Below are 72,089 nucleotides of genomic sequence, written 5' to 3' on the forward strand. Positions count from 1 at the left end.
AACACTGCTATGGTTTATCTAACCCTCACTAGCCATGAGAAAAGAGTTCTGGGATCTCACAAAGGTTATGGCCCTCATACAGATTTCCAAAGATTATGACATTTGAGACTATAGACTTAAGATGAATTAATAAATAGCATTGTACAATCCTCTCACAGTATGATGGTTTTGTGTGTTTATGAAGCAACTTGGGAGGTTGATGAGTAGAAGTGCATACTACAGATTCTCCACATATTTTACTCTGCTTGAGACATGAAGATAATGAAAAAAGCTCTTATCTTGTCCTGATAAATAGTAGCAGAGTTTTAAAGGAAGAGACTGTATTGCTACAACATGCCTCAGAAATCCAGACATGCCACTCTTTTTACCCAGTGCTGAAGGCTGGTTAGTTATAAGATGTACCTTCAGATGGTAGCTATTCCTCCTCTTTCCCCAAAGTTTATTGAAACACTTATGCAGTGCTTGCTCCAGCTGTCAGTTGTCAGGGTGTCTCTTTGCCAAAAACTCTCAATCTATCTAGCTATACAAATCTCACTGTTCTTGGAAGCAAGTCTGATTTCATGACCGAGCTCTCCAAGAGCTGACTTCTGCGCTAGTGCACAAGAGGATAGCTGAGGTCAAACACTGGAGGTAGCAAGGTAATTTTTCATAAACAAAGGAGACCTAGACTAAAGAGTGTGGTAAATCAGACTAAGGAACTCTGGCAAAGAGAAACATTTTCCTGTCTGCGTAGTAGAGAGTGCAGCTGAAACTGGGTTTGTGACCTCAAAAGTCACAAAAGAAAAATCCTTTTTTTCTCCCACATATGTTGCTGATGTGTTATTACAGGCCTTTTTAGAAACCAAATAAACCCATGCAGAATGTAAAAGAAGCTATACTAATTTCAATAGCTACATATTGCAGTATAAGCTACTCGCAAAAAAAAAAAATCTGGATGAAATTCATCAGAACAAGCAATAGGTAGTGTCTGAAAGAAATAATCAAGCTGACATAGACAAGATGGAGAGCAACTACTAAAGAATGTGATTTGGGACTAACAGTAACCAGCTGAATCTGTCAGCATTGTTATACACATGCAAAAAACCACCAGTCAAACAAACCCAAACAAAGCATGTCTGCATATTTAAATAAGAATCCAGCCTGCAAAATAAATGAAGTTGCTCTGCTTTCTGCTGCACTGTGTGGACACTGCTTAATGGAGGCCTATGTAAGGGGTAGGGCTCTGTATTTAAAAAAAGATGTGAACTAACTGGACATAGTTGAAAAACTGATCCACTGTCTGGAAAATCTGACTTAAAATGAAAGATTAAAAAAAACTGAGACTGGCAGAAAGTAGATGAAGACATAAAAGTTCTAAAATGCTACTCAGAGTTTATTTAAAAAAAGTATTTTTCCTAATGGTAAATATCTATGAGACAATCAGAGTTAATTCTGTCTTGTGTATGACAACACCTGTTTTCCTACTCAAACATGGATTAGAAATGACCACTTAATGTCCATTACTCAAGTATGATTTATGTGTCTATACAATAATGAGAAAATCTATTTAATGCTTCATCCAAATTGTAATTTCTTCTGTCCCTTTGTTTCTTTTCCAGTGTCTGAACTTTGATCCCTACTATATTCATTTCAATAATATAAAATTGCACTAACTGTGTGTGACATTTTCTGTGATAATATGGGCACATCCTGTCATGTCAAATTCACGAATGTGTGAAACACCTGCAAAGTCATCCATTGACCTGAAAAAGAAAATCATGTGTGGTCATGCATCCATGTCTTTTGCAAACATATATAGTTAATTCTACTTTCCATTCAGACTAGTTCCATTAAAAAAAAATTACAACCAATGGCCTGTGTCTGCACTTTTGTTTTTTGGTATCTAATAAAATATGTCAAATGCTTCCTGGTTACTATTATCCACTTCCTGGTTACTATTATCCACTAATATCAAACAGCAGGTATTCAATGACTTTTTTCACACAGGTTTCCCTGTTTCCTGATTCTTCAGTCCCTGCAACCCCAATCCCACCCCTGCCTCCAGAGCTCTTTGGTTACAGACTCATAATCTGAGGCCAGGCAATTTATCAGCTGGTGCTCATATTAAGCACTTTTCTTACCACATAGAAACTACAAATGATTCTGAAACACCTTGTTAAACCATAAATATTATTAATAGGCAGAACCATCTCACTGAAATTAGGCATGGCAGAACTGTCCCAAGCCACAAGTTCATAGAATCATGTATTTAATATTTATTGATTTAATTGTATAAGTACATGTCTACAAAGTTAACTTTTTGCACTCCTCAGAACACAGTAAAACCAATGATCTGCACCTGTACCTGGTTGCTTTGGAATCCTTAGTGCGTAAACAACCTTTTCACAACCGTTTTAACAGGTGTGATGGAATAGAGAATGGTTATGGTTCCTCCATCCATCCAAACAGAACAGCAAGGCTGAGCTTTCATTTCTGGGAGTGTACCAGTAAGAGTAGGGGTGACTATCATGAAAATGGGGAAATAATTTTTATGACATTTTGAAAAAACCCTACAACTTATGTTTCTCCATTACAGAATTTCTTGAAATAAAAAGATCAAGCCTCCACCAGCACAGCCTGTGTCAATATCATAACTTGTCTGAGAAAGCCAAAGGTCATTTCCAGTGGGATGCCAGCAAAGCTGAAGCTGCATTGCAACACAGTATGTCCTATTTAATTCCCTATTGAAAAAGCAGCAGAAATTCATGCAGTGGGATGGCTGTTGTCCTGCTGGAGGGTAAAACTTTGTATTGAAAGAGCACAGCAGGGAAAATAGCTCTAAGGAACAGATAAAAATTCTGGCTCCAGTTCCTATGTGGGATTACACACTTGACTTTCTGGTTTCTGAAAAAGTGAGTATGAATGCAACTGTAACTCATCTGTATGGGTCTTTGCATCTCTGATCCACCTGTTATGGCAGGCCTGTTCATGTGCTTCACTAAAAGACCACCAGACCTGGTATGAATCACAAATAACCTCAAGTTTTACAAAAGAGTCAGCCCTGCCAAGTCTTTCAGAAGTTCAGAATAACATTTGAGTGCATCTGAATAACAATTTTTCAGGGCCCTGTGTGGCCTGCCTCCTTCCTTCCCTCCCTCGTTTCTTCCTGGGGATTTAGCTGGAGGGAGGCTGGGTTGTTGTACCCCTTAAAATCACCACAATGTAAGAAAGACAGTAGTCAAAGATTTGGACCACGAGCATTAGGACTACAGGATAATAATGAATTTAGTAATATGGGGCTTAGTTTTAGAAGAGTCTCACTTTTCTGAATAAATCTAACCTAACAGATTTTGAGGAGAGTAGCATTAAAAACAAAAAAATATCCTTTCTATCTACAAGTAAAAATTAAAATAATATACTGTACACACAGTCATTCATTATGGGATTTAAAATACTGATTTTTAAAGTAGTCCCATTAACATAGTCCTGGCATCAGTAAACATTTGTTGCGTATTAGAAAGAATCCAAAACCGCTAATGCCAATATACATTCAGAAAAAACAATCACCTCAAAGAATTCTTGTAGGCAAAATTGCCTTTTATTATTTTTTTTACAAGCTTCAAGACTAGAATATCTGTAGCTGTAGCTGTTTTTTAGTCTGCTTTGTGAGTGAGAACACATCCCATCCTTCCTGCAGAGCTTCTCTGTTTTTCAAGACCTCATCATTCAAGACCTACAAACGTAAGCTTGTGCAGAATGGAGCTGTTTAACTGTGGCAATAGGTGGTCTAATGAAATATTACAGTACCATTTCTTCAAGGGCTCCTTTGGCTTCTTGTATCATTTATCGTTCTCAGGATCACAGTGTTTACTTTGGACCCCTTTTCTGGAATTGCTCCTTGGTGCCTGATTGATTTGATGAATCACTGGGCCGGCACTGCCCCTTGACCCTGTTCAAGAACAGGAATGTTTCTGCAGGGCTGGCAGCCCGTGCTCACTCCAGGCGCTGCTCCAGGTCTCCGAGGAGGAGCAGCTCTTTCACGACACACAGTCTGCTTGGAGTCCTGTTGACATAGCAGAATTGGCCTCCCTTGCACTCAGGTGGTAGGAGATGCAATTCAAGGAGATGTGAAAGGCACAGGAGGATGGTCTTCCAGCCACATATCAAATGTATTTTTTCTTCACCAGAGCCAGAAACAGATCGCTTCGAAGTGACATTGGGGATTTGAGGCTGTTGGCCTGAGTGCAGCTGGGACTCCAGCTGAGCTGCTGTTGTTTGTTTAGGAACAACAATTGTTCTCAGTCACAACTTCAGAAAGCAGCATGTGTTTGGAGAGGCAGGATGATGCTGCAGTTGCTGTGAAGTACCAAGTGTCCTTATGTCCCCACTCTGACTGCAGTGAGAGCTGAGAGCTCTCAGCACTTTGTTGGCAGTGATCATCACCTCATGATTAGGTCCATGGACAATTAAGGCTTTCAGATATTCCCACACAGAAGTGATGAAGAGTTTCAAACATGAGGTTCTGATTCTCACTACTGTTAAGAAGTGTGACTGCTGAAACATTAATTTCCACTTTGAGTATTTGCCCATATGTGTACTCCTCTACTGGTATGCACACACAGTATGAGGTTGCAATTTGAAATCTTTGGCCAGCAGGATCTGCTGGGGACATTCCTACTTCTTCTATGTCCACCTGCTGTGATGCCAAACTGGAAGGGGCGGTTAATGTATAATAAATAAATGTATAATACATATAATAAAAAACAGTTTCTTCTCAGCATTCATCTTCTCCCAGGAAAATCATTGGTACCATAGTCAATAGATGCAGAAGTGTCAGTTTAACAGTGCTAATTAGATAGCTGTTCCCTGAAAGTTCTTTAATCAGATTTAGTTTTAGACAGAAATCAAATGAGATTCCTTCTTTGGCAGGAGCTGTTCCACACTGGGATTGCTGGATTGAAACAATGCCCATCTTTTAAGACAAAATTACTTCTTGCTTAAAGAAAGCCCCCTTTTACCAAGAAGGACCTCAAAAACTGCAAGAAGTATTTAAGGAGACCTAGTCAACATCTGTAGCCATGTCTTTACCTAATTATCCATATGGAGACTGGAATAACTGCTAAGCTTTTTTACAGAGACCAGAAGCTTTTTTAAGTTCAATAATAGAAAAGAAATCAACATTATATAATTTTCTTTCTTTACCTGATGTCCATGCTGGTTTGGAAAGGAACTCGGAGCACTGAGTAGAATCACATCATCAAAGGACATCCAGATCTTAAAAGAACAAAACAGTCCTGCTCTCAAAGGGGCCAACCATTCCTCCAATACACCCACAGAGGGGACAACTGATACAGACAAGTGGAAAAGAAACCCAACTGTCCAAACAGAAAGTAGGTTGTACAGAATTTGGGCAGTACTGTACATGAGAGGGAACCACAAAATAAGCTTCTGAAAAAATAAACTTCATACTGGATATTTATAAACTGGAGAGTGGTTTTTCAAGACACATGATGCAATCCTTCTGTTCTGCTTCTAATCAGATTTGGGGCATTTTTTAAGAAGCATATTAAAAAACCAGGACACCTGAAAATACGACAGTGAAAAACAAGAAAGGTGTTTTGGGCCTATAATGTGTTACTTACGAGAATAAATTGATACTGGATTGCATGGGAGGAAGTGATATATAAAAAATAGGTCTTTAAATATGTAAAAGGTTACCACAGAGCTTGGCAGTGAAGTATTGTCTGTGTTCACTGTGAATAGGATAAGAAGTAATTGATTCAAAGACCAGCTAAAAATACTTCATGAATTAGGGAAATTCCTGTCTGTTGCTGTGATTGAGCATAATATCTAGGGCAGTTGTGAAATTCCTTCTCTGAAGAACAGACAAAGAAAATAATCTCTCAGGAATGGGTTAGATAGAGGCTGTCCTGTCTTCAGGAGGAAGCATGGATCTGGATAATGGATCTTTCCTATTCTACAGCAATGATTTGATATAGAATAAAACTATTTTTCATTGAAATAAAAGCAGCAGACTCTTGAATGACATGATTTTTTTTTCTCCTAAGTATTTTTCTACCTTTCCCCCTGAATGCATATTTTACTTTCAGCTGTATTACCATAGACAATTTCAATGTCCAATACCATGAAGGAAGATAAATAGTCTAAAAGATCTTACCTGCTAGAGGACAAACTAAACTGATTCCTCTCAGCTTTTCAAATCCTGTCTAAGACTTCTCATTAGATACTAATGAGAAAGAGAAAAACCTGGCATTTGGGAAAATTGTGCTCTGTTCCTCCTTCACCTTCTGTGAAAATCTGGGGAAATCCCCTTGACCTGCCTGTTACACAATTCTCCATCTGCCCTTCTCTTCTCTCATGACTTCCACACAGGTCTGAACATGTGTACCTTTAGTCTATCTTGGGCACTTAACAGATTTTCCAGGACAGCAAAATGCACCTCTAACTGTGCTTGTGCAGTACCTAGCAAGTTACCCATTGACCAGTACTAATACAGAACAAAGGAATTGCAACTTGGTTTTGTTTATTTGCTTTAGTTCCACATGAATAGATGACTCATGAAGGTTCTGAAGTATTTCCCGGGACACAGGCAATTCTGTGGGCACTGGAACTAATGACTGGCTTCCAATGACTCTTTCAGCTGAATTTTCATTCCTCAGGAGCTTTATAAGACATCAAAGAAAAAGAGATTAGAGATCTGCTAATTATGATGAAAGATTTCAGTCTTTTTGTAACTTTCTAGTAAAAAAGAGAGAATCCACATGGAAGAGAAAACTTAATCAGTCCTATTGGCACAAAAATCATATGTACTTTATAATCTTCAAAATATCTGTCAAATTTAGCTCTGTCAAGTCAATTAAAAAACTTTGCAATGAGCTTAAAACTTCTGGTGGTAAGTAATTTACTAGCAGATGATAGACAGATGGAGAGCATGGTTGTGCCAACTTAATTTCTTTGAGCAACTAGGATTTGTAAGAACCCTACTCCAGTTGCTAGTTAATTTTTCACAGTAAGATGGATACAAAGGATGTTCTGTATCCTTAACAGTTTACTTCTTTTGACTGTGTTTATTTTTTTCTGGTTTAAACTTTTCTTATTTCAACTGTTCTCAAAACAAATTATTTTCAGTCAGGGAAATAGATGAAAGCCTTTGCAAAGATGCATCATCACGATTCTCTCCAAGTGTCTAATTTTCTGATGGAAAGCAGGTGTCTTGGGACCACTCAGGTAGTTCTGTTGGTGGTTAAAGCCAGTTCCAGCTCTAGACATCTACTGGTCTAAGTAGGACTGCACTCACTTCCTACATCTGTGTAAGAGCAGTCAGAACCCTCTCTTCCTTCCAGATCTGTGTAATTTGATAGTCTGCATGTGGTACTAAATACAGGTTAAATAGAAGATAACTGTACAGCCTCACACATATCACTGTCTTAAACTCAGATTTAAGTTCACCACTGATTACAGATTTTCCTGCTCAGTCTAATTTGCTGCTGAAGTTTTGCCATTAACAATGAAGCACCTGAATCCAGTGCTTCTAGGAGTCTGTGTAAGAGCTCCTTTATTTTTCCATCATTTTCTATAGGTTCACAGAGCGGCTGAAGTGGGAATGGACTGCTGGAAAATGTCTAGCCCAACCCCCCTGTTCCAAGCAGAGCCAGCTGGAACAGTTACTCAAAACTGATTTTTGCTTTAGTGATGAGGTTTTCTTATATCCAAGCAATGGCCTATATATATCATAGCAGCATTACTAAATTTCTAGGAGGTGACTTGCATCTATTCCAATACTGTTAATAACTCTAAAATTAGCAATGTCAGGTGAGTGCAGCTGTTAGGATCCAGAATCACAAGCATTTGGGTCCTTCTGTCAGATCAGAGATTTTTGCTTAAGCTCAGAAATAAGTCATTAATGAGTCATTCTATTCAAATGCCTTAGTGCAGGGATGTGAGTCAAACACAAGGTCAGCTTGGATGAAGTCACTCCAGTGAACACAGGCAGTGAATCCTCCTGATTCCACATAGTCAAACACCTGCTCTCATCTTCCTGGATAAGATTAAGTGCACCTTGAAAATAATGATTTTATTTATATCCCACTAGGAGTTTGTAAGATAAATTTTCTCACTTAAAGGCTGTACCAGGAAGATATGGAATAATTATGATTTTATATTCACTTTTGAGTAGATCACAACAGGAATGTTGTTTTCCCTCTGCATCCAAAAGAACAGTTTTTAAATTCTTTTTTTAAGTCTTCTTTTGGCTTGGACTTGAGCTTTTCAGCTTTACTTGTCCTATCTTATACATCTAAATTAAAAACAAAAAAAAATTGTTCCAAGAAAAGACTGTTTTTCTACACTAACTGAAAAGAATGCATAAGAAGTTAAGCCAGGTGTAGGTATCTACTCAGATTAAATGGTTAAATGCCATTTCTGGATGGGTTTGGTAGTTGGTTTTCTTGCCTTCTCCCTCCTCTCACCCCCCCCTCCCCCATTTATTTACCATAACATCTTCTGTCTTACGCATCTGGAAATAAATCTTTACTAACAGCTATATCTGCAAATGGGCTGTTGTGGTACACAGACCAAATGGAATGGCCAATCCTTTATGAGCTGCATTCCTTTGGGAAACTTAACAGTTGCCCTCAGCTCAGCATTAACAATCTCCAATCATTTCTGTTTTCATCTCTAACAACCCTCAGTATTTCCTAGCTATGAACATGGATCAGTGGCCTTCATACTGTTCTGAAAGTATTAGGAACAGTAAAAGAGAAAAATCTCCCAAGCAAAAGGAATATAAGTGAAGATTGCCATCTCTGTAAACTCACTCTGAGGAAGATAACGTCTGTATTTTATGCATACATCAAACTCTTCATCCTGCTTTTGCACAAGGGAAGCAGGAATTTGGCTTTCTGGTTTTATAGTTATTTAATAAAAAATGCACAGCAACAAGGAAAGCACACAGCACAGCAGCTCCCCAGGGTATCCTGCCAGGCATCTTAGGTGGTTCAGACACTGGCTGATAGTCTCTGCCGACTAGACCATACATTTCTGCAAGTACTGAGTATGACCTGGGCAGAGGATTTTTCTACCTCTTCCCACCTCTTTTGTGTGGTTTGTCAGTTGCTATAAAATTTCGCGCAATTTTATGGCTGCTGCTTTTCCTGTACTCGTTCCTCTAAGCCACATCTGGAATGTTACATGTCTGCATCTGACAGATTTCTGCTGGCTTTTCAATAGATTTAGCAAAGTGATATTGGCATAAATACTATAAAAACGTGGAGGCCCCTTTGCAGTACAAATCATCACAATATGTCTCCATCTGCCACTGAGTCTAAAAGTTTAATACTGATATTTTTTGCCTATGACAATTTTGAGTCAGCAGCTATGCTGCTGTTAACAGGAATTGTGCAATAAGTACATTTTTCATTGTGAATTGCATGCTAAGCCCTGTGCACGGGAGCATTTACTTTGAATATGTCAAAATACAGTTTTGTCTATACATTGTCACAAGTGCTTTTTGACTGACTCACAGGGTGAGTAAAGTGAGTAAAGTTAGTATCATTGACTCAGTAATCAACATAAAACTTATATTAATAGACTTTATTAATTGAGTTTCCCAAGGCTTTATGCCTCAGAGTTAAACCACACAAATTCAGATGCACTCCCTGCTCCTCACCGTGCATTATCTTAGTCTCACCACAAGGGTCGGACGTTTCCCTTCCTCCATGGCAGCATCTCTGGCACTCATGAAGATCCATAACAGCTTCTAAATAAGCAAAAAAGCTCTCTCTGACAGTTAAATAATTCTCTTTGTAGTACACAAAATGCGTACAACACAAATGTGTGAACATTAATGTGTTTCATTTAGTAGGAAAATAAGGAGGAATTTTTTTTTTGTGATTTACTCCCTGAAGCAAAATATCATCAATAGAAAGGGAATGAAAAAAAACTTTTGATAGATAAGGTTATATAGATTATACAACAGATATACTTGCATTCACAGTTTTACAAAAAACCCCTTGGCTTAATATACTTCAGGAAATTAAACTGAAGAAAATTTAGAAATCCCTAAAAGGTCCCATCAGGAACTGTTATTTGATGCTATTGGACATGGGCAATAGCAGTAGCAATTCCTACCATCGGCATTTTTTGTCATAATTTTTTCATTTTTTTCCTTCTCGGAACCTGGTGGTCTGTAATGCTGAGTGATTCCCACCACCTTGGCATTGCTATGCACTTTTGAGATTTGTGGCAGGTAAAAAGGGGGAGGATTTTCTGTCTTTTCTATATGTTACCCTAAGAGAAATGGAAGAACTTTTCTTGCAATAGGGATGTCACAGACATAAATCTGTGTCACAGCCCCAGATGATGAGATAGAAAATTATGGTTATGGTAGAAAATTAAAATGCTCTGAGATTGTTTCCTTTTGAATTAATAACTTTTTCACAGTTTCAGTTTTATTTTACATTTAAAATGCAAAACATTTGCAAAATAAGTGTCAAGCTTTTTTGCTAAAAAATGATGTATGAGTCTCAAAATTTTGAACATGTCAATGGAAAACTGGCAGTCATGATAAGGCAAATTGCCAACACTGGCTCATTCCACAAGGACACTTGTATGTAGACTATTGAATGAACAGTAGAAGAGGTAAAGATACTTCAATTTATTACCTTATTAGTCACAGTGAAATGTTTACAGTTTCTTGCAAAAATTAATCTTTATTCTTGAGGAATACCAGTTCTGTGTCTTGAATTGTTTGTTTAGATGTCACAGCCCAAAGGTTTTCCAAGCCATTCCCCAGTGTTAAAACTTTACTAGAATATGGCAGTAAGGGACACAAAAATGCGCATTGATAATGTCTTTTCCATATCCATATGGAAATGCAACATCAAAATTGGACAGAAAAGTGAACTTGCTCTTTATAAGAAGGCCATATGTGCCAACACACATATTAATTTCTTTTGAAACTATAGAAATTAATGCAACTCTTTTACAAAAATCTTTTATTTCTGAAAGTACTACAAAAAAACTAGTGGCTGCAGTCTGTTTTGGGAATTGTGCATGACCTAAGAAGTTGATATGAAATAATAGCTGATATGAAATAGGTTGTGATTTACTAGCCTATTACCTGCATTGGTAAATCACAATATTTAATGCTTTGTCAGGAGGAACAACAGAGGGAAGAAAGTATGTATATAATTAGGGAGCTAAACAATTCACACTCTTTGAAAAATAGGACCCACCACATGATGAACTTGTCCTGGACAGGAATGCAAATGCTCAAGCAATGATCCTTCTAGTATTATAACAGTACTGTGGTTTGCACTGGAGTTTCTCTAAGAACTCTTTCAAGTCATTCCATGCTCTGGGACATACAGGAGCACTATGAAACCCCAGCTTGTAGAAGGAAAAAAAAGCAGTGCTGGCACAAATGCTCCATAAATAAGCAAGTAAGACTGTTTAATTTTAGTCTGTATGCATCATTAAGAAAAGAAATAAATCTTAAGTGCAGTATTCAGGTGCTAAATCTGGAACTAGATTGTACACAGATGCATTGGCGTAAGGCTAGGGGAACGTATTTTTAGTACAGGCAACACAGAATCCATGGAGCTGATCTGCAGACCTCAGTGGGTGAAGTGACTCTCCGTGCCCTTGGCACAGATTCCCCCTTCTCTGTAGAAGACTGTACCCAGGACAGTGTAAGCAGGACTTCTTACCTTGGCTATTTCTTTGGCTGCCATGGCAGGTTAAGTGGATTCGTGCCACAGATGCCAGGTTCTGATTTCAGTAACTCAGTTGTATGTACCTCTCATCAGAAGGCTGTTAATGCCTTCTGGAAGAGAACTGGGAGAGAACAGTTCTTCCCCTCCACAGAAGAGTCAAATGGTTCTGGATAGAACATTCCTGCCCAGGGCATGTGATTTCAGTAAAAAACAGACTTCATATCTGCAGTTAAGAATGGTTGCTAATAACAAAAGTAATCTCCTCATTTTTATGTTACTGTAGATGGAAACAGGAAAAAAAAAAAAACCCTAAGAACTGAAAAGATTACATGAAAGACCCCTCAATCAATGCAAAAAAGTGGATATTATCCATGCATCATCAAATAATATAGTAAATATTTCACTCCCACTTTGAAAATATTCAATAGATACTATTTGTCTCAATAATAAACTCAGATAATATATTGAATACCAGGGTCATTTTTTTAATTAGGCATTAGCTCCAGAACATTTTTCTGTACTGAAAACTGCAGATATGATTGAAAGTCTGGACCTAACAGTGTATTGGTCTCAACCTGCCAAATAGAACAAGTTAGCAGGAAAGAGTTCTTTTCATCTATGCCTCCAGCATAGTGCCCCATGGCTGATTGAATAACTAGAAGGTAAGTTAAGATTGCCTATCTTAATTTCTCTTAAAGGGATGTCAATTCATTTTTAGAGGAAATTCTGAACAGGAAATAGCAGGAGCTGATTTTTTTTTTCATATTGTTGTCATAATGACTTGTGCCTTCATGTTTTAAAATAGATGGTCTTGTGATAAAGTCATTGCCCTAGTGTTCAGCATCTCTCTGATCAATTTCTGTTCAGCTACAGCTTCCCTTTTCTTTATGTTTAGGAGCAAGAGGATATTATCTTCTCACACCACAGCAATGGCTGATGCTAGGCATGAAGAACAAGTTTCTTGATTGTCCAGTGATGGACAATACAGTTTCTATGCAGAGTTGAGAAATCCTTCTATCTATAACCATGAATGGCTTAATTTCTTTCCATTTTATGATTAATACTGATTTAAGGTGTATTTCAAGTTCGTACACCAGTCTTTGGTGGAGAAATCAAATAAGCTGACCCAAAAGGATAACTTGTCATTGTTGACCATTTTAATAGTGTTAAATAAACAAAGAAAACTATAAAATCTTCAACAAAAAGCAATTAATTAAATCCTACGGAGGAATTTGGAACTGTAGAAAAAAATAATTGTCTCAGTGTCCTCTGTGTAAAATTAAGTTTGTTTCCTTCTCAGATAAGTGGGAGCTTTACATTGATAGATAACAAATCTGAAAAAAAGAGACTCTTTATATCTGTCTTTAAAAAAATACTTAAAAGGAGGAACTTTCAAGAAGAAAAAAACCAAAAAATGTGATCTATTGCCATTTTACTGCCTGTACATGCTCAATTTCTTTGAAAATTGTGCAGATCTTAATCTGAGCATTTAACAATGTTCTGGTTTCCTTCCATCTCCTTTACAAGCATTGGAACTTTTTAAATGGAGAACTGTTGTTCTCTAGAGCAGTGATTGACAATATCTTTGGAACTTAATCTCACTTGAGAAGGCAATTGATCTTCCAGCTGTCACTAGTTTCAGCTCAAAACACTGTCACTATTTCTTCAGCATCCAGAGTGAGCTACTGCATATAGTTAAACCCACTGGATTACATCCACATCCAGATGGGTGGTCCTTTGCTTCTGGCTGCAGAAAGCTAGACACTGAGCTGAATCTTTGAAAACTAGGACAGATTAATTTTCTTGGGCTCTAGCTCTGAGTACTCCAGAAAGGAAGCACTCCAGTCTCACCAGCAAGGAGTGCCTTAACAATGTCTTTCTAGTGGAGGTTATTGCTATTTGCAAGAAGGCAGAAGCAGCAGCTCCAGGAAGTACATTGGATTGAATGATCAGTTGAAGACTACCTTGCATGAAACTGAAACCATTAGGTTTCTTTTTCTTCACTAATATGAAGAAGAAGCATTGACCAAAAATTATCCTTTCCAGCTGCTAATGGTGCCTGCAGCTCGCTATCCTTTCCTTTGTTTTCTTTTCCATCAACACTATTTAAAGAGAAAAAATCAGCTCATAAAGGGAGTATCAAGACTATCTGCCAGAAGTAACTGAATGACTTTGTAATCTCAATTACTAAAATAATTTTCTAAATTAAAAGTTACCTTATTACAGCTGTTTCTAAGATTTGAAGTGTGGTTTGTAATGCAACCCTCCAGTTTCCAGAGGCTGGTGCATTTAACATAGCTGAAAAGAATTCAGACATGACAGCAGTGTCTAAAAGGAAATTTACTTGCTTCTAAAAGAGAAACACTTCTAGCTCTAAATATATTAAGAAGAACAGGTAATGCTCAGTGATAATTGACAAGGGGAAAAGTTCTAAGAGGTCTGTCCATATCATTTGCCTGATTCCAACTGTGGCCAGTAGCAGCTGGCTAGGGAAGGCATTAAGAACAAGCCAAGTGCATAATGATACTTAACCTTTGCAAAATATGTAGATTTTTCTCTCTGTGTATGCATGTGCATATACATAACATATCTGCATGAGAGCTAAAATGATAAATTTGGAGAAGGCCATAAACATGGGGAGCACCCTGTACCTACAACAAAATATCAACAACACAACAGCTGATCTTTTCAGTAAGCAGAGGAAATTCTTCTACCTTTGATGTACCACATGAACCCATTACAGACACTTGCACAAAGCAGTAAAAGCAAAGTAGGATACTGTTTTTCTAACACACAGCTTTATGATGAAATATATGCTATTAATTTCTTTCCAAAGTCTGTGAGAAATTAAGCTTGTCAATGAAATTAAACAGCAACAGACCTGAAATTGGTAAAAAGGAAATTTATACCATACAGAATGTATAATCAATCTCCAGAGCTCTCAATAGAAGAATTGGAATTAAAAATCTGGGATATTTTTATGAATAACAATAATATTTTCAGTTATGTTAGTGCCAAATAAACCACGCAGGCACAAAGGCAGACCCACCCATCTTCTGCCTGGGGCATTATGTTTTCCTTCTAGGAGTGCTAATGTATGGTTTTTAATGATAAATACTTGACACCTTCTTCTAGTGAATTTGATATAGGCATCTTTCAAGAAGCAGGATAATAGATTAGAAGAACCTTTGGTTTAATCAGCACCAGGTTTCTTTTCCTTCAAAGCCCCCCTTCCTCATCTACAAGGGTGGTCTTCTCCACAATGGAAACAATGCTGTGCCAAGTTATTACATAGTTATAATTTTTTTCAAGTGGCTTTAGAGGGCAGATGTTCCCATGCAAGCATTAGAGCTCTTGCTCTGTGGATGTCTGCAGCACAAACCAAAGACTGAATCTCATCCAGCTATCACTCAAGCAAAACTCCCACTGAGCTGACCAAGATGAGGGTTTGGCCCTCTGACCATGACAGTCTGCGCAGATCCTGTCCCGTCGTGTGGCCAGCAGGGAGTACACACGTATGTTAGTATTCATGATATATTATTTGTGCTGCCTGAATGCAAAATCCCAGGTATAATCCTTGGGTGGAATTTTTTCCTTTCTGGAAGAAACCATGGCAAATTTGCTTCTCTTATAACGGACAAATCCTTAAATATTGTGAGTTCATCTTAACTTTTCAGGATTCAGTGGCTTATCCAAAGTTTATCCAAAACACCCACATTTTAGAAGGGGTCAAGAAGTCTCATCAAAACTTAATTTTAGGAGGGTTTCAGGATTTCATGATTTCCTGTTTTTCCTGACCCAAAACCAGTTAGATACACACAAGATATAACAAGTATTTTAAAGGTAAGGAAATATATCACTAAATTTTAGTAGGTGGGAACATGATGCCCAGGGAAGTGAAAAAAATTCTGCCTAGTATTACTCATATATTAGTGGCAGAATCCTCACCTGCTCTACTCAGCTTCCCCTTGTGAGAAAAAACAGCCTCTCCACAGGAATTTCAGACCTTCTTCCATACCCATCTCTTTTTGGGAACCAGAATGTACAGACACTGTATAATTTTTAAATATGTATTTTTAACAGATTATGCAAATACTTCCGAGTACATTCAAAAGCCTTAAAAAAGGTGGCTAGACCAATGGACACAGGTCAGAGGATGCCACCGCTTTAGGTGAACCTGCTCATTCCCAGAAATTTTGCTTTTTTTGGTCCTTCCTTCTGTTTTTCTGAGAGACCCTGTATTAGTGCTAAAGTGCTGCTGTTATGTTTTCACACATTTCCTGTCATTTTATTTCCCTGTCGTTAGTTTTATGGGTGGTTTTTTGGTGCCATGAATTGATTTTTTTCCCAACAGAATCATAAATAAGTGCTCATGTTCAAAACTCTCATGAAGATCCATACCAGAGAGCTTACAAAACTCTTGAGAAAGTGGAGAATGAGTTCTTGATCACACTCTATTAGCTAAATAATGTCAATAATTGATGTCCTAGCAGATGCCTACAAGACTGAATATTTGTATCGTTTTAAAGGACTTACAAAGAAACGTACTGAAGGCTACATGGCTTTCTTGTGTAATGTTTCAAGTACTCTCAGGGGAATCAAAAGCCAAGGAAACCAAATAGTTGGGATATTTGTAAGGCCAATAAAAGTTAGAACTAGTGTTCATAGTTCAAAACTAGCATTTGACATGCTCGGCATTCTTATTTTTCCTAATGCAATTCAAATTCCCCTCCCTGTGAGTTGTTTATATTCATAGGAAAGATGTCGCATGCTAAGAATTATTATTATTTTCTTGTATTTTATTCTCTTTGGTTTGTGATGATTCATTGGTTCCTGAAATTCTCCAGCAGGAAGGCAATCCCCACACACCAACGAATCCCAATGACTCAGATGGGACTCAGAGAAGCAGCAGTTGCAAAATAAGATATATTTGTTCAAACATATGGGCCAAGACACAATACAGAGAAGCAGGACCAAAATTTCTCATTCACAACGCTATAAATAAAATTTGTGATTGTTTGCCAGATAAAGACTTCATGGGGAATGATGTCTTGTCAGAGATCCTAGGAAACCTGCTGTTTACAAACTTAAGACAGTTAGTGATTTTTTAGCAAAGCAAGAGATTTCTTGGTTTGCTTGAAATGAACTGGTTTCCAGCAAGGCAAGAGGCTTAGCTAAGGGCTTAGCAATATGGAACATTTTCTTTAAAGAAAAACTGTAACTATAAAAAAGGTAAAGAGATTTTGGATTATAAAACCTTTTTACAGTTTATTTCCTATTACTAATTTCTTAAAATATATATATAAAAATGAGGATCTGACTAAATTAATCAGGACGCCAATTGATAAATGTCTGTCCTTGTAAACAAATAAATAATTATTTACAATCTTTGGCAAAACAAAATGAAATTTCATCAGTCTCACTCTCACACACATTGCAAGGAAAAAAAAAGAAAAAGAAATTTTAAAAACCCATCATAAATAATTTACATAGAATAGGAAAATTATGATACAGTCCAAATATTAACATCTTCATCCCTAAACTGATGTCTCTGTCTGACAAAACAAACCCTACACAATCACTACTCATATTTAATGAAGTCATCCTCCCTTCCACTTGGAAACTGGGGATGCCATTTGAAACACCAAAAAGAAACTGAAATATTTAAAACCTCATGAAGAGGATTTGTGAAAACAACAAAAAATCCAAAAGAAAAACCAGCAACAGAACAAACTGAAATAAAATAAAAAAATATTTGATAATATGAATACTATAAAATGTGCAATAAAGCCAGTAACTGTTGATTCCTTTCTAATGAATGTAGCCACAAAATCTATTTCAAAGGAGAAAAAGTTGATTCAACATTTAGCTCACTGTGCCCTAGAAGAAGACAGAGGTACTGTATTCTTCCATCAGGTATCGCATCTATGAATAAAATTACACCAGCCTGTGTTCTTTTTGTGAACATACTCATACATCTTAAACAAAACAAAAATGTTAAACATGTCTATACTATTGTTTATCTGAGTAACTGTTGTATCTGTTTAGAATAAACACTGGTACCCCTTCGGCGTTATTTAAGAAGTGCTATATACAGCAGACATAGGTAACAATATAAAAATATTAAAATTAGGATATATATTAAGGTTCCATTTGTAAATTCCTTATCATTATTATTCATTTAACTTTAAAGTATACATGACTAAAACCCATGGAACCATACTTAAGTGTAGGCCATGCTTTGACAATATCTACATATTGTGATATGCTTTCAAAATTAGCTTTAAAATACCATTATTTGTGAATGTATTATTGATGGATTATATGTTTTAAAATCAATTATCAGAGAAGGTAGCTTGGTGTGATAATCACATTAATTACTAACAAAATATTTATAAATGGAACCTTAAATTCATATGTTACCAAATTAAGTAATGGCAGCGTTGCCACCTTTTCAAAAACCCACATCAGGATTCAGGATGTCAAAGTGCTTTTTGCAGCAGAGGTGGAAAAGTGGTTCAGGTTCATTTTGCTCCACATAGTCACGGTATATTCTTTATTACAAGGCAATGCAGAATATGATGAAAACAGGGCAACTGGAAATAATTTTTTGGAAGTCAGACAATAGTGATAGCTTCAGATGTTTAAATGAATCTTCCCTTTCTCCCACATGAGAGTTTCTAGTTCAATTCTGTTTGGCCTAAATAAAGCCCCTACTAAAGAATGCTTTAGGTTGGAAATTTGACACTTTTACCAATATTAATTTTAAAGAGTGTTACTAAGAGCATCCTTATCAACTAAGCACCTTTTTGAATCAAGCAATGTTTAAAATTGATCTTTAACAGCCAAAGTAATTTTCACTGTTGGTGGGGCTCTCCATTACTCTGCTAAAATTAGACCCAGAAGCTCTGTGTTACTGAAGTCCAGTCTTGATCAGAGCTAGGAAGTGTCAACCATGCACCCAAAAAATTAAGACACATTTTTCCTCACTTAAACATAACAACTGACAATCATCATCCCCCCTCTTTTTCTCCATATATATAAATACATTAAGTAATTACATTTTTATATGTAAACGTCATTCTTTAAAAAAGACAAGTAAACAAACAAGCACGTTTTGCTAAGTTTTCACTCTACAAAAGTGTTGTAATTTATCAATCTGCTTTTGCTTCAGTGGTGGGTCCGACGTTCACGTTTAGGTTTCATTAGTCCTGGCTGTGAGAAGGCACTTGGGTGGAAGGGTGGCTGAAGCACTCCTGGCAGCTGGGAGGATCCTGGAGAGTGGAGCATGAGGAGAGAGGACAGGAGGCACACAAAAACAGAAACTGGGAGTACCAGGGCATACTGAGGTGTCTGGGTTGCATAGCATCTACAGTACTTTGCTGGTAATGCAGCAACCACTGCTCAAGCATCTGAAAGAAATGGAAAAAATATATTAATTGTGATTGGGGGCTTTTTGGTTAGGAAGTCAATCAAAAAAGATTTCCACCATGATACACTTAAGAGATGCAGCACAACACTTTCTGTTCTTCATTTTCCTGCAAATGGGAGGACATTTATATAAAACCACATGTGCCTACATAAAGAGACAAGCATGTGTATGTGCAGCTATGTATATAGCTGCACAAAATAATACAAGAAAACCTGGAAAAGCATTATCTGTATTTCAAAACGTTTCAGACAAGGCATTACCAACAGACATGCTCATTAAAGATATCTGCTCTCTTTTCCATGCCTCTTGAAAGAGGGGTGATCCAGAAGTATCTTTCTGCCTGCAGGTCATACTGAAATAGCCTACAGAGGACAGTGGATATATAGAGAGAATTCTAAGCAAGTCTTTCTCAGAAATTTCTACCTCATTTTTTCCAGGTGGATAGTATTAAACATCTGGGGTTTATTATTCAAATTGAGATTATTCTACGGGCAAGGGGCATTCATGGCATTTCACCAAAGGTCTTTGCCATGCTATGATATTACAGATTGCTTTTCATTTACAGGATGCTTTTCATTTAGACACTTTTTGCTTGTTCCAAAAGTTATGAAAGGCTCCCAGACATTTTTTGTAACTAACCTCTGCATTCATATTTGAGGTCAGAGAAATAGACCATCTCTTGAGAGAAGACAAAAAGACCTAATCGTCCACCAGCAAAAGTTGTATCATAGATTGGTCCAGAATCCACCATGACTTGTTTCCCTTCATAAACCAGAACTCTGTAAAGAAGAACATAAATTAAACAAAGAGGATAATACAGTATCCAGTGTACGAGCTGGTAACAGTCTGTAAAACCTGGAACAGAATTAATTTTATCAAGGCACCAGAAAACCCAACCTCATTGTAGGGATCAGTTCTCATCTCTATCTCACACCCACGTGGCTGGCAGCCATAACACATTAATCAGAAGCTGTGGGACTGCTCCTTTAGTGTTTTCATGCACACCATCTGCAAAAGATTTCCCAGTTCTTTATTTAGAACAGTCATGTCTCCTGGAATGAACTATGTCATGTACTAGCATTCACTGATAAGCCCCTGTCCCAGTGAACTCAGGGGTTAGCACACGGCCTTCCTTGTCACATCACTGAACAAAGCTGTCTTTGCAGCTGTGTGAACAGCTGATTTATTTATCTTTAGGTGCAAGGCCAGCATGAGAAATTGGAAGAACCATCCCTTTAGATTCAAACAAAGCATTAAATGGAGACTCATTTCAGCATTCAAAATGCTGAAACTCAATTTCAAGCATTTTAAGAGCTTAATGAAAGCTGGAAGGATTTGGACACAAAAAGATAGACTAATCATAAATTGGAAAAGAAGAACTTGGTTTTTTTGGGTTTTTTTTAGTCTTCCAGGCATGGACCCTGGAGACAAAAGACCTCGAAAGTCAGCACTTCATTTTCTTTCTTTATCAGAGACTGCATTTCCACAAACTTGGATCCTCTGCTTCTCCTGGGAGACCTTGAGATAGTCTAGATTTTTAGGCTCTCAGTCTCCTTGGCCAAATGAGAAATTACTCTATAGTTTATTAATTAAACTAGCTTTTGGAGTCAGGGATTACTGTCCTTCTTCAACTGACAATACATTAGTTATATACAGCAAGATGGCTTCACATGAGGATGACAACACTTGAGGAGCTTCCTAGAACTCAGCAGTTAGGTAGGGGCAGATTTCTGTTTAGACAGAAATACATGTCCAGCACTTGTAATAAAGTGTTCTTTTCCCTGAAAAGTGCACAAAGACAATTATGGAACTGCTCCCTGAGATCAGTATTTAATGGATGGTGAAAAGAACAGTAAAAAAAATGACAGATTTTCAAGTTCATGTAATCCTATTTAATATAATTCTCAAAATACTGAGAACGCAAAACATATGGAAAGAGTTTAATAGTTCATTCAACCCATCAAAAAAATTACATAGCTCTTATCATGTTCATATGGAGTTGATATTTCTGTACAAATAAATTGTTTCACAACTTCATTAGTGAAAAAAATAATTAATTCATTTTATATCAGAACACCCTAACATATGAAGGAATTTAATGCCCCAAGTCACAGAATTTGCCATGCTAGATTTATCTAATGTGACACCAGTGGTAACATCTTTTGTCTGACACTATGTAGATTCTGTAAAGGAAGTTACAGGTAACAGCAACATGAAGGAAAAAAATTAAGTTTCTTTTTGACCTTTATCAGTCAATGCTTTGTACTGCAACACACTGAAGCATAAAGAAACTCTCTTTACAAAAATCAGGTAACTTAGTCTATCCTAATTTGTCTACACTTTGTCTTTCACAGACAAATGAAAACCTCCTGCACATAAGCCCAAGAAAGACCTTTGGAGGTAAGGTCTGACTCTACCCCATGAAAAATATCCATTACAGTTCCAGTAGTTAGCAGAAGATAAAACTGACATGGGCAGTTAATCCTCAGTCTTTGGAACATCAGCTAAACAGCTGGGCTATACAGAAAGTCATTTGCCACATCTCCCTGTGTGCATTACAGATGTGCTCATGGCCACCTCTGCAGTGTCTTGTGTAAGCCACTACGGGAGACAGGATGCTGAAGTAGACAGGCCCTTGGCCTACTTCCCTGAGGCAATGCTCATGTTTATAATTATTTTCATTCACTGAAATTCCTCAGGCTGGGGAGCAATCTCATGTTCTAATCTTGCTTTGAGTTTTGCTCAGGAATTTTTGGTCTCCTTACAGAAAAGCTATTGAGAAAGAGGCCTATGTTTTTTTCTTTAATTTAAGAGTATTTAGCTGATGTAAATATTGAACCATCCAGATTAAATTAAATACATCTGAAAAGAAAAGTAAATTATTCTGAAGATAATAAAATGTTCCCAAAATGTTGGACAAACTGTCACACAAGTAACAATTATCAGAAACAACAATGAAACTGATAACATAGCTTTCAAATCAACAGCGACAAAAGCATTGCTACTAGAAAATGTAGAGGTACAGAAATATTTCTTACTTTATTAATCCTGTTTTAGGCCTATGAATCAAGTGCCACCTGTAAGCAGTATAATCTTTCCAGCCAATGTTCTTGGGATCATGCCACAAAGTACGCACCTACAGTAGGAATACAAATGCTTTATTAGAAACACACCATGCCCCAGTAACTCCACATCTACCACTGTAACTGCCAAAGCTTATTTTCTGCAGGGTATGAAACCAAAAATAGTTTAACATTTGACTGTATCATCAAAAGGCTTCTTTTATGGGGTGAAAGTAATGGAAATTTCTGTCTTAAAGTGTTGATCAGTTATTCACCTGCAGTTTCATAGCTAGAGTCACTGAAGACTGTTACGGCATTGAACCTTGACTTCCCTTATGGCGTCACAGAATTGGCCAAATTGGAAGAGACCCACAAGGATCATCAAATCCAACTCCTGGCCATGCAAAGGACCACGCCCAAGAGTCACATCTTGTGTCCAAGAGTATTGTCCAAATGCTTTTGGAACGCTTTGGGTTTGCACATACACACAACCAGGCTGACAGAGCTGATGCTGAATGAGTGCCTCCAGTGAGGGAGAGGAACTGCAGCTTGTACAGATGTTACTGCCTGTGGCTGCTACTTGAAAACTTCCTCTCAGTGACAGTCCTGTCAATTCCTATCCACAAGTGAAGCCCTACTAACCTAATTTCCAAAATGCACAAGTTTCTTCCATGCTTGGACCCTATTTGGAACTGCAGCTGTTTTACTCTCTTTTTTCAATATCTTTTCTCTTTTTCTGCCACTGTACTCTAAACCATGTATAATTCAAACCAGCTGGAACACCAAAGAAGCAAGTGCCAATACAGAAGTAACAAAGGATTCCTGCATAACTGAGACATCTCTCTCATTTTCCTTTTGATCACACCTCATCTTACCTTTTATGTGATTGTCTTTAAAATGCAATGCATGTGTTACTATTGACACTACTAATAAGGGAATTGAAGAAAAACTGATAAACAACTGCAAAAATTGAGGTGTGAGAGGGAATTATTTTTGAAAAAATATTCCTTATTTTTAAAACATTAGTCATGCACTGTTGGCCTAAAGTTTTAAATCTCTCACCTGTCCAGGGGTGTTTCCTGTGTGCCAGAGAGCATTTCGTAAGTGCTCACCAGTACCAGTTGTTGAATTCACTACTTTGAGTGACACACCAGAATAGCCGTAAGCCCTGGTGGGTTTGTCCTCCCAGTAGGTCTGAGTGACCTGCTTCCACATCAGAACGTAAAAGCGACTGCTGGACTGGTAGCCAAAAACAAAGCCGGCGTAGTCATCGTCACGGTCTGTGTTAACGTAGAACGTCCCGCTGAAGTCAACAGAGCTGAACTCATCGTAGCCTGGAGGAGGACGAGAGGGACAAACCACTGAGTTACAATGCTGGGTCCAGTTACACACACCCAAGAGTCCCAGCTACAGCCTGAATTTTGGCAGGAGGCATAAATGGTATTTCCCTGTTTCCTCACCTGTAGAAGAGGAGGTGATTACACTTGCCTACATGGAGGCTTCTGGAGAGAAATAAGTGGCTTACAAGGAGCATTGAAGACAGCAGGCACTATATTTACAATTTTTTTTCAATTGAGTATTTTATTTATGTTATAGTCAGTGATGAGATGAATGGACAAAAAATGCAGACAGCATTGAGCTGTATATACTTTGGGCATACACACTGCCTCCATCATTAATCCAACGTTTCCAGCAGCAAAAAGGTGCATTTATGTACCCCTTTACCAACCTTTTCTATCATTTTATCTACTTTTTTTCCTCTTTCCTTATCACAGAATTGCTTGTTAATTTTCCAAAGATGATTACATCTGATACTCACCTACAGCTATTCCAGGATCAGAGTTAGCAGTCTGCACCAGCTCCTTGCCTTGGTGGCGAATAACCCAGTTGGGATCAATCTGTGCTGTTCCCTTAGGGTCCAGAGGGACCATCTGGAACTTTCTGAAATCAGTTTCACTGATGGCATTGTTTTCAGGGCACACATCATAGATATCTGGAACATTGTCGTTGTCAAAGTCATCTTTGCAAATATCACCTCTGCCATCACCTGTAAGCAATATGAATAAGCAGAGGCAATTGTTAGCAATTTATCTGGCCCCAGTTTATACACCACTTTGGAATCAGGGTGGGAAAGTTGGAAGTTTGCTGTGTCGATGTAATTCACTAATGCTTGCATTACATTTTCAGTTTGATTTGTTCCAGATGTGGATACAATACCACATTTTAATTTGTGCAGTGCAAGTCAATTCAAAGAATAGCATTAAAATCTTAATCTTCCACACATCACTAAATATCATACACTACTAAATATTATATATTCTTGATCATATTAAACTATTTTTCAGACTCTTATCACTGTCTTAAGATTCTTTCTGCAACAACCCATCTAAGATGCCACAGATTGCAGATATGTCACCTCTACACCAAAAGAAAGGGAGGAGAGTGTTGCAATAAAATATGCTTAGCCACTCTTTCACTTGTAGGTAAAACAATCTGGCTTTTAAATAACAGTGCTTCAGAAAAATGCATGAGAAAAGAAGGCAGCACTGCATCCAATAGGACTAGCCTCAGAAGAATGAAAAAATTAAGTTTTGTTATATGGATTGCAGGAAGTTTTTCAGAGAACAAAAAAGTACAGCTCATCTATAGCTGTGCTTCTGCTCAACACTTTTACTGCACTAAATATTCTAGAAAAGCTAAAAATTATTTCCTTTCTTAGTTTACCTATAATATTAATGGACACCAGGAGACATGACTTGCCTCAAATAGCAAGAAGTGAAAGGAGGCATCTATTAAAAAAACTCATGTCAATGACTCCATTATTCCATGGCATACAACAGCAGAAAGACCTGAAAATAATGTAGAAAAGCTTGACTAGACAAGCATAGAAACAAATTCCCAAATGGCTCCAACTTTTACAACAGAAACCACTGGATATTGAATTGGGTACTAACGCAAAACCAGTGCTGCCAACTAACTAATTTGTTTCTGTCCTCACATAACAGAGCACCTGCTTTTTTGGGTTTTTTCCCCCCAGTGTTTATGACTGCCCTAAGAACATGGGAATTAACACCAACTCATTCAATGCTGACCTATTACTAGATGTTTCACAGCAAAATGGAAAGCTACATTACCATGACAAACCAACACAGCATTACCCAAGTATGGAGCTTTCAGACAGAAAGCAGAATGGGTTTTAGGCAACAGCCAAAAAGAAAAGAGTAATTAGAGAAAATTGAAACATCTAGTGTCTCAGGGCTCTCTGTAGCTCAGATATGTGGTAAAATGCTCCCATTTTCCACCCAGGATATCTGCCATAGACAACTCCAAATCCTGACCAGCTGTGTGTTCCTCCACCTGTTTGTCTTAGCACTCATTGGAGAAAAGGAAATTAATTTCCTATTTTGTTTCCTTTGCCAAATCAAAGAGATAATTCACAGAAGAATCTAATTATTCACTAGAAGTCCAGCTGATGTTCATTTGGTAGTGAGTTGCTGCTGACAACATTCATTCCCTGTCAAGGAAAGTTAGAAAGTGTTTGTTTATCCAGTCACATCCAACAGCTCTCTCCAGGGCCTCATCTGTACGTGCAATTCTTGGTTTTATTTACCCTTTTCCCAGATTTCTGTTGGACCTGCTGCTAGTGACAGTGATGAGCTGGCTAAAGTGATTAAATATATGCCTCTTCTGAATCATTACTCCATACATCAATGTAGTTTCCTTTACAAGAACCAGGTAATGGATAACTTAAACTATCTCAGCTTGGGGTCACCCTTATTCTGGATTTATGAAATTAAGGGGCTATTCCAGGGACTACCAAATACAAAGATATCCTGGACAAATATTATAGGACTGAAAGGTTATATAAATTAAGAGCTACTACTGACTATCAACCAGAAACTTCCTCCTGACAGCAGTTGTCTTACCAGGAAATCAGACAAGGCTCAGCATTTTATCTTTCTAAATGTACATAAAAACATATTGTGTAGGTAATAAATTCTGCTTTCAATTTCTACAGCACAGCCATGGAACAGCTCCAGCAAGTTGTATAACTTGGAACAAAAATTGCTTACCTGCATTTATTGCAAGGGTCATTATTGTAAACATATTTGGTGTTTTTTAAAGGATCATAAACATTTTCAAAATTAAAACTGTAATTGTGAAACTATTTCATTATTTAAATAATGCCAAGCACAGAGAAGTACTGTCTGAGGTGACCAAAAACATTTTACCAAAAAAAAAAAGGCCAATTACGTATCCCTTTTTAAACTGCGACATGTATATCATCATCATATTTAAAGCAGTCTATAAAAACAATTTTGAGAAAAGCTGCTCAGAAGTCAATTAAAAAAAACAACAATTGACTTAAAAAATCCTGAAAAAAATAGTCTGTTTTTCAAAACAAAACCGTAGTAAACCACTTTTTTCATTTTAATTTTCAGATGGAAAGTGAAACAGCTTACTTTTTATTTTTTAAGACATTAGTATTTCAAGCTATTTGAAATATTTTCTGACACTTTTAATATTTCAATTAAATGTGAAAATAAGAATATTAACAAAAAACATGGATTGTTTTGGTTTTTTTAAAAATTTCTTAAAGGTTTTCTCCTGTAATTAAGTATGTGCATGTTTGAAGTCCTGTCAAAGACATTTCGTAATGCTCTAACCCTTGACCAAACTGAGCAGTTCAGTTCCATCTAATTCCTGGTGTCTCAGATGTCAAAAGCAGCTCAGTTTGATGTGAAATCTCTCTTCACCAGATGTTAATACTCCAAGATCAAAATCAGACACTAAGAACTAAATGAAATTCATATGACCTTGCTCTTACCATCTGAGTCCTCCTGCTCAGGGTTGTATCTGAGGCGGCAGTTGTCCCTGTCATCTGGGACACCATCATTGTCATCATCAGGGTCACAGGCATCTCCTTTACCATCCTGATCGTGGTCAGCTTGGTTAGCATTGGGGATGTAAGGGCAGTTATCCTGGTTGTTCTGGTGGCCATCTTCGTCTATGTCCTCATTATTGTCACACTGGTCACCAACAAGGTCATTATCTGCATCAGTCTACCCCAAAAAAAGAATTGTACAGAGTAATTTTATTATTTTTACTCAATACAGAAGTACAGCATGGTACTTAACTGCTCAACACTTCTCTTCAAGGGCTTCTGTAGTGACAAATATCCCAATGACAACTGTGCTAAAAACACAAGCACAATCTCAAGCTAGTATGACAACTTAATTTTCTATCACCGGGTAAGATCTGGTCCCTGGATACTTGCAGGGCAGGGCTTTACTTGCAGATGGATTAAAGCAATCTGTACTTCCCTTTCATCTGATACAAAGGGATCTCACAATATGAGATGTAAAAATCTCATATTGTGAGCAATATGGATCCAACTTTTCAGCTGTTCAGTACAGGGACTGATAGCAATTCCTGTGGTCTTTTCTCTGCCCTTGTTTTGATGTTACCACTAAGGAAACTGAATTCATTTACCTGGTCTGGATTATGCATCAATGGACAATTATCACACTGATCACCAACTCCATCACCATCTGTATCACTCTGGTCTGTGTTGTAGACGTAAGGGCAATTATCTCTTTCATTAAAAATGTCTAGGGGAAAAAAAACCAACAAAATATTGAAAAAATCAAAATAGTACAAGATACAACACAGACAACCATAGACTGTAGGAATCACCAGTGAAGAAGCAAGGCTCTTAAGGGGCTCAAGCTTTCTGATTGCTACAACATCATTGCTACAAATAGTTAAAACTAATATTAGAAAAAAATTATGGTATCAATTCCATTTTCTTATTACAACAAAATTTTCTGTATGTATTTACCAATGGAAAAATAAGGGCTGATTATGTCTTAAGAATTTAGGATTTTTCTTCAAATGCAGAACTACCACAAGCACTAGTATGAACCTGATGGTCAGAAGGAACCTGATGGTCAGAAGGAGGATAGAATATCTTCAAAATGTTCAGAACCTAAAGTCCGATAAGCATTCAAATGTTTAAAACATTGAGGAAAACCCAAAACTAGATTTCTTCAACTTTTAGTATTTCTGTCTCCTCACACAGTTGAAATGACACAGGGATATGATTTTTGAACAATATTTAAGTGGTTTTCCCCCATTCTTATTCTGATCAAAGTGGGGTTATATGGGAATATACTGGTGGAGGAAATAAGCACAATATTTTAAGGCATAGTAAAAAATGTGTATTTGGATTACTGTGGATTTTTTATACTTATACATACATAGAAAAGCAGATTACTTTACTATGGATATTGTCTTAACCTTGTGAATGTTCTGATGTTCTTTTCCCTCCCTAAATGGAAAAGCAAAACTCAACAGAAGTGTCATATTAGACCCTAATTACTTTGGAACACAAATGAAGGAATGATTTTTTTTTTTTAAGATTACACTGATAAAGAAGTGCTGTGATTTGTTCTTTAGTAATATTAATTGTAGTAATTTAGGGACTGCATGGGCAACCATACTACACAGGGCAGATGAACCTCAGCCTTTTCTGTCTTGTCCAACATTTTTGAGCTGCTAGACCCAATTTTACTCCACCTATAAAAGCAAGTAGCTGATCTTACTGGCCATAAAGCAAAGTGCACTTGTGGAAAAGCACCTAGTTCTCAAAAGTGCAATCATACCATCTCCATCAATGTCCACAGCACATGAGTCACCCTCCCCATTGTTGTCTGTGTCAATCTGAGCAGGGTTGTGCACGTAGGGGCAATTGTCACAGCGGTCACCAACTTCGTCCTTGTCATAATCAAACTGGCGAGGGTTGAACAGAAGAGGGCAATTGTCCTAGTAAGAAAAAAAATAGGTTTCACAACGTAAATCACAACTCATGAGAGCATACTATGAAGTGGCAACTCCTGTTCATCTTGGACAGAATTCAAAAACCAAATATTAATCCGCTATTTTTTCAATGGGCAAGCTGTACTGAAGGCCTTGGTGGTAACAGGATGGCCAGCCTGTACAAAACTGCCTCTTTTGTACAAAACATGTGAATTGTGCTCCCTGTCTCACAGGGAGAGCAACAGGCATTTGAACTGGATCTGTACTCAGATCTGTATCACTGGTACATGTACTTAAAAAATCAGAACATGTTGCAAAATCAGGTCAACTTCTGCTGCATTTTATAACTTTCGAAAAACAAAAAAGAAACAACTAGAATTATTAATCTGACTTCTTTGGAACAAACTACTGTGGATATTTTCAAGTTTATATCACATATGTTGATTTTTCAATTTAAACAAATATTGAATTTTTATTGATTGTGTTCTATTGAACAAGAAAATAAAATGTAAAGTTTTTTAAAAATGTTAAAATGAAATACTCTCATTTGCCAAAAATATTTTTACCTGAGACCTTTAAATGGAATTTTGAAAATTTCCTATCATTTTAATTGAAAAGTCTGCCAGAAAAATAATTCTTATGTTTCACACATTCCCAAATTGCTCATGAACTTTTTCACATGCACAAGAAAGTACTTAGTGTGAAATGCAAAGAAGAAAGAAAGAAAATCAAAACAGTAGAAGTGAGGGCTACGTCAGTGGCATGGAATCTGAAGGGAGGTCATAAGGAAAAAAATCTTTAAACTTCTTTTTTCTCTGCTAAATAAAAAAACCTCACATTTAAGAGGAAATAATTTTTTAGCACAATACTGTAAATTCCCCAGAAATACATTTCATATAGCCAATGGCAACATATAGAGGCAAGTCAAAATCTTATGCTGTTCATAAAACAATTTCTAGCTTCAAAAACTACTCATACTAAATATTATTTCTTCATCAAATTATTTTTGTTGCTTTTTTTTTTTTTAAGTTTTCCAAATAGAGACCAAATGAGCACAGCTCTTACCCAACTTTAACCTTCTGAAGCTCTAGGGCATCTAGGTTGCCTCTGAAGGAAACAAAGAGGAACAGTAAAATTCTAATAACAATTCACTCATCCTAAACATGTTCTGAAAAGCCAGGGTGAAGCAAACTCTCAAAGTGCCTCTATCTTTTTGTTGATTGTACAGGGCAACAGTTTTAGACTAAGTGGCTATCTTTTAGACTCTGCAAGTAAATTAATTTGTCTTCTGGGTGGATCTGAAGGAAAGTAGAAACCAGGCTAGGTATTTTCCTCCCATCATTTTCCTTTGATAATGGCTGTGTTTATAGTTGTTTCAGAAAAAAGTTACAATGAATAAAAATAACATCATATATATAATATTTACCAGCTTTTCAAATACAGTAGACTTGTTATTCTCCCATTACAATATAAAAAATCCAAAACTACTTTCCATTAAACTGTTTTCACGTACATAACTGAACTCAGAACTGATACAGAGAACATCGTTCCTGGGGTTTCCCAGGCTGCTTTGCTCTGCACAGTACTACTCTCCTTTGACTGAACACAGCTTCACTCTGCACTACCCATCATTCAGGGAAGGAAGTGCAGAAAAACTCAGTTGAAGCTCTGAACAATAAAGTTCACATCTATTGTAATGCTTTTCTTTAAAATCAGATGTTTAGGTCAAACACACTGCAGTCAGCTTACTTTGTCATCTTCGACACCATCATTGTCATCATCCTCATCACAGGCATCTCCTTTGCCATCTTTATCAAAGTCTTCTTGGCCAGAGTTAGGCAGAAGAGGGCAGTTATCCTGGCCAAAAGAAATAATCAATACGTTATGCTTAAATTATGTCAGGATAACTTGCCTGGGCAGAAGAGTAGATATGGTACACCAGAGACTATAAAACCAGAGCAATCAGCAAAGTACTTTTGAAAGTGCCTGGTTTTTTGTTGCCAATTCATTTGCTGCTTTCATATTGTAAAGTAAGTGAAATGCAGCTGCAAATCATTTTATTTCCCAGCTGCTATTAGTGTGACATTTCTAGTAAATTTTAGAGGGAACTAGCAAAGAACAAACACACCACACGCACAGACATGCACTCTTACACCAACTTTTTGCAGACAATTCATGAGATATGTTTGAAGATTACAGAAAAAACCACCAGGTTTTGTTGCCAGAAAAATAAAACACCAAGCCAAGAGAAGGTCTTCAGAAACAGCTGTTCATATGGAAAGTTACTACACAGCAATGGAAAGTACTACACATCAATGAAGGGGAACACTCTAAGAAAGGATTTTGAAAAAAGTGTCTTTATACTGTTCTGCAAAACAGTACCTTTGCACTCCCATGGCTTTAAAAATAAAAGTCAAACAGATATCTTTATTTTGTAACACAGCTTTGAAAAGAATGATTATTTTATATAAACAATTCTTAAGTTACACTGAAAAATAAGTAAAATAGCTTGCCAAACTTTTAATATGCTTTTTTTTTTTTAAATACTAAAATCAGCTAAAATGCACTTAAACTCTACCACTTACTATGAATAAATACATCTATGAAAATACACTCTGTTATTCTCATTTTTACTCATATTCCACATCTACCTCACCCAAAACTGAATCTGTCAAAAGAGTGCACAAATATCTCCTTTGTAACATATACTCTAAAAAACTATTACAGTAAGGTGTTTTAAATCTCAGTTGTTCTAATAGTGCAGACAATTTAAGAAAAAGAGTACTAGAAATACTGTGATAAATATCAAATCCCCAAAATTTTTTATCAAATGCCTGTGAATAGTCTTGACTATTCACCTCAACACTGGTTACTAGTAATACAAAAACTTTTTTTAAATAATGAAAAAAAATAGTCTCAAGAGTAAGTTAATTTTCAATCATTATCAGCTCAAGGAAAGAAGTTTTTTTAAAATCAAATTACTCAGCTAGGATATTTTGTAAAGAACACAAGGGCCTGAAAATTTGTGGTATTATTTAGGGGGTTTTTTGGCAGGTGGAGAGGTTCTCTTAATGAAGTACTTGTATCTATTAGACCAACACATATTACACAAAGCATTAAACAATCTTTGGAAATATGGTTTTTTCAGAATGGGTTCAGCATGTTGTGTTTAACCAAAACTAATGCTTTGTGTTACATCGAGAGTGAACACATGCAAATTCTGATGACAGGAACTGAAAGAAATATATATGAAGTGCAACAGCTAAGTTGGCTGAATCTACAATGAACAGACATCAATTGCAGTGATGAAGAAAGACCAACATTTGAGGCCCAAATTTCCATGCATATCTGAAACTCTTTGGCTGATAGAGCCCAGATTCACACAAGTTACTTATTCTCTCAAACAGCCTGATTTCAAACTTTCCTAGTCTCTTGGTCTGTATTGGTTTTAACCACTATAGTAGTCTAGAGCTCAGTAATTTTTGCATTTCTTTTTTTTTTTTTTTTTTTTTTTTGCAGAAGTTGCTAGAACCTCAAGAAGATTTATAGGCAGATCACTTTAACACAGAAAAGGAGAAAGAAAAATGTTTCGGGTCTGGGAAAATTTTCTCAGAAGAGAAAATCTTACCCTTACGGCCATGACTAATTAGCAAGACCCTTGAGCTTCTGCCTCAAGTGATATGATATGATGATCATATGCAGGTAATCCAGTGTTGTCAGTGGCCCCATAGGTAGGCGTTTAAAACTGAATACCTGCACATGCCTTCTGCTCTGTCAAAACTCCTCCATCCCACTTGCTTAATTTGCTGCAGCAAACAGTGTATGCGCCTCTGTATTGTGCCTGTCATTCAGCCATCAGCAAGGCCACCACTTAGAACTAGGATCCAGGGAATTGCCTGTCAGGGGGTGCCTTCACCCCTCAGCTATTTGAGCCATTGTTAAACTGGTAGAACAACTTTCAGTCTGGTTTCGTAAAGCATCAGGACAAGAGCTACAAGGAGGCTGCTTACCATTTTTGAGCAATTCCCACTGGAAGGAACCTCAGGCCATGAAACCAAGAAGGACTTGGTGTGCTTCAGATGAGCACAGAACCAGGTCCCAGGGAACATATCTGGTGAACACAACCTACTAAACCTACATGCCACTGTTTTTAGGCTCCCTGATGCTGTTTTTACTCATTGGTGTAGTAACATTTCATTGTTCACTACAACGCACAGCAAGATTGAATAGGTAGCATTTGCCAGATGTAGAGCCAATGGGGGTGGGCAGGTCAGGTGATTCCCCTTGAGAGGGTGAGAGTTGGGATTTCACATCTCTGAAGGGCAAGAGAGGCTGAATCTCTCATCCTGTTCCTGTGAGCCTTTGCAATAAGGAGAACGCCTCTAATTAGTCACATTCACCCCTCTCTTAGGCTCCTATTGTTAAAAATGATCTCAGGCTCTGAATCCAGTTGTCACAGTGTGTGGTCCACTTAAGTCTTTAAAATGAAGGGTAGTCCAAGACAGCTTTTTGAACTCTAGCCCTTACATGGCTGTCAGTGTCTTTTTACAAGCCCTGCAGGTAGGATTTCACACTTGCCTGGGCCCCGAGATCCCTGTTTGGTTCTCACTAGCTCTGTGCCTCACACCCATGCTTTAGGCAACTCCTGCTCAGTGTGCTAACTCCATTCACAAGCATCACAATTGTCCATGTGTTCTGAGTAGGAAGAAATCCAAGGCAGAGGACTCTGGATTTAATTTTGAGAATCCCTTACTGTATCTTAGCAGATTAAGTGAATACACATGTCACACATTCCACATTTCACTTAATGTGTATTCACAGAATCTCCTAGAAAACGAGCATACTGTAACAGTCAAAGCTTACTGAAAGCAACCACCAGATTCATGAATTAAAGGGTTACTCACATCTGTTTAGAAAAAAGTGAAAATGTTAACACATAGCATTTTTATCAACCTTTTTCACCTACCTTCACACAGTGGTACGTTGCATTGGCAGCACAGACCAAGTTGTTATTAGGCCAGCCATCCAAATCTGAATCCTCACCACAGATGCGGCCATCACCAGCATAACCTGTCCTACATTCACATTTGTACATTGGATCACTGAAATGGCCCAGATAGATGCACTCTGCAGACTTGTGGCAGCTGTGTGTCTTGTCCTTGCACGGATTCTCAGGTTCACAGACCTATAAATGATGGAGCACATTCAATGAAACCTGATAATCACAGCCAGCTGTATGTGCCTCAGCTTTGTCAAAATCAGACCAGTTATTTAGAGCTCTGAAGACAGGAACTTTGTTTTGATTGTGGTTAGTAAATCATACTGCTCTCTCAGTTCACAACTCCAACAAATATGTACAATGAAAATAATTAAAACAAATCACTGGAAAAATTGGACATTATTTAAAAAGCAATTAAAGTGGTTAACAATTTCAGAACTTTATCTGCCTTCTTACAGATGTCATTAACCCCAGAAATTAACTGCAACAGAAAGGAGATTGTTGTACTCACCTCTCTTCTTCAGTGTTTTGCCTGACAGTATAAAAGGACTATCTTATTTTCTTAAATCAAAAAGACCGTAAGTAATTCTTGTATTCACCTCATGTAGTTTTTTTTACCTCTTCCTTAACACTATATTCTAACACTATATATTTTTCATTGACAGTATTTGAGAATCTTACACAGATGGTTCACATGTAGAATTCACAAGCTGAGCTAACCACAGATTGATTCAACAGTAACAAGGAGAAGGCAAATGACTTCCACTTTAACATTTTTTGTCTTTTCTAGGAAACTGTAGTCTTCAACCTCACTTCTACTTCCTGCTGTCCTTCACCACTGATAAGCTTTGGCCCAACGGAATTTAGGCAGTAAGAACGTCAGACATGTGTCTGATAACACTGAAATTAACAGTGTCATACTTATGAAAAAACAATCCTGATTCTTCAGTTTCCATTCTCCAGAACAGATATGTTAACCTCAGAGAAAGGAATGCAAAGCAGGGAAATGTTTGCTCCTGGAATTAGGCTCATTTGGTACAACTGTGCAGATGCCTTCAAAAAAAACAAAAACTCTTAAAAAAGCCAATCCCAAATTCAGTGTTTTGTTACTCAAAACAAGAATATTCTGAAACAACAGTCAGTTATTTCAAGCCACTTTTGTTTGGTACCCTTATTTCAAGCCACTTTTGTTTGGTACCCAAGTTTATCTTATGCCATTATTCAAAGATATTTCAGATGAGAATTAATCAAAGCCATCAAATTCCCTTCAATATCACTTACTTGCTTCTCTGTCTTGGCAACTTCAAGCCCTACTCCATAGGGCTGACTTCCTTTATAGCGTGGAGGACACGGCAAGCAGTGGAAGCCCGGATTTGTGTTCACACAGCGATGGACCTGATTCACTTTAAAGCAAACATCTGACACAGCTATACACTGCAGATAAAAAAAGAAAAAAGGAGAAAACAATTAGATGGCTGTGTAATTCACAAATAATGAAATTTTCATGGTGATTTCCTGATGTTAATGGAAACAAAGCCAATACCTCATCAAGATCCTCACAGAAAGTACCATTGCCAAGGTATCCTGCTGGGCATGCGCCACACGACCAAGACCCATCTGGGTAACTGTTGCATTCTGCTCCAGGAAAGCAAGGATTTGACAAGCACCCATCTGGCAAAGACACACAAAATTAAGTAAGGAGCATAAAAGGCACATTAAACTTCATTTAAGAAAGCAGGATTCTCTGATCATTAGCTTAAATCACATTTGATGCAATGGACTCTTATGAAACCCCAAAAGTTAGGAGTTTTCAGTGCATTTAAGACTAATTACTATTGATTTAATAAGAAAAAATTACAGTTTGCTACATCTAGTTGAATACATTACAGCATATTCAATCCCTATTTAAGAAAGGCATACTTGTTCAAGAAAGTTGGTATTGCGAATATATAAAAAATCCCACTAAACAGCACTCAAAATAGTTCAATGTTCTACTGAATGTCTACAATGTCTACTGAAACAAAGGTATACTTAACAGATTCCTGTAGTGTCACTTCATAATTACCCATTATAGAGATAACAGCAATAATAGCTACTCAGACTGAGTAAAGAATGAACACCAACCAATTGGGCAATCCTGTTTATTGCACATATCATGCTGCTTGGTGTCTCCCACACAGGGCTTTCCTCCATACTGTGGCTCTGGACTGTTACAGAGGCGAGACCTCTCACGAATTCCTCCTCCACAGGTGACAGTGCAGGCAGACCACGGAGACCAAGGACCCCACTGGCCATTCACTAAGATGTGCAAAAGAGCAGAGAATCACAAGCAATAAAGTGGGGACATCTGGTGCCAATCACGACAATCCTTCATCAGATCCCTGACTAGAGACAGTTCCACACTATGTACAGTACTGCCATCATATAAAAATGATGGCAGATGTTTGCACTGAGATAGCAATATTTCAGAAACAAACCAATGAAAAATACCCAACTGCTTCATAGGCATTTTTGGGCCAGTAATTCAAAACAGTCTGCCATGCCCACTAGATATGCAAAGAGAAAAAAAGGAGGAAAAATTATATGAAAGGAAAGTGAAAGTGTATGGAATGAAAGGTCTCTAAAAAAGGTTTAAAAGTGTAGATGAATAAGAGAATTATAATAGCAATTAATTGTGTTGAATGGGTAAAAAATGTATTCACAAATATCAAAGAAACCTGACTATTGAGGGATTCTATGTCTACTCCTAACAAGTACAGAGACAGCTTCCTTTTGGAAAGGAAGTGTTTATTTTTGATATGCAGAGACATATCAGTAAATAGGAAATTTCTCAAACTCTTAGTATTTAAAGCCAAATTATAACTTGGAAGGTTTACAAAACCTCTGACTGCATTGTTGCCTTCATTTTCAAAACACCCTTATGTGTTATTTCATTCATAAGATAAAACTATTTTCCATCATGGAAATTCACTGCCATTTAGATGTGAACAAAGAGAAGGAATTCAGCTGGAATATTATTGTGTTACTTTTGATTCAAGACCACAGACACACCTGGACACGGAGCCTTCTCACACTTCTCTGTTTCACGCCCATTTCCCACACAGTTTTTCCCACCCATCTGGGGAATAGGAGAATTGCAGAGGCGGATGCGGGTGATGTTTCCCACTCCACAGGTAACTGAACAGGAAGACCAGGGAGACCAGTGACTCCAGCCACCATCCTGACGTACTGCCAGAGAAAAGAGCACAACTCAAGCAAACAACCCACCTGCAGAAGTGATACAAACTCATTTGTGAGGCTAGCCTTCTAATAAGCCTCTCACCACATCTGATCAATGTCCCATCTCTTTCCCACCATTTCACTTACAAAGCCCAGGTACTGAAGAACAGCTTTCTTAGGAATTTCAGTAACCAATGTGTGACTAACAATTATGGCAGATATTTTACTTAAAAATAAACTTTTCCAATGAAACAAACACTTGTTCAAAATGCACATTTGGACATCTAGCAGTCTCAGCTGCTTTATATTGCTTTAGGTACTATATTAGCCTGGATACCACAGGTAACTTGCAATAGCATTAACTACACTTCTGGAATATCATCCTTGTAAGTGCATTAAATATAAAAGTAGTTTGATATTTTTCAGAAATCTTCCATGATTACTGTATTCCTAGTAAGTTAATGGAATGGCCCAACAATCATTGAATGGCAGATGTAAACAGCTTGAATATCATGTTTACAAACTAAGTGTTATCTCCAAACTGAGTTCAAACAAAAAACTCTAGTCCATAAGCTTAAAGAAAGGATCACTCATCTTTTTTTTTTAAACATAGCTAAGCCCAGAATGTACATACCTATTAAATTGCCAGGAAAGGAAGGAATATTTGAGAGGGGAAAATTGGCAAAGAATCTAATGACAGCTACTTTAATTGTGCATATAGGATTTCTCAAGTACATACTGTCCTAACTAAACTTGGTATTGCTTTGAGACGTCCAAAGAAGCTTTTAAAATGGAACAAATTTATTACTTACTGCGATGGTCACATTTTTTAAAGCTGCACATCCTTGTTTGGATGTGCGGACCTGTGCAAGCACTCCTGGTGACATCACACGACCTTCCTCGCATCTGTGTCCCAGAGCCACAGGTAACTGAGCACTTTGTCCAGTCTGACCACGGTGACCAGCCCTCCTCACTGTCATCAGCTGCAGAGCAAAAGGTAAAAAGAAGTGCTTAGCTTTGAAAGTTGCTCTATTATCCTATTTAGAAGATATTTTCTTCTCTTTTTCTGCAGACCATGTACTTTAACATTTAGATCTCTCCTTCCCTAATTTTGCTTTTCCAAGCTGCCACTGATGTCACAGAATTCTGGTGTAATATAATGAGAGGTTAGTTGAAATAAGAATCCTGGATCTTCATGAACTTGTGTGCAGTATGTTGGCACAAAGCACTGATCTTTGAAGGAAGAATATCTTGTCTCTAGAAAGGACCAAGCCAAAACCTGAGTCCAAACTGCCTTTGGCTTCAGAATATAGGTCAGTGTGACATGTGGCCCCACCTTTGAAAGCTGCGTAATGGTGAACATGATCAAGAGCACATTGTAAGCATATGCCCTATGCTCTGAATGGGAAAAAAAATGTGAAACATGATGGGGGAGAAGCATACTTTTAACATTTTATGCCCAAAGTAGCTAAGCAGGTTATCACCACAATTCTAAGTAACCAATATAATCAATGAAGACAGACCAAATCCTTCTGAGGGTAACTTCAAGCACCCAAGTTATTTTGTATGATCTTTGTATACACACAAGTTCTATATTTGATCTTACCTGCCTTGACATCTTACTTGCTTTGAACTTTCAAAAACACTAATATTTATTTTAAATAATGCCAAAGACTGACTATCTTTCTTCTCAGCCAAATACTCACAATGAGAGCAGACTGGACAGCATTCACCTTCAACAAAAACTGGATCGGCACAGGAAACTGCTGGACAGGTGATTTGATTGCACACAATTTTGGAATCCTAAAGGCAAAGAAATCAATTTACTGATTTATGCTCACAGAGAGGTAAATTAAGGTGGGCATCTGGGGAAGTTTCATGTGGAAATGTTTTGATTTATTCTATCATGGACATGGAGACTTTATAAACATCATTAAGTCGAGCCAAGCTGTAAGTAAATATGATCTGACACGGACAGTTGAGCAGGAACTCCATTTCTGCAGAGAATATTTCCAAAACCTTACCTGGCAAATGCATTTGGTGCAGCTATCCACAATCCAGCTTTCATTATCTGCAAAGACACGACCATCCTGCCAGCAAACAGGCTGGTTCTTCGTTGTTTTGTTAGGCCCAATCAGTTCCCACATAATTTGGTTCTCTTCAGACTAGAAGATGAATTTAATGAAATCAAACTGTGTATTTCATAAGCAAACTGTTTTAAATAGACAAAACTAAGATACGACCAGACTAAATTCTTCCATCAAAAAATTTGGTTTTATATCTGTAAGTAAGATGGTCTTGAGTACTGCAGTCCCGCATAGCAATTCTTCTAGGAATGGTACAAACACAGCCACACAACACTTACAGAAATCTGCTCTTAGCCATTTTGCTTTACTCTAACACAGCTCATCTTTAGGTGAGAAGATTTCAGCCCTGACACATATGACATACTAAGAAAATTTCTTCAGAAATAATTAGGTGATTCAGAATAAGAAGAGGGGCAGACTTCAGCAAAACATCGCCATCATACTCCAACTATAAAAGTCCCATACATTTACCTGCAGTTAAGGTACCCCATGCAACCACTTATTGAGGTATTCATAAATGGTGTAAACGTGGTAAAATGGCTTTAACAGTATGCAAGCAAGGTTGGGATTGCTAGCTTTCAATTTCCAAACCTGTAGAAGGATTTCCTCTGCGTATGAGGGCATGTGTGTGTGTGTGTGCTCTTTTAAACCCAGTGTGTGAAAACCAAGCCTTGATCAAAGTGCTATACTCAAGAACTACCAAACTAGTCTCAATGAAAAGACTCTTTACATTACCTGGATATACTAACAGGTGTTCATATGCAATACAGAAATTTCTATTAAATACCCCAGCATAAAATAAGGAAGGAAAGAGCACTGCACAGCAGACCTCCGTCAGCCCTCCAGACTCACAGGTACCTACCACTTTCTGGAGGTTGTCAGCCAAGTTGTTCACCACGATGCGCAGGCCGGTGAGCTCAGTGAACATCGACCCCAGCTCCTCACAGGAGCGGTCGCAGAACTCGGCCTTGCCTGGTTTCTCACCCACGTACTCCGTTGTCACAGCGGGGCTCAAGTGAAGGATTTCAGTGCTCTCGTTGATGGTGTTCACTTCAGCTAGTAGCAAGAGAATGAAAGAGAAGAGCAGCATATACAAAGCTCTTCCACAGATTACAGATTCCTGTTGAAATCACAGACTGGCACCCGTAGGTAGGATTTAAACACATCTATTTTGGCACAGCTTCATGCTTATTATACCCATGAATAAAAGAGGGGTTAGATGTCAGCTGGTTCCAATTATAGGCTTTCCCTTTTCAAAATTAAGAGCCAAGTTGTGTCTCACATGGCCTTCACTTTAAAATTGTTGGCACTGCAACACATTCATTTATGAAGAAGGCTAACAAAAGGATGAAGTATCAAAAAAGCAAACCCATTTTATCCACTGAGACATAAAAAGTTTCAGATTTTTTCATGACCTATCACATTTCCTTAAGGCAGAGAAAAAGGCAGGAGAAAGAGTTTCCTTGCAGAAAGTCATTGTCCTTGTTCTTCCATAAATTCCATGGTTGGATCAAATTTGGACCATTATGCAATGTATACCAGACTGGGCTGCTCTATATTGCACTGCCCAGTGTTAAGCTCACAGAAGGTGTTATAAAAACAGTTTCATTCTGAAGCGAAATGGAGGTCAAACTAAGATCAGACAGATTATTTAATTTGTCACTCCAAACACTCCTCCAAAAAAGCAGATTTTAATTAAAACAGAATTTTGCATGCATTAGACAGGGAGAACTGGACATGTTCTAATATAATTTTAAAATACTTCCCTGTCTAAATTAAATTCCTGAAAAATAACATAGCAGAATGCATGCTTTTAATTAATAAAAAAGCATAAAGCACTTGATAACTAAATAAAACAGTCTGTGTTCTATTAACCATTTGAATCTCCATCAGGTAAATAACTTATGGATTCCATGGACACTTTCTCTAAGGACTCCGTGAGAAACTCAAAGTTGGTATCAGCTATACAGCAATCCATACTTCTCCATCTCTTAATAAGGACTTCTTTACCACATTTAGTGGCACTGGAATAGCTCAAGGTTACCAAAGAGGGAAGACAAGCAAAGGATATAGCAATTTAAAAAGAAAAAATCAACACAGGAACATGTGCCATAAAACATGTGTCAAAACCTCAATATCATTCAGTGTTGACAAATCACCAAAGGTGGCAAATCTTCAGAAATGCTAAGGACTTCATTTGATCCTTTACCATACAATGTAAAGTGTTATATATAAATATAAAAGGAAATGAAAGCAGGAGCAAAGTATTCTTCATTCATTTGGAAGGCTAAAAATAAAAGAACAAAGAACCAACACACAATATGACATTAAGTGATTACTTCTCCAAACTTAAAATTATTGGCTTGATGTGCTTTTAAACTAGCTATGAAACATATGCCACTAGCCAAGGCCTACAAAAAATTGTTCTCAGTTTTCCAAAGTTGAAGCAATTGTCCAGCTTCACTTACAGTATGGGAGAAAACCACATAGCAGATCAGAACTCTGTGTCATAACAGCTTATTTCAGCTGCTTTTTGATTCCCTGGAAAGAATGCAATTTTCCTACCACATTGGAACACTAGATTTTTCAGATACCCCCACAGCACTTCTCAGATCATTAATTTCATATTTTTCAAACCAACATGGAGTATGCCTTGACCGGAACATTCTGAGGACATTAATAAAGTTGCAATCTCAGCAGGAAACATAAACCAAAACTATGTTAGAAGAACTAAATCCTCACTTCCTACTGGTACTTGGCAGTGACTGAAAGAAGATGCCTGGGGATCACTGGGAAATCAGTTCTCTGCTGCTGGCTTCCTGCTAATTTCCTAAGGACCAGATGATTAAAATGAGAAGCCAGGAGAGTAAAATGTGCATCCTCTCACATATGCAAATATCATTCTATTGATATAACTCAAGAAGGGATTTTATTGATGTTCCTATTTAAGTGTGTTTTTGTCATCTTTCCTATCCAGTGCAGTGTATAAATCCTGCCTAAAGGATCAGCAGTCACCACACTACAGACATACTTTCCTACCCTCAACCAAACAGCAATCCCAAGCCACCATTTCACCATATGTCACATTCCCGTATTAGGCTTAAAGATACATTGGGAAAACAGTCCTGTCTCCTTTTGTGTTCTAGGGCTCAGGGAACTTCATTGGTAACATCAGCCTTGCTGTCATGGGACACTAACACATAAATATGCCATCTTAATGCCTGTACTTCAGCTCAATGAGTCTGCCATCAAAATGGGAAAATATCTTGTGGTCAGTAACATCATTCATGGCTTTTCAACTGTGGAAATTATCATTAGCGGCATCCCCCAAGTTTCAATACTGGGCCCAGTCCTGTTTAATTTATCCATCAATGACTTGGATGAAGGGACAGACTCCTCAGCAAGTTCACAGATGACAAATCTGGGAGTGACCAATACCCCAGAGGGCTGTGCCGACCTTCAGAAGGACCTCAACAGGCTGGAGAGAGGGGCAGAGAAGAACCATTCTGCCCCTCTCATCATCCTCAGCTATATCTGAAGTGCTGTGTCCAATTCTAGGCTCCGTACAAGATATGGAGCTCCTGGACTGGGTCCAACCACAGATGACAAAGTTAATTATGGGATTGGAGCCTCCCCATTATGAGGGAAAGCTGAGGGAACTGGGTCTGTTCAGACTCAAGGAGAGACAACTGAAAGGGGCTCTCATCAAGGTGTATAAATATCTAAAGGGGATGGAGCCAGGTTCTGTTCAGTGGTGCCAAGCAATAGGGCAAGAGGCAATGGGTAGATCCTGATGCACAGGAAGTTCCACCAGGATACGAGGAAGAACTTCTTTACTGTGTGGGAGACCAAGCACTGGAACAGCTTCCCAGAGAGATTGTGGAGTCTCCCTCACTGGAGATATTAAAGAATCATCTGGACACAACCTTGTGCCACGTGCTCTTGGATGACCCTCCTTGAACAGGGAGGTTACACTGATAATGCCCTGCAGTCCTTTTCAACCTGACCTATTCCGTGAGTGTGTAATTAATCTGGATAGGCAATGTCAGACTCTGACATGCACATAAAAATGCACTCTCAAGTAATTTTGATGGCCTCACTGTGCTATTAGTTCTTTTCTGTTACTGCACAAGAAATGTCAATATTCTATTATTCTCTTGGTGTTGCAAAGTAAAAGGAGAATACCGTGAACTGAATTGATTGCTAAATAATTCCCAGTAAGGATAAAACAAAAACTCCAAATCTGTATAATTAATAGCACTGAAAATTTGGCAATTGACAGATGTGATAGCAATACGTTAAGAAAATATTATCTGTTGGTTATCGGCAACTTACAGCTGTGCAAGAATTCCTCCTAAGGTATGCATTAGCATGAAGTATTCAATTAATCCTTTAGGATCCCATTGGTTTCCTCTTCATAGTAGAGATATAGAAACATTGCATTTCTACTTGGTGATATTTCAAAACATTTAGTACTCCTTTGAAGAACTCAAGATCTGCTATCATTTAATTTCTGGGTTTTGCATAAACAAGGAAAAAATTGAGTTCAAACTGCTTAACTGGTTTTCTATATACCACATATTTGAGCAAAATAACAGAAATAATGGCTTTTCAGGTGGCAGGAGCTTCAAACAAAACCCTGAAGTCCTGTCTTGTGCACCCACAACATTCCCTTGACACATTGAGCTGGCTCTGATTCTTGACTGAGTTCTTGTCAGCTACAAGCACTGGGAAGTAAAACACTCAGCACCTCCAATAAACTCGAGTACAAAACCTTAGCACATATTTGACAAATAATCCTAATTCTTTTATGGGGAATCCACTACACACCCACACACAGAGTGCTCCCCTCCTGGCAGGGTAAGCATGAACTGGACTAACAAGAACACGTCAGCCCGTAAGATACAAGCTTTCCATCTCTCTTCCTTTGATTTCATATTTTCCTGAGACTGTTTTGATTAGCAATACTTTGGGAGTCAAACCCAAAGCCTCTTTCAGTTGAAGGTATTGCCAAGGAATTCAGTGTCTTTAAGAATGGCAGACAAGTTTGTGGGCTCATTGACAGTCAGCAGGAGAATTCAGAAGCAACACCACCTGTCTGGTGTGCAATGAATTTCAGAAAACTCATATAAGAAAATACGTATTGTCCTACATGTGCTTTTTTCCCTTTCATTTCTACTAATTTATTGCTCAACACTTTTTTTCCCAGCTTTAAAACAGAGGTTCAGAGTTATAAACCTAAGTAACTGAACTAAAATAATAGGCTAGAGAGTAGAAATGAACTCATATAAACATATAAGGTCTCATTACTACCAAAAAGCAACTTGTTCTCCTTTTCATTTCAAAGGGATCTGTTGCCTGCATTTAGGATAATATTTCACAACTGACATTTGTGATTTTCAGATTCAACTGAACAGTATTAACAAGATAACAAAAGCCTTACTTGACTGGCTTCTCTGGCATCCTTTCTTACGCAGAACATCCTCTATCGAAGTATCAAAGATTAACTGAATATTTTGCAAAAGACCCTGTAATAATAATTTAAAAAAGCAATTAAAAGCAGTAAGATCAATTTTTAAGTAACTAATAATTGATCTGTCTCAATTTGATGCCACTGACTGGATTCAGACAAAAGCAAATACATAAAAAACAATCCACAAGCATTAAACCTGACATACAGGAAAAAAAAAGTGGTATAGCTTTGTTATATACAATTTCAGTATTACAAGCCACAAATATAGGTATGTTCTGAAACATGCAATAATAAAAGATATTAATCTGCTACAAGCTCAAATCTCCATTTTCATAGTGAATTTTAGATTTGTCATGGGGTCAAAGCCAACTTTTCTGCACCATCACCACCATCACACTTTCATGCTTAGCCAGTCATCTCCATGCACCATAGTTCACTGCCTGCTCAGTTGTGCTGACCCTACTCTGAGACGACACTCTAAATCCAGACTGGTATCAATTTCACTTGGGAAAAAAACCCTCAAAAAAAAATTAAAAGCCAGATTGTTTCAATGAGCCACTTAGCAGTACAGCTTCAAAACCAGCTGTATGACCACCACTGGTGGAGTAACATAGTCATGGAGGCAAGAGTGGAGAGGCTTTGGGCAAGAACTTCTGAAGTCCCCGCCAAGATTGGTCATCCCATGGAGCCAAACTCCAGCATGTTCAGGCTCTGGCTGAAAACTAGATGGCACAACATGATGAGAAAGAAAAGGCTTTTTGAAATTTTTGGAGCCATGAGTTCAAGTCTGACTTCAGCTGTTACTGAAAAAAAGCTATCCTTAAAGCAGATAGGCCAGATCACATCACCAGTTAATGAGGCAGAAGGTTGCTTTCATTTGATAGGAAAACCAAAAAGCTTGTAATTGCTTCATGTCAAATGTTTTCCACAAAAAGAAAAATAAACTCATTTACAGGACTAATCAAAACTTTTGTTATATTTCTTTTCTCAGATTTTTCCTCTTTAAAATTTAAACTAAAAAGAAACCGTCAAAATGGTAAAACAGGATGCTCTGTTACAGGATGGACCAACACCACATGCTTCAGCTTCATTAAAAATTTTATTTTTTTCTTCTTTCAAATAGAAAAATAAAAATATTGACATGTTCTCATTATTTGAATAGATTAATTCAATGTAAAAACAGTTCTTCAAGAAATTTGCAAAAAATTCTACAAATCACCACAAAAACTCAACATCTCTAGAAGTCTTACATCTGGAAGAGAAAAGGAATGGTTGCACAGGAAACCCAAAAATTGGTTTTGCACACTTTTTCTGGATTTAGACTTTGCTTTTTCCTTGCTTTCAGGAACCCCAAAAATCATACAACACAGATCCAGCAATTAATAAAAGCACACCCTGAAGAAAGTCTGCTTGGGAACACCTGTGACCCCATCAAATCCAAGAGGCACTGGGACAACAAAACTGCACCCACTGCATCTTCCCAAACTACCTGCAGTTACCTTCTTACCACAGCAGAGACCCGAGCTTCTGCAGGTCACCTACCCTGAAATGATTCTCCCGAGTGGACCCTTTCGCCACGTACAGCCTGCTGCTCTCAGCTTTCAGCTGCTCATAGAAAGGCTCCTCCAGGATGAAGCTGTCAATAAGGTCACAGCCAACATAGAGGTTGTAGTTCTCCCCCGTTATCTGCACGGTGAGGTTCTTCCACTGGGAGTCAGCAAGGTCCACGTCTTCCAGGGAAATCACGTTCTGGAAGCCATCCACCCAATAGATAAGGTCCAGGGTGTTGGCCCGGCCATTGGAAATGATCTCAAACTGCCTCTCACTGATGCCGGGACCCTCTAAAGCAAGGATAGTGCCTCTAGATTGCCTGTCCTGCCTCAGGGTGGCTGAGAGGATAAAGCCCTCATTCTGCCGTATTAGTTTTAGGATCTTTTTTAGTTTCTCGGGCTTACATGGAGGTATATGGTCAAACCGAATGAACCGGTACGCTGGCACAGTGGGGTCTGGGCCCCGGAACACCTTTGCTCCAATTGTCTTTCGGTTTATGTTACTGACTTGAAGTAAATCAAAGGTAGTCTCCTCTTCCTTGTCACCATCTGAAAAAGTTAACAGCATGTGACAATACGCCTACAAAACGTTTTACAAGAAACAGCACCGTACAGTACACTTAGTAACTGCAATTGTATGACAGGCATTAAGGACCAGCAGAGTAAACCCAGCACTTTCTGGCCTCCACAAATGGAACTGCTCCTACAAGAAGGCAAGTGAATCGTATTTTCTACCTGACATTTTCATTTACATGAGAACCTCTTTTCATTATACATTTGCTGCAGTAGCTTCGTACATTATGGCTTCATATTTTATAGCACCATATGGTACATACTCTTACACATCAATCTATTCTGTAGGCCATGTATATGCCTAGACATGGATGCATGCAGCAATTCATTAATTAAATATTTTTTTATATATGATTGGATAAGGAACTTGAGGCAATTTCTACATTTTGATTACCAGATAATGGAAAACCAAATTATGAGAGTCCATGTGCCTACATGATGACCAAAAAAAAAAAAAAAGAGATTTACTTTTAAAGACTGTAACCAAGAAATCAGACGTAAATGAGGGTCTGGCACTGTGCCAATTTGTAATCTACTTATATTTGGTCTGTAGATGTCTATTTCTCTACTTTTATCTTTTTAAATTATCAGTGATTCTGTTTATATTACTTTCACCATACATTTCCACCACACAGAAAAGTATAACATTAATTATTTCTGGGATTATATACATTTTCATAAATATTTTCTAAATAAAGCAATTTTGAGATATATTGAGAAACCTTCATTTAGCACTGGCAAGGTATTTTTTCTACCAAAAATATCCCAGGAACTTCTAAAAAAAACCTTTATGATTATTTTGCCCAGTGTAGTTCAGGTAAGCCAACTCTTTACAATTTTTAACTTTGGGAGTTAGTCTGTATCCAGTTAAGAAGTGTCTGAACTTACCCTGAGCATTTGAGGAAACCCACAGGGTTATCAAGACAACAAGCCACAGCAATCCTCTTCTCTTCAGCATAACTTCTATGAATAAACCAAAAAATAGTAAGTATTAGGGAAATTATATTTATCAGTTATAAATAGTGCCATTTTCCTCATGAAATGCCATAAACAGCAACTATATATATATAAAACATTTTTTTAAATTTTGATTGATTCTTGTAATGCTTATTCTGGGTCTATTCTTGATGGCAGAAGTGAAATGTGTCATCAGGTGAAGGGAAGAGGAATTATGGCGATGTCCTTAATAAAAAAGAAAGGCATACAAAAAATATACATTTCCTTAATGAAATTTCAGTAGCTGGCATAGAGACCATACAACACTACAGGAGATACAGCTTATTGCCAGCACATCCTTACTTTGGAGCACAATATTCAGCCAAAAATCCTTGTAGGATAATGGGATCTAACCTGGATGTCAGTTTCGAGTAATAGGGGTACTTCTCAGTACCTTTTTCAGTGCCAGGATACGAACACTCTCTTCCATAAATATAAAAATATGTACAATCCTCTGTACCCAACCACAGCTGGATGAAGCGACTCTTAACGTGATGCCGGGCTTGCCCTGTGGCACTGTGCAGTTATAAGCCGCATAATTGCATCTCCATATGTGTCTCACAATGAATGGAGCAGAAGCATTCCCCGGAATGTGCAGAAATCCAGTTCTCTGGGTACAGCCAAATAACTTCAGCACTGCCAACTCCACACATTACTGCAAGGACTCAGGGATGCCGCCAGCGCTTCGTGTCTACATTTTCTTTGTTCGACACGGAACTTTTACTACCTGGCATCATCTCCAGGGTACCACCGCTACCGGCGGCCGCCAGGATGCCTCTCTCGCCTCTCTCCCCTCTCGAACCCGGGGGCTCCCGGCGGGACACACCGTGCCTGGGGGCGGCCGCGGCGGCGGCAGGGCTGCCCCAGGCAGGTGCCCGCACACACCGCCTGCCCCGCGGCTGCTCCCCGCACCCCGAGTTCCTGCGGGGCCGGCAGCCCGGCTAATGCCCACGGGTTGCTCCGAGCGGGCTGACAGCCTCCTCCGCCCGCCGAGCGGGCTCCACGGCGGGCACGGCGCCACCCCGCCCTGCGCCTACCTGGCTTCGGGGAGCCGACGGCGCGCTGGGCTCTGCGGGACGAGGCCGGCCGGGAGCGGAGCGGGATGGACGCGCTGCTGCCGATGCCGTCGCAAGTCCCTGAACGGCCCCGCGCCCCGCGCCTTTATGGGCTGCGGGCCGGGCCCCGCTGTCAATCAGCGGCGCCGGGGCGCGCCCCCGGCTCGCCCCTCCGCGGCGGTGACACAAACCCCGCCGCCCCCTCCCCACCTCGCCTACCTGCGGGGCCATCGCCGGCCCGGCCCGCCCCCGGCGGGCGGTGCAGGGGCGGTGCAAGGGCGGGCAGGGCGGCAGCGGCCTCCCCGCGGGAGCGGAGGGGCGGGCCGGGGAGCTGAGGGGAGCCTTCGGTCGGTGTGGCGGGGGCCGAGCGCGGCGGAGCCCCCGGGAGGCGGCGCCAGGCCCCGCGGCGGGGCAGGAGCGCGGCCCGGAGCCATCGTCAGGGCGAGCCGAGCTCGGTTCCCGCGGGCGAGAAGCGCGTCCGCGGCCCCTCCGGCCGGCCTGGTTCTCCCGGGGACACTTGTCGCTTGAGAGCTCGGTCGGTGCTCCTGCCGCCAGCGCGGCAAAATCCGGCCTTCTCCAGGGTTCTGTTATCACATTTTTATCCTTTTTACTTTTAAATTGTACAATAGCCTAAAGTCGAGACTTGCCGTCCCACGGTCAGTTGGCAAAGTGCTCTCTGGATGTCAGCCAGCGGCCCCTCAAATGAGCACAAGCACCTCGCTGCCGCTGTTCTGCGCGAGAAGCACCCTCCACTTTTCATTCCGTGGAGGGCGATGAGGGCTTACTGCGGCGTGCGCCGTGAGGAGGGAGCCTTAGCCAGGGCTTGTGAAAGAAACCTTACTCTTGGGCTGATCCTAGACACGTTAGGAGAGCTGGGAACTCCCCACAAGCAAGGACAACCATTGAATTTTAAAGGTCAGCGTCCTGAGGAGCAGCCAGCACGGCTTCCAGCATCACGCTCCACAGAGAGCAGGAGGATGCATTTCTGTAGTAGGTCTGCACACAGAAGCTGCCGTGACACGTGGATGCATTTCAGAAGTCAAAGTAGAAGACCATGATCCCAGTGCTGAGTCCTGAGCTGGGGTTGCAGAGTATCTGTGAAAGAATTCTGCCGCTGGTGTGAAGAGGCATGGATTTGGCTCAGTTGCCCACAGAATCCAAGAAATGTAGCCCTGTCAAATGCATAGGTGGACAAATTTCACAAATCTTAGCACACAAAAAACCAAAACTCAAACAAAACCAAAACATTCCCCCCCCCCCCAAAAAAAAAAACCAAAACAAAACAAAAACCCAAAAAACAGAGCCCGGAAAGTCATTAACTTCACCCATCACAATTTGAAATTCCAATAGAAAAAGGGGTTGATATTTCAGAGCTCAGAAGACTTCAAAAGGCTCAGTCTGTCACTACAGCAGAAAATGCCAATGCAAGCACTGCTCCCTTTCCGTTTGCCATGGAAGCTCCTTCCAACTTGGCTGGCCTTGGCCTTTCAGGGTAGCAGGAGCCAAGGAGCCTTCCCCTTTCTCACAGGATCCAGGGGACTGAGCCAAGATAGGAGGGAGAGGGCTTTTTTGTCTTCCTAAAACATTTGGTTTTCAGTTTTGCAAAACCTCAAGAATTTTAAAAAATAGTTAATGATGTTCACAAAACCTCAAATTCTAGTGGGTTTACTCATTCCCCCTGCTATATTAAGACTTAGTCTTTATATCTATATATGTAGCTGTGCGGTGTGTTTTCCACTAGATTGAACTGTGCTGGGATAACTCTCATCAGGACGCTGCTCTGGGATTACAGCTGGAGAAGAGAATGCAGCAAAGTGTTTAAGAGACCAAGAAGAAACAAATATTTTTGAGATAATTTCATTAATTACTTTTACTTTTATATGGAAAGTCTTTTTACAATAGAATTTTTTACGTCAATAAAATAACAATAAAGTAAAGAGATAAATTTTTTTTGTCACCTTCTAACCAGCTGCCTCATAGCAAATCTTTCAGTCTCTGAGTGCTCTAGGAATGAAGGATCGATAGCATATTGTTTTGAGCTGAGTGGTTTATATATAGGATGATGACCTTTGAGAAGACAGTTTTGATTGTAGTCTTTCCACAACCATAAAAATTCTTGCCTTGCTTGCTTTCCCCCTGGCCACCTTGGAAGAGGTAAACATCTTCTTTCCAAGATTCCTGATGGAAAGTCTCAAGGAAACAAACACACTCTGCTTGGCGCAGCAAGCCAATGTACACATGCAAGCATTGGAATAACATTCACATGTCTCAATTTACCTGATTTTTCAGTGCAAAGGGAAAGTGAACAATGGTAATTAGAGAGATTGTAAAGTCAGATTTGCTAATATATGGGAACACAACTGAGGTATCAATAGATCTCACACTGATGGTTTACTGTGTTATTTTACCCTTCACTGCTTCAGACTAGCACATCGGACATGAACACAGGTCCTTAACTTCTCATCTCCTTATGCACCTCCCTTTGCCTTTTTCAGTCTGCTGTTTTCCTTCTGTACTAGCCCTTGGGGCTTTCCATTATGGATCATGTAAACATCGCACAAGGTAACATACATTACTGAAAATCGCTGGAGAATGTCAAGATTCTGGTATGGCACTGTCTCAAAAAGAACTGTAATTTGATGGATGCCCACCAAATGGTTCCATGGTTTTGCCTAGGACTTTATCGCTGTTGTTCTGACTGAGCTTGACTTTGAGGAAGACTTGAACTCTCTTACGTTAGAAGGAATCCCAATAAAGTGGAATATGCTTTACATGCTATTTTTTTTTCTTTTACTGCTTTTCTGATAAAATTGAAACTTTGTGCTTTTGGCATGATCCAAAAGACAAGTTCTGTGACTTTTACTGGGTGAAATTCTGATCTTTTTTTTCCTTTTCTGACAAAAGCACCCCCACTAGCTGAAATAGATCTGTTTGCATTAACATGATAAGATCCTTCAGGTTTTATCCTGCGGTCCTGGATTTCACCTGATAATCATTCTTACAGAAAAGCTGTCAAAAAGCCATGAATAATTTTTCTTTTTTTTCTTCCTGTGGTGGAATTTGGTTTTCATAATTCGCTGTATTGAGGTTCCAAAACTGAAACAGGTAACTTCAGATTAGCATGCAACTCAGTCACTGAGTTTTTTGAATGAGCTAGTAGGAATGAGGAGAGAGACCTGAGTGCTTCCTCTGATAACATGTTGTAAGCACTTCAGCTAAATGCATATTTTGAGTCCTGGAATGGAATACACAAGGGAGAGTGAATTCATCTATGATGAGGGAGAGAGGTAGTTTTGGCAAAGTTTCATGTATGCTTTAGTTTAAGTTCTGGTGCCAGATAAAAATGAGTATCATAATTAGGTACTTAATCTTCTGCTCTTTGTTTCAGAGGAAGAAGTGTTTTGCTCTTGTTTTAAACCTCCCTTAAGTAATTTCCAGGTATAAAATATATCCAGACACAAATGCTAATGCATTTTGTCAGAACAAATGGCCATCGACTGTACACAAGCACCAGTTGGTATGCTGTTACAATAAACTTGTCAAAGAGGGAAATACTGCTGCCACCTGTTTGCAAACTTCTTCTTTAGTTTAAAAAGGGCTGTACACAAAAACTTGTGCAGTGTTTCAGCAGGAAGACTTTGAGTTTAAAGCTAAGTCCATATCTGAGTGTTTTGCTATGTTGGATCCTACATGATTTAACTGGTGTCACCCAGTAAGTTATGGAAAGAGCCATATGTAAGTGGAACCCAAGACTCTTAACTCATGGTCAGAAACTTGAATCTGGAAACCCTTTTTATTTCCTGATCATGCAGTACATATGACAAAACAAATATCCATCTACAAACAGTTAACTGTGTCCTTAACCATTTTGCAGAATTTTTGTACTCTCTCCCCACGTGAGCTGCTGAACATACTAAGAGTGCCAAGTATTTTCAGCCTCCAAAAAGGAACATTCCTCTACCAAGTGCAGTGCAAATGACCATTGAAAATGCTCTGTAAATCCCATGTTGCTGCTCTGGGTTAAAAAAACCCCAAACCTTTTACCAGATTCAGGACAGATTTATTACCCAAAGACCTGCTTTATTCAACTTTGTTACACAGTTTCACATTCTATCACAGAAGTATTTACATTTTCAGTTACAACAGGAAAAGTCACTAAAGCACTGACTTTTAAACAGCTAAGATTATCCTTACAGGCTGTAATATTATAATTCCTATTATATTTCCAATACCATGCTTTTTGTATGTCAAATGGGATTTGGTCTGTTGTATCTACATATGTTCAAAGCCAACCCAATCTCCAAGTTTTTAAATTATTTGGATTAAATCTGTATTTAGAAGTAAAACATGCTGAAGTTGACAGTAGCTTTAGCTGAGGGGTATGTGAATACAACTAAAATTATGACTTCAGTGGTCCAGCTGGATTTTAAAAGTTGTTTGGGGGAACAGATGCCATTCATTTCAGGAGGACATAGCGCCAAACTGCTTTTGAAGGCTTGGACCTAGTTTCTTTTCATTTAGTTAGGTGAAACAAAATGCCAAATGCTTACTGAGAGCTCAATGAGCTATAACAAATGTTTGAATGATCTTAGTCTAAAAATAATTATTTATTGCAATGAGGCCCACCCTTTTGTTTCATCAGAATTACGATTGGTCCTTGCCTTACCTGCACAACTGCCCTGTGAAATGTGGATTATTCCCACTGCTGCATGTGCTGACTGTTGGGGAGCTTGTCCTGAGGGGACTTAAGGTGCAAACGCAGGAGAGGACCCCTTGTCTTGGCAGACATGCAGTCCCTTGACCAAAGGTGCTGCCTCTGCTATGCTTTCTCTCTCCTTCCACCAAGGGCTTGGGTATCTGAACTCTTCTCCTGGGCCCCATTTTTCTACAGGTACAGCAGGTTGGCTGGCTGGCAGCAAAATACGGCCTCACCAGGTACAGTGTGTCCCTGAAACATGGGATTCACAGAGTCTGGAGAGACTGGGAGGCATAACTGGGTAGAGAAACTGAATGGAAGAAAGCTCCAACAGGCCAAGAAAAAAAAAATGTACTGAAAAGAGTTGAAATTGATTGCAAAAACTTTGAAAGGCCACAGAGAACAGTCTGAGGGTTTGATATCTCTCCATATGTTCAGAACTCCCACAGATGGAGTCATGAGTCCCACAGGATGAAGTGAAGAGATGAAAGAAGGCAATTCATGAAACTGCTACTGCTGGCTGTGTCTCTAACTGGAAGAAAGAACCTCATTAAGCTGTGGCCTGATAATGATTATGAAGATTAAAGCTGAACAAATAATTCCCATATTATTTTCTTTGCTCTAATATGTTTTTGCCTCTTTTTCCCCCCCTAAGAACATCCACACTCAGACCACATTTTCCCCTAGCACATGAATAATCTGGGTGTGGTCATAGAGCTGTTACTTGCATTCTTGATAAATATTTAAAATCCAACTCATCTTGCTTTGCTGTAAATGGTTAGAGGAGTCAGATGGCAGCATTCATGCTCCCCAGTTAGCACACCATCACTTCCCAAACAAATACTTGGCTATACATGTTAAAAGCAGGACCTTTTATGGTACTTATGCTTGCAAACATCCATTTTGCTCTGAAATATCTCCGAAAGACATCATCCACATAGAATTAAACAATTTCAACCATCCTCTGAAAGAGTTCAAAGGTAAAGAAATAAGTTTTACTGTTACATTCTGTGTTCCACTGTAGTTTTCTCTGCTCTTGAAGAGGGAACAGGGAGAAATTTGCTCTGATGATAACCATAGACTACTCAAAATGGAGTGCTGGAAAAGTACATTTCTTACAACACACACCAGGAGCAAAGCCATGTACCTTCACGCATATTCATTGCAGATTTGCCACTTTTTGCAAGTTACTAGCTTTTAATCTATTTATTTATTTATTTGTGATTAGCTTTGTGTTTTGCTCTATTCAAGGACTAATTGCTTTCACATCCGTGATAGACTACAAGGAAACTGCAATTTATTCCCCTTGCTATGAATGATTATCTTGCTATTACTATACTTGTTCTCTAACAATAAGAAAATTGTAAGCTAAGCAACAGAGATATAATTCAACCTATATGTGGTTTACTGATATTAATATTTTTACTTGTTTACTCACTTTACAGAAATTACCTGCATTTTTCCCAAGTGATACTGCTTTCTTAGCATTGCTTCACTTTCCTTTCCATGAATGCTTACAACAAGGTGTTGGAAATGGGGGCACAGCAATGGAATGCTACTTGGTCAGATGAAGAGGCACGTTAGTGTTTATTATCATCTTGCATTTTATTTAGTTAGCTATTTTATGTTTCTTAAGGTTTGCTTCTATGAAGCCCCAAGAAAAAAAATGGCTGTACTTCAAGAAAAGCTCTGCTAAGCATAAAGCTTCTAATTTTTCTTCCAGCTAACCACATAATGCATCTTAAATTTGCATGACAATTTGCATGGTTCACAGCAATAAGGAAAAGAGAAGCAGGGCTGATGATTGTGGCTCTTTTGCTATTGGATGAATGATTTGCAGATGTTGGGGTGATCCTGTGTCACATGTTGCAGGTGGTGGTGGAATCCTGCATGTTGTAGAGGTTTGTGTGGGGTTCTGTTAATGCATTTGTGTGAACACAAGTGTCTAACTGTCCAAAGTCATGTCCATTGCATAAATCTGGTAAGCTCCCTGTGTTACACTATGTTGAAGACATTGAATTCCAGACTCAGCTTGGGTGCAAATATGTAGCTTTACTTCTTTTTGTTTTGGTTAAATATATACTACATGTTAATCCTGTCGTCCCCTTGTTCAAATACAGCAGAATGCCTTTCATATGCTTTTAATTTGCATTTAATACAATTTTTTTCTCAAAAATGATATAGAAAACAAGCAATTATTCACTTAATTTTAATTGTTTGTACTGTTATTCCTCATTTTTCTGTGCCCACTTAAAAGTCTAATCCTTTGCATGTTTATAAAACTCTACCCAAAAACCATCAGCTCAATAACAGCCATCAGAAAAAGTTGTGCCTGAGGCAGTTTCCTAGCTACTTATCTGCCAGCCTGGATGACTCATCATTCAAAATTCCAGCTCTTGTAGCAGTCTTTATTTCCTGCAATTTAATCAATAATTCTTCATTTGACATAGAATTAGTAATTTAGCTTCTCGGATTGAAAGGTAAAACTAGACACCACCTCTAAAAGAATGCGTTTCACTCTGTAAATGGAAGTGGTGCAATCTCTTTATCCAGCCTGGGGTTCCTTATATGGAGTAGAATATATTCAGCCAAATACTGCTTCCAGTCTCTTAAACCACCTTCTGAAGGGAGCTGATGGATGACACATAACCAGAGGATGAGGTTATTTGCACCACGTGTCCTTAGTGGCTTTCACAGAGTTGCATTTTTATGCTGAGGTGTAAACTTGTCTTTCCACCCTCCTTTCTCCTCAGAGGCATGCAGCACTCCAGTGTAAATAGGATGTAAATTTGAGTTATGTCTCTATTGTTATGTGTTGCTTAGAAGACTGCCGTGATACGATCTGTACACTGACAGCTTCAACACATCACAGAGAGACAAAAACAGTTAAACTTAAAAGTTTTTAGCTCAAACAAGCTTGAAAGACATCTGGCTAATTATGTGGGTAGTGTAGCCATAGGTGTATAAGTTGCACCATTGCTACTGTCTCTGTTAAGAGGGTTTCTATTATCTTTTAAGCATACAGTAAGCATTCAGCTTCTTCTCTTGGTAAGACACAGTCTGACTTTGGCTGATAAATTTACAATGGTTAGTTTTAACAAAAAAATCAGTAGCTTCTAACTGCCTTATATATATATATATACAGTTTTCAAAAGTCAAATCTATGGAAGAACTCAAAAGAAAATTATCTCAATTTATTGTTGAAAAAAAGGCAGTGAAAACTGTTTTCTGAGGCTTGGCTGGTTAGAATGCTGATTTTCTTAGAAATTCAGTCCCAGATATAATTAAAATGTCATCAGACTTCTGCATCACTGAGGTCCGTGTTAGGTTGAACACACAGCCAAAAGGAAATGTGTTTTAGAACTTTCATAACAGAAGGCCAGCCCGAGATCTTCTTTGATCTTTACTGGATTGCTTTATAGGCAACCTATTTCACAACTGCATTTAGTCATCTGTCTTCATGATAAAAAGCACATTTGGTGTGTGTCTGTGCATTGTAAAAGTGGTAAGCAGGTCATGGCACAGCACCATGGAAGGAGAATTTTAAAACTAATGAGACTATGCTTGCTGAGAAAGAAAAAAATGTCAAATAGGAAACTGAGATTTTGGAAAATTCCAATTGTGATGTATTGAGAGCTGCCTTAACTATAAAAATATATTTTTTCACAGTTAACTCAGAAGCTGGTTATACAACACTTAGCTGTACAACTTCTAGTCTTTCTGTGGTCAGCAGAGAGACATAGGCATTTCCAGAGGATGACTCTCCCCCTCTTAAAAGCTAGTCTGAAATTAACAAGATCCAAAATGCTTACCAAAGAACAAAATTAACAAAACATGACTTTAAAAGTTGCAGTGATGGTAAATGACTGAGTTGTCAGAGTTCACACATTGTTCTGATAAGCCTGAACACAATTTTTTCCTTAGTGTTGCCGTGTATCCAACATTTTGAAGGGCCTCTGGGTCTTTCCTGCTTAATCTCTCAGATAATAATTTGTTCTTTGGCTACCAAGTTGTTACCTCCTCTCACAATTCAACATGTGGCCAAAAGAACAAATGTGAAAAATGCAAATAATGAAATTTAATAGTGAAGAACAAAGAAGCAATGTCTAAAATCCCCAAGGGAATGAATGAGGACACTAAGTTCATAACACAGAAGCAGAGAATATTCTAAATTCAGGTATAGATTTGGATGTTTAAGTCAGTGCTGGAATCAGATTCTGAAGGGGAGTTAATTTCCTTAATTAAAGGAAATTGACCTTCTAAGCTCTGTTAGAGCAAGATAAACCAAGACAGACAGGCTGGAAGGGTAAAAAGTGCAAATTATTCCAGCTCTTGTACCACGCCTCATTATTTAGAAGTTCTAAAAGTAATACATGACCCAATGAACACACCCAGGAATTCCTTTATGTCAAACATTTGCCCACAGGTTGGATCATCAGTATAGACTTCTGACAAAAATTGCAGATACCAAAGAGTGGGAAAAGCAGTGGTTGAGTAGTGATGTAGACTTTGAACAAGGATAGTCCTACCCTTTCCTGCAGGTTTCACACAAATCTCTCATGGGAGTCATGAACTCAAATTCCTAAAAGTTCAATTCCACAGTAAGGATGCTAGAACTATCTATAAGAATTCTCTATCAAGTCAGTGTCTCTCTTGGATGTCATTTCTTATTCTCCTGCTCCTATACTCCAATGTCTTTCTCTTAAAGAAATGCCATTATCTGTCCCCCATATGTGACATCAATCACATGATGTCCTTCCTGCCTTCATCTCTCGTCTAGTACACAAATGTCCTTCTATCTCCTGACCAGCACTACTTTCCCTGACTCCTGACTCCCCTGATCTGATCTTCAAAGTAACTCCCAAACTACTTTCTCAACATTTCCAAGTGAAACTGCTTCTTGCTCTTTTAATTGAATTTTGAAACTTTATTCCAAAAATAGGGATGCAAAGCTGCTTCTAAATGATGGTTTTTATATGAGTTGAAGGTATCAGATGTAAGATGTGCTCATTCCAACTTTATAAACAACCTTCCCAAGTTTTTTCCCTCACTATTTCTAAAAAAATATCTCTGGGGCAGCCTCAAAACCAGAAAATTTTAATTGAGAGTATTAGCTTAGGAAACACTTAAAAGCTAACAAAAAGAGAATCAAATTGCCTCAATGCTGAAATGTTGATATCTACACTGCCTGTGACATTTCTATCACGTATATAGCAGTTGTTACTGGATCCCTTGGGATAATCCACAAGTATCAGATTATCTACACTACCAAATATTAAGCAAACAGAAGAGATTTATGTCAGTAGGAAATAGAAGTTGGCCTTCGCTGTGTAGGAATGTTCCTAGGAAGGGAGGATCAAGGCATTTTTCCTAGGCAGACCATGATCTGTTGAGTGATTATTCTAATAAGAAATTTATCTCTAAATCTTTGCCTACTCCAAAAGGTTGAAGTTAAGAATGGCTAGGGGGAAAAATACTGACCAAACCAACCCAAAAACTGACAAAAAACATCCTTGAATTCTGTACTGATTAAAAAATCAATTTGGACTTATTTTAGACACAAACTGAACTGGCATCAATACAAATCTTAAAGCCTGAAAGAAAATCCACAGTAAATACACATTCCATATTTCAAGCAGGCAACATGAGGAGAAAAAGCGATCCTCATTGTATAAACCTCCAGAAGTAGAAGGAGTCTTGCAGGAAAACTTAGATATCCCAGAAAAGTTGCAGGCACATTTCACAAAGTCATAGAAAACTGCTCACAAAGTGAAGCTGATCCTTTATATTGTTCAGGAACATTTTGCATGCCAGACATTTTTTTTTCTTGTCAGTTCTATGTATTCAGTTTGCATAAAAATGCTTGGCTACAAGTAAAATCTACAGGTGAAATGTCTGATGTTTCTTGCACCACAAACATAGAAGATTTCATTTTGTTGGTTCTTTCACCCATGAGACTTGGGAAGTCCCAAATGGTCGCTACTAAATTGTATCCTAGAGACCAACATGAAAAGAACTTCTCAACTTAAATGGACAGCCATAAGTTACTCCTCATTACAGCTGCTTTTGGCAGGAGTGGGAAGAGGTCACTAAGCTCTACATCAAACTGGGAAGTCATGCCAGGAAAACATGCATTTCTGTAGTTGACACAGCAGTGTGCACTGTCTCAGCATTATGGTGTATGGAACAAATTCTGATGTCCCTACTCAGTTTTAATAATTCTTTAGTCAAAAATGTCACAGAATGAAACAGGAACAGTGCCAGAATAAAGACTGAGTTACATATGGGATTGACAGTGGTTTACTGTTTCAAAGATGACTATTCCAAGTACTCCAATATTCACATATAACCCTGGCTGTTTAGAAAATTGTTGGACTCCTGAGGCTGAAGGTAGGGTTTGTGTCCCAGGTCCAAGGTTATTTAAGCAATTGATTCCAAAGTGCCCCCCTCCCATACCCATGGAACAGCACACAAAGCCACTTGATCCTTCATTTTCTAGGTACAGCTGAGCCTCAAATCTTGGCTCAACCTTTCTCAATAATGAACAAAGACCTTTTGGATATGTGTCAAGCACATAATAGACATGGCCTTTTAGGGAAAGAGGTGGTGGGAAGGAGTTCACATAAAAACTTTCTCAAGGTTCAAGTTGGAAGTTCAAAGCCAGCGAGGAAAATGAACCGAAAGAAGCAACACATTCATGTTGAGGCTTTGTTTGTCTTGAGCAGCAAAGGAGCTTCACACATGGACTGACTCAGTGTCTGTAAGGCTCAAAGAGACAGGTAACCTAACTTCAGTTTTGGTGCGTTTGGAGAGCGTGCAGGATTCCTGCCACCTGTCAATGTGTGTGTTCTGGGAAGTTTCCCATGGTCACGTACAACTGTACAGAATGTGCAGGCATCTGTGCACTGAGCCATGGGTTGTCCAGTGACAGAAATGAGTTATGCCTACTTTCTGGCCTGCAGGCTGCATTTCTTTTCCAAGAAAATGAAAAAATGAGAATACATGAGGTCATAAGGAAGGGCTAGAATTTGCATGGGTGCTGTTTGAAACATCAACTACATTAAATCATATCATATTTTGAGTTTGAAGGGACCCACTCAGATCATCAAAGTTCAACTCCTGGACCTGCACAGGACAGCCCCAAGAATCACTCCACGTCCTTGAGAGCATTGCCAAACAATTTTGGTGCTGTCAAGGTGGTGCTGTTACCACTTCCCTGGGGAACTGTTCCAGTGCCCAATTACCCTCTGGGTGAAGAACATTTTCCTAACAACCAATCTAAACCTTCCCTGAAACAAACCTCAGGCCATTCCTTTGGGTCCTTTCACTTGTCACCACAGAGAAAAGGTCAGTGTCTGCCCTTCCTCTTCCCTTCACAATGTCTCCCCTCAGTCTCCTCCTCTCCAGGCTGAACAGACCAAGTGACGTCAGCCACTCCTCACAGAGCTGCTCCTCAAGGCCCTTCACCATCTTCATTGCCCTCTTTGAGACACTGTAATAGTTTAATGTCTTTCTTACATTGTGGTGCCAAAAACTGCACAAAATATTCAAGATGAGGCTGCCCTGGTGCAGAGCAGAGCAGGACAATCTCCTCCCTTGCCTGGCTGGTGATGCTGAGCCTGATGCCCCCCAGGCCAGGGTTGGCTCTCCTGGCTGCCAGGGCACTGCTGGCTCATGTTCAACTTGTCACTGACCAGGACCACCAGGGTCCTGCAGGTACCCTTCAGAATTGTGCAGGGTTGCTCTCCAACCTCTCATTCCCCTCTCAGTCTGCACATATGGCCAGGATTGCCCCATTCCAGGTGCAGAATCCATCACTTCCCCTGTAAAAATGCATACATCTGGTATGTGCATGCAGAGCTGAAAGCTTGGAGCATACAAAGATGCCATAATGTAGCTATAACCCAATGCATATAAAATCAATTTTGCATTTCTGGGCACAAAAGACTTTTTCAAAGTGTTTGAAGATCTATATATAGATTCTAGTTTTAGAATTGCTTTCCAAGGAAATTAACACTGATGATCTAGCTAGGATTATCCTGGCATACTTCCTGACAAACAGAGCTGAATATAAACAAGGCACCAGTCACTAAGTTGTGTGGTCAAGGGATCCATCATACAGATCCTGCAGAAAAAGCTCCTCATAACTCTTCCAGATGCTTCTCAGATGTTTTCTTGGGATGTCAGTGAAAGAGGGTGCTACAGAGACAGAAGAGATTAGGTACATTAATTGCATTTCTTTATTTTTATACGTTGAAGTCTCTATTACATTGGGTAGCAGTTTTTGTTTTCTAAACTCTTGAACAACAATGCTCGGATAATTTTTTTTTTTAAATATAGTTAAGACAAAAAAATGTTGATACTATATCTGTTTAGAAGTGTCTTGAAGGAAATTTGATATTCTAAGCAAAGATATCATTTGTCTCTGAGTTCTAACCAGTCAGACAGCCACTGAGGAATTCCCATGGCTCTTTCAAGTCCATGTAATTTAAAAATTACAAACCATGGAAAGTCGAAAGTCTGCAAATATTGTAAGTACATTAATCCCCTGGTTGTTATGTAATGCATATTTTAATTGAGAAAAAATGTTATTGATATTTATCATAACTGTATGTTTAAATATTGTGGCTAGCCAACTGTGAAAAATATCTCCATCAGCTATTTCCTTTCTCTGTCATGGTTTGCAGAAGTCTTCTGGAATATTTTAGACAAGAAATATGAAACTACTTTTTTACATATTCCATTAGGACTATTTCCTCAGTCCAAGAAAGTGATGGATGATAAGTTGAGCAGGGAGTAGACTCATCTAGTCAAATGTTTGTTGGCTTGTGTCAGAAATCTTGGGCAAAATCTTGACAATTCTGCAGAAAAAAATACAGATGCATATCAGAAAAAAATTGCCTGGGGAAGGAATTAAAGGTGTGAAGCATTCTCTTTGTATATAGGGGTTCTTTGGCTGATGTAGCAGAACAAGCAATTTTTTCATTGACTAGCTTTTTGGATTTGGCACAAAGAAGTCTTTACTGACATGCAGTGATTGATGCTGTACATGACAACAGTAAAGTTCCCTTCACTTTCTCTTCTCTGTCTGCATGAGTGATGACTGTAATGACTCTGTTCTTTCGTTCCCTCCTTGAATTGCTCCTTGCCATTGCCAAGTTGCTTTGCACCTGATTTGTCAAAAGAAAATCTTCTCTTTAGCACTCAAAACTACCAAAAGAAATCATCTGAGATTGGTTCAGTGATTTCCAGAACAAACCAGTCCTCACAAGCTGCGTGTTGTTTGCTTGCCTTATTCTCTTGTTATAATCCTTTTGATTACCTCTGACTCCTTTTCTTCTCTCAATTCTACGTCATGGTCATAGATCTAATAAAAGTTTTGAAATTAAATAAAATAATGCTTTTGGACCTGCACAGCACTCTTTTCTCATTAAACACCTCTGAGAAGAGTCTGAGAAGTGAATTGTTTGACACTAAGAGGAATTCCCTGCTGGGAAAATGACAATAGGCAGAAATGACACTTGCAACTTCTTAGTTCTCCCCAGATGAGATCCTTCTCACACGAAGGGCAGGGTTTCCAGATGTCACTGTCTCCGAGGGAAATGAGAACTTCCATTTACATGACCCATAAAATATGTTTCACTTCAGTGCACACTACTATGCCAGGAATGGAGTACAGCATCAGTTCTGTATCCCATAGCCTTAGGGGATGACAAAATATAGGACTACAAAGAAAATCTGCGGTGGGTGAAGTACAGTTCAGTGGTTCAATTCATGTTACGTTGAATCTCAACATTTGAAATCAATTGAGGAGAGACTGATTATATTTAAACCCTGGATGCCCTTTCTAAGAAGAAAACAAAATGGTTCATTAGAAAAAAAGCCAAACTAACACCTGTGCTCTCTGAATCTAGCAAATAAGTGCTCTTTGATATACTTGATACAACCAATGAAAGATATGTGACTGCCATCTACTAGATGACCTGAAGGCTGTAAGGAAAAAGCACCATTTGTGTTCTGGATAAGCTCAGCTAAAGCTGTCTATACTAACTTAAATGTCAAGTCAGGCAAATGCACATTCAAGTGCTAGATTTTGCTGAAAAAAATATTGTAAATACAAGCCAGCATTTTTTTATTCTAGTCACTGAATTTGCAAACAGGAGAAGGAGAATTTTCCCATTTAAAACCTTGAGTACAATTTAATTTGGCTTTTCTGTAGTGACTGTGTCAAGGCTGGGTCAGTTTACTACAACCGAGGAATGAACCTGATGTGCATTACAGAAAAGTACAAAAAAAGTACAGAAAGATTTCTTTCTTACAAAGCAGCAAACATTTTCATTTGATGCCATTGGATCTCCATATTCCAATTAGAATGAGCTATTTATTAAGCACATCCCTCTGAGCCCATTTTTAAAGTTAACCCACAAACATGGTCTTTAGTGGGCAGATTTTCTTTGCTTCCTGCCCAGATTCAGGAGTAGTTTGGTCCCTTAACAAAAGGCTTCCTGGCTTTTGAAAAGTCTGGGGGTTTAGATGTGTCCAAAATTCATTTTGCCTCCTTTTTAGTTCAGTCACTGAAATGAGATCGAAACCGTGATGCTGGCATGCACTTGCATAATGAATCTTGAGACCCCCGAGGGATGCGAACAGGAACCAAGAGTTATTGATATATGAACCAGCATGCTGTAGGTGTAGGGCCTGGGGTAACTGCAGTGCTTTCTGTGATACTGGATAGAGTTACCTCTGTATTTCCAGCTGTTTGTCCAAGTTTTGTGCACAGAATAATTTTAAAGGCTATACGGAGCTGTGGAAAGTACATTAAGAAAGTAGCAGCTCCTTAAGTACCTTCCCTGCCTATGCACTAATAAAAAGACCATTGCAATACTTTTCTCCATTTCCCTTCCTTCATTTGCTCTTAGTTCTTCTATCTGTAGTTGCCACATTGCCCTGCACATGATTAACACCCAAATCCTATTTTTTCTAAACATAAAAAAGGAAAATGTCATGAGTTGGGGCTGCTATTTGAGGAGGCAATAAAGAAGCTTGCTTAGAATTGAGTCAGTTTTCAGAAGCTTGCAAAGGGGGAGGAATGTGCAGGAGAGATGCAAAGATCAAAGTTATGAGTAGACCAAACATGTGAGAAAGGTACAGGGTCTAGGTCATTCTTCACTAGCAACAGAAATTTCTTTTTCTAATTTTTTTCCTGAAGAAGATGTTCTGCTACTGCAGTCCTAAGATTCAGCTGTTTGTGAGCTAGGATCCTTTGCAGCCAGTTGGAATGGCTGATGCTGGCATCCCTCAATAGCAATGATAGTGACTGAAAGGAAAGGTGAGTTACAAACTTCTCCTTATATAATTGTAAGATTTGCAGCACAAAAGCCATCAGGTCATCTCTTCAGATTGAATTCAGCATGAACACCATGTGATGTTTCCTTAAAGTGATGATCTACAGAAGAAATAAAATAAAATAAAATAAAATAAAATAAAATAAAATAAAATAAAATAAAATAAAATAAAATAAAATAAAATAAAATAAAATATAGGCAGAAAAGGAAAGATTTAGAAGTTGGAGAGAGAAAATTGCAGAGAGGAGAAAAAAAAAAGTAAGGCACTAGAAGTGGGAAAAACCCATTAATAAAATAGGTGCTATAAAAAGATTTCTTTTGCTATGCATTATTTAAGAAATATTTCTCTGGCCTACTGGAAAAGCAATGTCATTTTTGGATGGCAGTAATGTTCTACCTGAGTCAACCTGGTATGTACCATTACCCCATATTTTGAGAAATGCCATGTCAGGAAGTAAAGACTTCATTTGTGTAGACATGGAAAGGAAATCATAAACCCCATTCTTTCCACTCATATTTTTGCTGAGTGGAATAAGGCTCCCTGTATCTTACCATCTCAGCCAGATAAACATTCATGTTATTTCACAGACCTGAACAGAACCCAATCTCCTCATGGGCCATTTGCCATACTGTCTGACCATATAGTCCAAATAAGCCACAAATACCAAACAGTGAAAAAATAGAGAAAAGGATTCAGTGGAAGAGAGTGAAATAGGTAACTGTATTCTATTGTGAGGAATAATCAGAGTTTCTAATTATTTAGTTTCTCAGCATGGTGCTGGTGATGTTATTATGCTACAAAAGAGACATTCTGCCAGTTGAAGAACCTGGCTGGTGTTTTGATTATAACATGGTAGCAGCATTTTCTATAAATTTGAGTGGAAAGACAGAGGAAAAATGTAAATCAATCTCTTCACTTACATCTAGAAAGGTGGACTCACAGAGGTTTTCCAGTTCTAGGTATGACAACAGAACTGTCATATGACAACAGAACATAGTCTTCACTGTCATAATAGCAAATGTGACTAGGACTAAAAACGTTTTTGAGCAAAATAAGTAGTCATTTTATGCCACCTTAAATCTCCCCACAGATAAAAGTAACACACTAGTTTGTTTTTTTCCAGACAAAAGAGATTCAGTTTCTGAGGCTCTGGGTAAGAGGGGAGAGACACTCACTCTTATTTCTTCTTTTCCTTCTGTTATTCAGTGACTTGTGAGGGAACAGAAAATAGCACAGCATCAATGGGAAAAAGGAAGTAGTGGCTCTTTCTGAGAACATTTCCATACTTTACATGGCCAATGAATGAAGCAACTCAATAGAATAAATCAAAATGCTTTAAAGAGATGCAGGACTCTCCCCCACAGCTACTCTAGATTATACTGAGTGGCAGTTATACAGAGGCTAAGCACTTAGTATTCTATAAAATATTTTTTCTTAAGAAGTTAGCCCAGCCTGAAAATGAGACAGAGAGTGAGGGATAGAGTTTTTGTGAATGTATGCATGCATGCATGTAAGTAGAATGAAAAGCAAAATAAATAAAAATTAATTGAGGCCTACTTGTGGAATTTGTTATTGGGTTAAAAAAAAAGTATTAAAAATATATTCCCTATGCTTGAGGGAAAAATAATTTAATGCAGCTTTTCACAGCAATAGCCAGACAGATCAAATACCCACATAGATCAGGGGCACTAGACATTGTTAAAATGCAGAAGTACCATGCCTGTGGCTTCCCTCATGTGTCTACCAAGAAATAGAAGGAACATGAATGGTGTCATAACTTGTGTAGAGTGAAGAAATAAAAAGCAAGTATTTCCATTTCGAAAACTAAATTTTGCAGAGAAAAAAAAAATAAAGATTTCTTGCACAACTTTCATATGTCTTGGGGAAAAAATTCTCTTGAAACCACAGGTTTTTTCCTCTCAGAAACCTTTTACTAAAAGTAATAATAATGAAAAAAGAACATTCCTAAGTCTGGAAAAAAACATTTAACCTTTCTAAACATAAATCATCATGTCTCCCCACTTCGTTTCTCTAGCACAGAGCACCTGCTTTTGCTTTGTCCGGCTCTGGCTGCATATTAAATCTCCTGACTTTTCCTAGAGAAGGAATGTGTCTTCTCTGCAAACTGCCCTGCAGTCAGCACTTGGTTTGCAAGAGAAACATAATCTCTGAGAACCTTCAGAGAGCTATCCAACTTCCTAAATCACATAGGTCTAAGTGGTGGAATTGCTTTAAAATCCAAGTTGGTTCTTGTATTTGATTTGGTTGGGCTTTTTAGTCTAAGTTTCATTGAGGAGCCTCCTCACCCCCTCACTGTGAGTTGGTTTTTATATAAATTGCAAAATGAGAACATGCCAATGTCATCAATAACATATTTGTGTTGTCCATAAGTTTGATAAACCTTGTTATTGCTAGTAGCTCTATGCCATCTATAAAATGTTTGCATGCAGGTTAAAGGTGCTTTTTTTTTTAGTTACTCTTCCAGAATAGCTTTTGTGCTTGAACATCACAAATGTTCTCATCTTCCATACTCTGCAGATAAGCTGCAGACTCCACACATTTCCAGTCCATATGTTTCCAGAGAGGAAGATATGGCAACAAACACAGAGTCTGGGAAGTAGAATTTGCTCTTTTTTTTCCTTGTTGCTCATTAAAATCTGCTCATACATTTCTCCAGTACTTTTTGTTTTTTAGTATTTAATTACAGAAAAGAGGCACACACCAGAAGTATTTGTGTACCCTTGTGTACACACAATTTCATTATCAAAAGCAAGGGCAGACAGCACAATTGTCTCCCTCCTCCTTCAGTTTTGTAATGGACATTTTTCTTCTCTCCACTTCTCCAGCCACTCTTCAATATGGCTGCAGTGCTCCACCCCATACATATTGCATGCTAGCAATACCTAGAGTGCAGATGCCCCAGCACAAACAGTATTTCATGATCTTGGGTATAAAGTTAGTATTAGTGGCACAGTAGACTGCAATAACTTTGAGTGATGTTTAATTCTACTCATCTCCATCTTCTGCCCCTTTTTTTCCTTCCACATTATATCCCATTTCAGGAAAGCATATAAGCCAATAAATAGAAAACTTAATAGATTTATTGTTTTCAACAAGTTTATCCATGTGCATGGAATTTAACATGTGCTCAAGCACTTAGGTAAAGCTGCCTTAATGGCAAAATCATAATTACTGTCAAAAGCCCTGTGTTTCACTTAGAAGTGCGTAGTTTTAACTGTGATTCTTTCACTTGAGGATTAGCATTTTATAGGGAAAAGAACAAATATCTGTGTAATCGCTAATCAAATTTCACATCTGCCCACCAATAAAAAAAACAGTTTCATTGGAGAAAATTCTGTGAAGTTGGGTTCTCTTTGCTTCCAACCTCTCAAATTGCTGCTATATGAGGTAGGCAAGCCGTGGCAACTCAGCACGTCCATCCACCTATCCATCCATCCATCCATCCATCCATCCATCCATCCATCCATCCATCCATCCATCCATCCATCCATCCATCCATCCATCCACTTTTGTCCCCTGCTTTGTAGCATTAAGATACATTTTCCTGTCAGATTTGCATCTGCTGAGTCAGATACAGCATGCCAATGTCAGCTGAGGTCAGGGAAAGTTCTGTAGAAAATGCATATTGATCAAAAATACCAAGAACATATAGTGACTGATATCTTTGAGATGGAGCACACACTCCTGTAGGTCACTACTGTTTACTTGAAATTAAAGTTCCAAGAAAGCCCCTTGTTCTATGTATCATTTTGTTTGTGACACTGTTCAGTGTGTTGGTTTTCCTTATGTATATAAAAAGGGGAGAAACTGGCCCAGCTAAAGTTAATAAGAGAACTGCCAAGCTGCCATGCATTTTAGTACAGCTAGGAATTCAAGCAATGATCATAATGTGAATGCAAAATAACTTCCAAAGATGATAGTGCTCTTCTAATGTTACAAGTTAAAAGGCATAAGCCAAATCATGTGTTCTTTGCTGCTTTTAATCAGTAGTGTGAAAAAAGAAATGGCTAAAACCAAAAAGAAGATTAAAGGCATCTGACTGAACACTTTTGTCATTTGCTTTCTGTAATGTGTATGCTTTATCGAGCCTCAGGTTCAAGTGTTCATTTAGATCATACTCTATATTGTGCTTTCTTCTGTCTGAACATTAGCTCTCATTTTCTGCAAATTAGTAGCAATGATGTTATTACACATTTTCTTGTGCTTTTATGTAAAGATTGCATAACATTTTCTGATATATTCCTCTATTTCAGTTGGTGACATAATAATCTCATCCCATACTCACTTTATAGACCTAGCAATTGAAGGAGCAGATTAAGATTTTTCATACTGTAAGGTCTTTTCAGTCTCATTTATCATGAGCATTTTCAAGGAAAGAAAGAAAGAAAGAGAAAACAAGCTTCTGTTTGATCTTTTCCCCAGACATACTTTTTTCCCAAAAGGACTTGAAATGTTTTATGACCATTGTGTCAGCCCATCACTTTGCTTTGTGAGTAATTAAGTCATTACAATGACACATTATTTTACCATACAACAGACAAAAATGCCTGCCTTCTGTCAGGAAACTGTGAAAGGCCAGATGTTTCTAAGAGTTCAAGCAGTATCACAGAGTTATCACTAATCACAGGGCTTCTTTGTGTAGGAGAAAGTGAACCCATGAAGTCAATGTGAAACTTCCTACACAGTTAACCAACTCCATAAACTAAACTATGGTTTATCTTTTGAATTTAAAGTGACAGAACTTAAAGCTAGGCAGAGATGAGAAGTATCTGTGGCTTTCATGTCTCTCACATCAGATCTGTGTACTGCTATTTCCCTGAAACATATATATCCAGTGAAAAATCAATTCTGGGTACACAATTTCAGCCCAAGTATTCAGGACAGGATATAGATTGCATGTCAGCTTTATGCTTTTAAGCCAAGAGTGTGCCAGCTGTGGGAGACATAGGATATTCATATTGGCATAAAGCTTGAACGACTTAGACAGAAACAGTTGATTCAATGTTAAACTTGGAAGGACAAAATTAACAGACTGGAAGTTTTTTGATTAATTTGAATCAGAAAAATGAACACATACCAGGTTATTGCTTTGTATCCTGTGGTCTCAGCACTTATTAATTAGAAACCCCAGAAGCAGCTTATTGCTGGCCAGAAAGCTTGTGAATTCTAAAGGGAACAAGGAACATCTGAGCTTTGGAGCACTGATTGCTTACCACCTAGCATTCCAACACTGATCTACCCTTTGTGCTCCTATTTAATTAATTTTTACTTTAAACGGTTCATTATGATGTTGGGCAAAGAACATCGAGGATGTATCATGGTGAAATATCATTAAAAGGATTGGTTTCTACCTCATTGTTAGCAGATATATGTGTTTACACTAGGAAAACAATTTACTCTAGATCTTCAAGTGATTTGGTTTGAGTTCTGCAGAACTTATAAAACAAACAACTACCTTGTGATAAGCAAATATTTTCAATATACATACTTACCAGGAGAAGAGGAGAGAAGGGATGCTTTAAAAACAGCTGCTTCTCAAAAAGATTCAAAGTCCCAAGCCAGAGCTCCAAAATAGTTGTTTAGAAGCCATTTCTCTTCAAACATGTTTATGTAGTTACAAATGTACAGTATTTCCATATGATGAAAAAATATTTATTGCTTTTTTTTATGCAGTAAATATTTCCATGTGGACCAAAATATTAAATTTCCAAACATACAAATGAGTCAATCAGCTGTAATTAATTAAAAATGCAGGATGTTAAAGTAATTTTTCTCAATTGTGTTGTTTCTGTTGCTTAGCAGAAGGAAGAGATATTTTGCTTTCACTTGGGTAATGTGAAAATTACAGTGGCATCTGGATTGCAGTAACTTTTCCAATTTAAGGTTGAAGAGTGTTTTTCAGTATATCAATTGCTGGTCTTAGTTGCAAAGTAAGATCTGTTGGTAGGCAAGAGCTTTTGAATGACAGCTGCCTTTGGGTATGAATGCATCAAGAATTGGTAGTCACTGCTACCTATAGGGAAAATGCCTTTTCCCTAGCAGCTGAATTACTGTTTCTGATTTCTGACCAAAAATCATAGAGTCCTGTAATCTAGCAGTAGGTGCCCTTGGGGGAGCTCAGATTTTTCGTCTTATGTGGTAGGATGGGCAACTTTGACAGACATTATATAGGAGCAGGAGATGTGAATTCTGAGTGCTCCTGGGGAGCTCAGAAACATACCTTCACTTCTTTCCTTTTAAATGTTATACACTGGAAACAGCAGCAAAGCAGTGAATTTTGCTTTCTACACAGATGATGTCACTGGTGACATGTCCCTCTTGTTGCTTCTTCATCTATGTTTTCCTCTTCCTGTTAGTATCAGAAACAAGGCTTTTAGCAATGGCTGGAGCGGGAAGCTGAGGATGAAGCACGGCCTGCACTGCACAGGGGCCAGAAGCTTTGGGCAGCACTTAGAAAGAAAACTGAAAGATGCATGGGTTTGTTGCCTCCACACTCCTCTATTCCTCAGGATGAGATGCCAGGTTTTCCTTCATGTCCACAAAGCCTGACTGAAGATGGTGTCTTAATAGTAGAAAGACAAAGTCAGAAAATCAGTATGAGATTTAGATGAGCCAAGAGCACAGGAACCTTATGTGGCTGGTGACCTTTTCCTTTCCATGCCCAGTTGGTGGCAGCTTGGCAAGACCTTGCAGATGGAGCTTGGCCACAGATCATTGCCTGAGGAACTTTGCCTACAGCACTCAGCTACAAGAAATGGCCTGCCTTGCACATTGTACCAAAATTTGTCTCACTCCTTGCCAAGAAAATGCCTCACATATTCTAAGGCATTCTAGAAGCAGTAATACCATACATGTTCCTGTTGATAGAGACACTGCTAGCAGCTGTTCTAGGAGTCCTTCTCAGGACTTGTCCTGAGTACGCCCCTACACCTTTGTTCTGCCGCAAAGGAAGAGCTGGAGACCAGGAGTTGGCCCCATTCTCTTGGGGCTGCCTCGGATGTGGGTCCCATCATCCTGCTTAGTTTTCCTGCAGCCATGTCTGTCTCT

At 38.6% G+C, this 72,089-nt stretch overlaps 1 protein-coding gene across 1 annotated transcript; it reads right to left on the bottom strand.

The window, feature by feature from the left end:
* Positions 1–16,661: 16,661 nt before the first annotated feature.
* Positions 16,662–47,887, bottom strand: THBS2 (thrombospondin 2). Its single transcript, XM_058021329.1, has 21 exons — positions 47,817–47,887; positions 46,348–46,904; positions 44,776–44,860; positions 40,195–40,388; positions 39,270–39,410; positions 38,952–39,048; positions 38,058–38,228; positions 37,078–37,254; positions 36,151–36,324; positions 35,570–35,697; positions 35,308–35,460; positions 33,994–34,212; positions 30,777–30,884; positions 28,874–29,033; positions 27,702–27,820; positions 27,037–27,271; positions 24,028–24,255; positions 23,271–23,542; positions 22,185–22,282; positions 19,786–19,925; positions 16,662–19,126 (listed from the first exon to the last, which is right to left on the bottom strand). Exons 1-21 carry the CDS (start codon positions 47,884–47,886, stop codon positions 19,119–19,121), a joined length of 3,534 nt encoding a protein of 1,177 aa, XP_057877312.1. The 5' UTR covers position 47,887; the 3' UTR covers positions 16,662–19,118.
* Between the last annotated feature and the right edge of the window lie 24,202 nt (positions 47,888–72,089).

Source organism: Melospiza georgiana, chromosome 3 (genome assembly GCF_028018845.1).
Source record: "Melospiza georgiana isolate bMelGeo1 chromosome 3, bMelGeo1.pri, whole genome shotgun sequence".
Taxonomy (NCBI): Eukaryota; Metazoa; Chordata; class Aves; order Passeriformes; family Passerellidae; genus Melospiza; species Melospiza georgiana.

What these genes read in the sequence shown, in the direction of transcription:
- THBS2 (XM_058021329.1), bottom strand. Translation starts at nt 47,886, where the DNA reads ATGCTGAAGAGAAGAGGATTGCTGTGGCTTGTTGTCTTGATAACCCTG. An exon ending in ATGCCAGAGAAGCCAGTCAA is followed by an intron (nt 40,389 to 44,775) that starts GTAAGGCTTTTG and finishes TCTTGCTACTAG; the next exon opens with CTGAAGTGAACACCATCAAC. An exon ending in TGATGCATAATCCAGACCAG is followed by an intron (nt 27,272 to 27,701) that starts GTAAATGAATTC and finishes TTTTTGGGGTAG; the next exon opens with ACTGATGCAGATAATGACCT.